General features: G+C 41.8%; 2 protein-coding genes and 1 pseudogene across 2 annotated transcripts; 1 reads left to right on the top strand and 2 right to left on the bottom strand.

Annotated features, from left to right (window-relative positions):
* Positions 1-22,571: 22,571 nt before the first annotated feature.
* LOC117707550 (TD and POZ domain-containing protein 1-like) lies at positions 22,572-23,669 on the bottom strand. Its single transcript, XM_034500950.1, has one exon. The coding sequence runs from the start codon at positions 23,667-23,669 to the stop codon at positions 22,572-22,574; it is 1,098 nt and encodes a 365-aa protein (XP_034356841.1).
* A 6,021-nt stretch (positions 23,670-29,690) lies between these two features.
* LOC117707742 (serine/arginine-rich splicing factor 6 pseudogene) lies at positions 29,691-30,635 on the top strand (annotated as a pseudogene).
* Positions 30,636-37,087: 6,452 nt separating this feature from the next.
* LOC117707388 (TD and POZ domain-containing protein 4-like) lies at positions 37,088-46,752 on the bottom strand. Its single transcript, XM_034500815.2, has 2 exons — positions 46,704-46,752; positions 37,088-38,223 (listed from the first exon to the last, which is right to left on the bottom strand). Exons 1-2 carry the CDS (start codon positions 46,750-46,752, stop codon positions 37,088-37,090), a joined length of 1,185 nt encoding a protein of 394 aa, XP_034356706.2.
* Positions 46,753-52,686: the final 5,934 nt, after the last annotated feature.

Genomic DNA, 52,686 nt, shown 5'->3' with positions numbered 1-52,686 from the left:
GTTAGTTCCAGTTCCTATAATAGGGTGCAAGCCTTCAGGGGTCATTGTTTCTGGAATTTGAGGTAATCTGGGAAGTAGAAATAACACAGAGAATGAACAAGTTAGAGGAGCAAAATGGAGACAGGGCTGTGATTTGAGAAGCAGATAGAAGAAGATGAAAGCTGTTGACATATGGCAAGTCTACAATTCTCAAAGTCAGACAGGACGGTCAGGAGTCCAATGTCATTCTCAGCCACTGTTGAATTTGAGGCCATCCTGAGATACATGAGACTGTGTGTGTGTGGTGTGTGGTGTGTGGTGTGTGGTGTGTGGTGTGTGGTGTGTGTTTATCATCCTTGTATCATCATTAGTTTTGTACTAATACTTGTAGCACAAGTCCTCCCAACCTACTCTTTTCAGGCTCTATAGTAAAAAAAAATGTCTACGTATATCTGGCCCAAAGGCTAAGTAGATAAAGGCGCTTGCTACCAAGCCTGGTGATCTGAGTTGAAGTCCCATGATCTACATGGTAAAATAAGAGAGGGAACTCCTTCAATTTGTTGTCTGACCTTCACACATATTCTGCTACATGTATGCAGTAATGTGCATGCACACACACTAGCAAGTAAATAAGTAAACAAATGTAATAAAGAATTACGAAAAGAAAACTCTTATTGTGACAATGTGGACATGTTAAATGAAATAGGCACCGATAAACCAATGTCATGTGACCTCACTTATAAGCATAATCTAAATCAATAGAACTTATAGAAGCAGACAGTAAGATGGTTGTCAGATTCAGTGGGGGAGGGCTGGGGACTGGGGAGATGGTGGTTAAAGAAAACAAAATTTCAGTTAAGAAAGCTTAATAGGGCTATTATAAAGCATCATGGCAACTATAATTAATGCAAGTGTATTTTATGCTCGATCATTTAATCTGAGTTAGACCTTTATTAAGTTGTAGTAGCCAACTTAAAGTAGCCGAAATTTCCTTTTAGGTAATTATCATAGTTATAATTCAATCTAAATTTGTAAGCTTCCTAGTTCCTTCAGAAAACCATGTGGGTTTTTTTTTTTTAAAATGTCTTTTGGCTTTGTTCTGCATCTGTAGTACCTAGGCACTTGAAAGCGGTTACTGAGAGGAGAAAAAGAAAGCCCTACCCAAGATAGGGTCTCACTTGGTCTAAGTTCACTTTCAACTCATTATATAGCCAAAGGGTGTTCTTCAACTGTTGGTCCTTCTTCCTTAGCTCTCCAAGTACTGGGATTATAGACATAAGCATCTTGTTTCTCTTGATATACATGCTTCAGGAACCTGGATGTGATCTATGTACCAGTCCATCAGTAGACAGTCAAGTCAATGACATTGGGTTCCAAATCCCTCAAGACTGAGGAATGGGCAAGGAAAAGGAGGAGTTGTAACTGGGTCTTCCATTCCAGACCACTTCAACAGTAATGGAATGAGGGGAATGATAAGATGGCTTAGTGGGTAAGAGTACCTGTTGTCATTCCTAAAGACCTGAGATCAATACCCAGGGGCCACATGGTGGAAGAAGAGAACCACTCTTACAGATTGTCCTCTAATCTCCACATGTGGGCTGTGACATAAACATGTGCATACATACACACACACACACACACATACATACACACACAGACAGACAGATACACACATATACACTAAATCAATAAGTGTTTATAAAAACTTAGAATGATGGTTTGGGTTTGACAGTGGGAATTTGAAAGAGGACCGAGTACAGACCTACCTAATTCCATTTTGTTTCAGACTCTACCTTTATTGCCTTCCTTTTGAGTTCTGATTGCTCCAGAGTCTTTCTTCCCCCGGAGTTACCTTAGATTCCAAGAACACCCAATTGCTGAACAAAAACAAAGGGAAGTAATTACTCCTTAGGCAGAGACCTTCTTGGTGCCAATATAATTCTGCAAAGCTGATCCTCAGACAATGGACCAAGATAATGATAGGACAGACCACAGCCAGACCAAGAGAGCCTGTATTTCTATGTAGGACCCCTCCCCCACCAACCCAACCCTTGCCCTTGTTTCTCTTTTCTAGATTATGCTGAGTCTGCTGTAAGCACTTTGAAGATGGATTTTGCTCATTAGACTTGGTCCTTCCTGGTATGATCATATTTCTCTAAAGCCTTTCTCCTCCTCCCTACTCTCTGAAGTTATTATAGCATGAAGAAATGAGGGGGAAACATTTGGAAGGAGGACTGGGATCTTTTCTCTCTAGACTTTTCTGTAATTTATTAAGTCTCATGGTTTTAAGTTCCAACTTTTAATCACTAGCTTAAAGTTCTCTTCATTAATAATGAGGTTAATTATGTGAAGTGTCCATTATTATCTCCATTTTACAGCTGAAGCATCTGGGGAAAATTATGTGTTCTCATGCTATCATCAAATGCAGGATTTCATGGGTGTTTTAATGCACCCTTATAAAAGTTCCTCTAAACTGTTTTTATTACAGAATGTTGATGTTTTAGTCAGTGTTCTATTGCTGTGAAGAGACACCATGACCACATCAACTCTTACAAAAGAAAACATTTAATTGGGACATGTTCACAGCTTCAGAGATTTAGTCTATTATCAGCATGGTGGGAAGTGTGGCAGCATCCAGACAGTTATGGTGCTGGAGAAGTAGCTGAGAGTTCTACACCTGCATCTTCAGGCAGTAGGAAGAGAAAGTGACATTGGGCCTGGCTTGACCATCTGAAACCCCAAAGCCCACCTCCAGTGACACACTTCCTCCAGCAAGTCCATACCTACTCAAATAAGGCCACATCTCTTAATCCCTGTCAAGTAGCACCACTCCCTAATGACCAAGCATTCAAATATATGAGCCTGTGGGGCCATTCTTATTCAAACTACCACACTTGGCTTCATAATTATGAACATTGCTTTTGTTGAATTTAAAGACCACTGTAGGAGTTATGTGGACACCTAATTAATGGATCAGTGAAGCCGATACATGAAGATTCTGGCAATGAGTGAAGTATCAGAAACTCTTCACAGAATTTCCACTTAAGAAACCTTGGTTTGGTCAGATGTGGTAGTGAATACCTTTAATTCTAGACTTAAGAGGCAGAGATATACTAGTCTATGTGAGTTCAAGGCTTGCTTAGTCTACATAGTAATTTCCAGGCCCAGGTAGAGAGACATAGTGAGTCAGTCTCTCTCTCTCTCTCTCTCTCTCTCTCTCTCTCTCTCTCTCTCTCTCTCTCTCTCTGTCTCTGTCTCTCTCAAAGTTAAATGAGTAAATTTAAAAAAAGACATATTCATTCACTGTTGGTGTGACTGTAAATTGGCACAGCCACTCTGGAAATCAGTGGGTGAATTCTCAAAAAGCTAAGAAAAATATGTCAGTACCCAGATCAACCATTCCTTTCCATATGTATGCCCAAAGGACTTGACATTCTATCCCGTGGATACTTATTCGATCATGTACAATATTGTCTCTCTATTTACAATTTCTAAGAAATGAAAATTACCTAAATGTTCTTCAACTTATGTATTTATAATGGATAATGAAAACATGACATACAAACTCAGTGGAGTATTATTAATCTATAAAGAAAAGTGAAATAATGAAAGTTGCAGGGAAATGGATGGAACTAGAAAATGTATTTAACAAGCATCTTAGTCACTGTTCTTTTGCTATGAAGGAACATCCTTTGTCTTATACAAGGCAAAGCATTTAATTGGGGCTTTCTTTTAAAGGGTAAGTCCTTTATTATCATGGTGGGAAGCACAGCAGCATGCATGACAACTAGAGAAGTAGCTGAGAGGTGTACATCCTGATCCCTAGGCAGTAAGAAGAGAGAGAGATTAGGTCTGGTATGATGGTTTTGTATATGGTCAGCCCAAGGAGTGGCCCTATTAGAAGGTGTGGTCCTGTTGGAGTAGGTGTGTCACTGTGGGTGTGGGCTTTAAAAGACCCTCATCCTAGCTTCCTGGAAGTCAGTATTCTGCTAGCAGCCTTCAGATGAAGATGTAGAACTCTCAGATCTTCCTGCACCATGCCTGCCTGGATGCTACCATGTTCCTGTCTTGATGATAATGGACTGAACCTCTGAACTTGTAAGCCAGCCTAAATTAAATGTTGCCTTTTATAAGAGTTGCCTTGGTCATGGTGTCTGTTCACAGCAGTAAAACTAACTAAGACATCTGGCATGGGATTTTGAAATCTTTTTTCTTTTTTTGGTTTTTCGAGACAGGGTTTCTCTGTGTAGCCCTGGCTGTCCTGGAACTCACTCTGTAGACCAGGCTGGCCTCGAACTCAGAAATCCGCCTGCCTCTGCCTCCCAAGTGCTGGGATTAAAGGTGTGTGCCACCACCGCCCAGCGGGATTTTGAAATCTTAAAGCCCAACCCCAATGGCATACTTCCTCTAACAAGGTCATACCTTGTGTAATTCTTCTAATCCTTTAAAAGAGTTCTCCTCCTTGGTGACTAACCATTCAAATATATGAGCCTATTGGGACCATTCTTATTCAAACAACTGTAGCAGGTAACTTAGGCCAAAAATGACAAAAAAACAAACAAACAAACAAACAAAAAACAAACAAACAAACAAACAAACCACATGTTCTCTCTCATTTGTAGCTCCTAGCCCCAAATGTTCCAATATGAGTATATAACCTGGAGTAAAGACAGAAACCAGGAAACAAAAGGAACCATAGTGGTGGGATTCAAGAGAGGGAAATAGCAAGGTATAGATGGTATGAAGGGAGAAACATGGGGAGGAGAGGACAAAGAGGGAAAACATCATCCTTTAATGTCAAGGATGTTTGAGAAAGATATAGGGAGTCATATTATTTTATATTTACATATAATTATATAAAATACATATAAGTATACATGTGTGCATATGTATATAGTTTAAATGAAGTTATGCCATTTGGAGTGATAAGGATTCACCCAAGAGCTATAGACCATCTAACCAAAATCCCAGTGTCAGACATGAGAGATCTCCTTTCAAACTTTTGGTCAGGGAAGTCCAAAGAGACTCCCCAAATAATATAGCTATTTATGATAGCCTTAGCTACTTCCCAGAAGTTGAAGGTGAATTTCTGTTGTTGAACACACCATGTACTTCACACACAGGGTTAGGAGGGATTATCTGTTATTTTTTAAAATTAAAATATAGTTTTGTTTTTTTCTCTCTTTTCTCAAGCAACCAAACTCAGCATGTGGCACATATATCCTCTGCTGTGCCTTCAAAGTGAGAGATTATTGTGGTTTTGAAGCGGTTTGGGCAACCCTGCAATAACATTCTGATAAATAGTGAGAAACAACATAATGTCCTGTGCACCTGGGGGCTCATTACATATCTCTCAAATACAGACCATTGTTATGCTTGAGAAATTGTCAATTTGGGCTTCTAGGCTGATATCTACACATGAGGTGGGCCTTCAATGTGGTGAATAGCCTCCTGCAATCAATTATCAGCTTGTGTAGAGATGCATTAAAGGCTAGAGCAGATTCTTCCCCTCTTTAATTATCCCTTTGTGTGTCCTTGGATGTAACTCTGACATCTAAGTCCATAAAACCAGGCTGTCTTAACCCAATCTTTTATTTTTATTTTTTATTTTAGTTACTTTTTCTATTTCTTTGGAACTGCTATAGTGGTATCACTGTCTAGACACAAAGGAAGAGTCACAGAATTTGTTAATCATTTTGATAAATACATTCTCATCAAGCTACAATTGAACCAGATGAGGCAAAAGATCACAAGCTAGACTTCCAATGCTGCCACAGTAAAAAGCTGACAAGATTAGTGTTTTTTCATAATGCATTAATGTAGAGGACAAAAGGCAGAAATTCAGAAGGCCTCCCATGGAGAAGTCACTCCACCTGCAGACAAACTGAGAAGTCATCAGATTTGGTAAGTCATCTTGGAAGCCCTTAAAGAGAGAGTTAAGGATGGGAAGTACCATAATAGAAGGCTTTAGGACCGTGTATAGTGCTATTCTACATGGCTTGAAAATAGAAGAAGAAAGTGAAAAGCTAAATAACTTAACTGAAATTGGCTCAATACAGATTACAATTATTATCATGTTGGTATTTTATAATATCCTTAACAGCCAAAATGACTTTCTATACCCATTCAAAGAAAAAAAAAACATTTAGAGATATAGGAAAAAGAAAACTATGGAAAATATGTTGGTAAAATGTAAACATTAGAAAGAAAATTAGAGATGTATAAATAAAAAGGAGAAAAATAGACAGATGGAGGAATTTAGACAAGAATTAGGAAGACCTAAAAAATACTCAGACAAGACACAGAGGAATTTAGACAAGAGCCTATAACACCACTACATAATAAAACTGAAAGGGGGTGGCCCAAGGTTGTTAGAAAACCAACCTTAGTTACTATACAAGACCTACCAGGAGATGATAAGCACCCCAAAGGTTATGAAGAAGTTAAATGGGATCCTATAACATATTAGATTTGAGGAGATTTAAAGACATGGTAATTGCCTATGGCATACATTCATCCTATGTAAAGCAGATATTAAATTCATGGGCAACTTAGAATAGAATTATTCTCAAGATGGGAAAGATTTGGCAACAGCAATATTGGAAGCTGGTCCTCAGTTACAATGGCAAACATGGTGGAAAGAGAAAGCCAGGGCCTTAGAACAAGGAAATCAGACTAGAGGTATTGATATTTTCTGGGATCAGTTGCTACATAAAAGTCAATATGCTGAATTACAATGGCAGCTTGAATTTGATGACTACCCCTTGGTACTATGTAGTCTAGCAGCTTGAAATGCTTGGGACAAAATTGAATGGTCTTGAAACAGGTCTGTGTCATTTACTAAAATTATACAAGGGCCAAAAGAAGCCTTCAGTGATTTTTTTTCAAAGATTGACTTTAGCTGTAAATAGAATGATATCAGATTCAGAAGTCAGAGAAATACTGCCTGAATCTTTGGTTTTTGGAAGTGCTACTTCAGAATGCAAAACTGTGATTAGACCTTTAAAGTCAAGATCACCACCAATAGACGAATGGATTAGAGATACAGCTGATTTTGGGTCTCATGTTTATAATGCTAATTTGATAGAAGTAATTTCTAAAAGTATTAAGAAAAAATGAAAAATGGCAGATGTTATAAATGTGGTAAGCAAGGTCATTTGAAAATTGATTGCAGGCAGGGCATTCCTAGAAACAATGTTTTTTTTTTTTTCTAGAAATAATCCAAAGAGAAGACCTCAGCCTTCTGGAATATGCAGAAAGTGGGGCAAAGGCTGGCATTGGACTAATGAATACAGATCAGCAAGGGATAGGCAAGATAACCCTTTGCCATCAGGAAAGGGGGCCTCCTACAGTCCCTGATATCAAATTTGATTCAATCATTTCCTGTCAGTATGGGAGAAACTCGGTCACAGAGTAATTAAAAGATTTAATGTCTGTTGTTAAAAACAACATTGATCTGGAGATAAAGTCAAAACAGCTTCAGTAGCTAAAACAAAAGTTCAGAGAGACCAGCAAGCAAATATTTTGGCAAACTGCTATAAAGGATCAGAGACCAAAGCTAAAATACAAACAGTGACATTGAAATGGAAATTTTAGTAGACAGAAAAACAGATGTAATAATGATTTCATCAAAATCTTGGCATCTAGATTGATCTCTTTAGGAGGTAAATATTCATCTTCTAGGAATTGGAACTTTTTCTCAGGTAAAACCAAGTGCAAGATGGGTAAAGGGTCAGAAGGACAAATAGGCAAACTAAAGTCATATATAGCTAGTATAGCCATGAATTTGTGGGGATATGATTTGTTATAGCAATAGAAAACACAGATTAACATTCCTTCAAAATCAGAAACAAACCATAAAACAAAGTGTTGGGAGCCAAGTCCTAGCATAAAATGGCTATCATCTTTGCAGCCATCTTGGACCATATACCCTAACAAGAGACTTGTTTTTCAGCAGCATACAACAGCTGAGCACACTCTGATAAATGTCTTGTTTTTCCCACATATCTTGTTTTGTTGTTTAATGTCCCCAGCTGCAAGGTGAATGTGGTAAAGTGTCATCAGCTGTGTTCCCCTGCTTGAGCTTATAAATACCCAGGATTTCCTGTCAATTAAAGGAGACTAGAGACTTGATTACACACCATGTCTTGTCTCCATTCTTCGAGTCTCTTGCCCCTCCATCTCTACTCTCTCTCTTGCTTATCCTGTTGTCTGATCCCCTTGGACCAGAGCACTTAGCCCCAAGCATGGGGCAGTGTGGACAGCAACATAGTGTCCCCCAAACATGGGGCAGTATGGTTCTCAACATAGTGGCGCCTCAACGTTAGGCTCCAGTTAGTGGGATACAGTGAAGGACACCACGGGAATTGGAAGCTGCTATCCTCACTCCTGCACTGGAGAACCTGTCAACTGACAGAGCTGGCTTGGCAGTGGCGCTCAATGCGAGACAGCAAGAATGAGAGACCCAGTGAGAGGCATTACTGGAAGAAGGGTCTGCCAAGAATTCAGAAGTGATTGCAGCGAGACCAATAGGTCATAGTAATGAAAATGGGGCAAGAAATAAGTGAGCAGAAACAGATGAAAAAGGCTTTAAAGACTCGAGAAGTAAATTTCAGGCTGCTCTGAGTCAAGAGAGCCAAACAGATAAATAGGTAAATAGAAAGTTGCTCTAAGCAGAGAGCTGAACAGAAAGATAGTGTTAATCAGTTGTATTAGATTGATTTAACTTTCAAAATGGGTGTTATTCTGAGTGGTGTAGTTATACTTTTCCTCTGGATAAAAGGTCAATATAAAGGCTTTTCTGGTTACTTGCTCAAGGATAGACAGCTTTGGGGAAAAAGGTTTTTCTATGTGTTTTCTGAAGAGGTCATTAAGGTAGTAGTTATTTCTTTCAGAATTATATGGATCAGACACAACAGAGGTAGACCTCCAGAAGACTAGATTCCAGAGAATCAAACAAAATAATTATCTTGATACTAAAATTTGTTTTGAGATTTGTATATTACAGAATACACAGCCTTGGTGAATGAATCTTCTTAGCACCTGCATGTTCACTGATGCCCTGGACTTCCAGCTGGATGCAGTTAAGACAGACATCAGAGGCTTATCAATTTACCCTTCCCCTCATCCCGAATCCCTCTTCTAATATCTCAACACCCATATTCAGCTTGAAGAAGTTAATGAAGAGTCGGTACCCCAATTCCCAGGACTTGGGGACTGAGGTGGTTAATATTAGGCTGTCTTTCTAGAGAAAAGCAATAGTTTTATTGGAACAGGAAGGAAGAGCTAAAATTGATTACACAGCCATAATCTATTGGTAGAAATCTGTATAATTGTTAGTAAGCTGATGCAAATTCAAGGGTTTCATTGGTATAATTTCTTCTATTCACAATTTGTGGGTACAAGGCTTAGACATTTTACTTCTCCAACAGGGGTCTTGTGTGCTACCCTTAAAGAAGAGTGATGCTTTTATACCAACCATTTAGGCATTAAGTCTCTTGTCTCCCGGGTCCATGCTGTTTGACAAACTGATGGCTTTTGTATGACAACAGATAGAAGCTATTCAAATGAAATCCATACAGGTCCATTATTACAGGCTGGAAGTAGGGGACTCTAAAACCTCTGTCATCAAGACTGACAAGGATTAACCCCTAACTTACTCGCTAAGCTGGATAGTCAATGACTGGAAAGCGAACACCTCAAGACCCTTGCCCTTAACTGGGAGGCCTCACCATCCTAAGACAAGAGTTCAACCAAATGGCTGGGTATTCAAAGACTGGAAAGGGAGGCTATGGTCTTTTGTTCTGACATAAGGCAGCTACAGTTTCTATAAGTTTTCTCAGCTTTCCCTTTTGAAAAACAATTTAAAAAGGGGGACCTGTTGGGAGCCAAGTCCTAGCATAAAGTGGCTAGCATCTTTGCAGCCATCTCGGACCATATACCCTGACAAGAGACTTGTTTTTCAACAGCCTACAACAGCTGAGCACACTCTGATAAATATCTTGTTTGTCCCACATATCTTGTTTTTTTGTTTAATGTCCCCAGCTGCAAGGTGAATGTGGTAAAGAGTCTAGAGACTTGATTACACACCATGTCTTGTCTCCATTCTTCGAGTCTCTTGCCCCTCCATCCCTACTCTCTCTCTCTCTTGCTAGACCCTGACCCAGGACTGGAACAGCAGCTCAGGTGGGACATAGTGGACCCTAAGTGAGGGACAGTGCAGACCTCAACAATAAAGAATGCTTCTGAGAATAATACTAAAATGTATTATCAAGAACAATTGCAGGCTGTTCAGGTAGTTTATAAGGGAGACACGGCAGGAGTTAGTCTTTCAAAAGTATCAACCACCCTACCTTTAAAATCATTAAGTAATAAGCCTGTGTTGGTAGATCAATGTCCTAGGACAAAAGAAAAATTACAGGTGGAATTTGGTTTTGGTAGGGGATTTTTCAGGAGAACACAACATGGTCAAAATTTCAGTTTCAGATTCCCCCAGACAGGGGGGTACCTAGGTCTTAAGCCAGGGTGAGGGAAGTCCTTATATCAGAGAAAGTTACTCTTCATAACAGGAAAAACTGACCGGAAATACAGAGAAACACACACACACACACACACACACACACACACTGCATGAAATGTCAGTACATATTCATACCCCTGGACAGAAAGACAGAACCTAGTGATGTCTCTCTCACACAGATTTTGAATCATGGATCGTGGTTGCTTCAGATCTCTCCAATGTGTTCAAACAGAAGACTCCTTCAACAAACTTCCCTCCAGACTTGAGAGACCAATTTACCTTCTGATCTGTTTCTTTTTTTTTTTTTTTTACCCATGAGACGCGGGAGGAGACAAACGGGACCGAGCGGGATTATGCTTGCTCGCTCGGGTAGAGAGAGAGAGAGGGAGCAGAGGGCCCGTGCCCTCTGCAGGCGACCGCCTGCTGTGCCACCACCGGTTCGCTCTGATCTGTTATAGTGAAGGTATCATATCTCTCTAAAGTGTTAAACAGCAATTGGTCAAAGTGGGTTTGGGGTACTTAGAACTCAGCCGAGCACTTTCAGGAGCTCCTTGAACACCTTACTGGTCCACACTTCAAGGGGCTCTGAGACCATAAGTATATACATGTCTAGTCTCTGGAATCTTAGTGGAATGAACCTTCAGAAATATAGGGTAGCCACTAAGAAGATTGCTTGATCTTGGATTTAAGTGAATAGAAAGCATGTATTAGCAGTCTGGCAAATACATTAGGCATTTGGAAACCTAGTTTCCTAGGGAACCTTTCTTGGAGTGAGCTTTTAAGTAAAAACAGTATCTGCATTGATGTAATTTGTTGGGAGCCAACTCCTAGCAGAAAGTGGCTATCATCTTTGCAGCCATGTTGGGCCACATATTTGAAGGTTGATACTTTCCCATCCTGACAAGAGACTTGCAAGCAGCCTACAACAGCTGAGCACACTCTAACAAACATCTTGTTTTTCTCAGACATATCCTGGACTTGTTGTTTAGTGCCCCCAGCTGCAAGGCACTGGTGGTAAAGTGTCTCCAGCTGCACTCCCCTGCTTGTTGTGCTTATATACCCATGATTTTCTTTCAATAAATGAGACTTGACCAGACACTCTGTCTTGGCTTCATTCTTCACATCTCTTGCCCCTGCATCCTCGCTCTCTCTCTTGCAGACCCTGTTGACTGACCCGTGGGCCAGGTCAATAATTTAGTCAACAAGAAGAGTTAAGGAGGAACAGAAATTTGGAAGACAAAAAGTAAGGTTTGAATATTTAGAAAATTCCCCCAGCACTATGGACTGTGATGGGATAGGCCTTAGTTTTAGTTTTGGCTGATGGTGCTCTCTAAATGCTGGGTTTGGAAGCTGAATGACTTCCAAGATTGAGTCCAATGACATATCAAACATATTCTGGACACTGAATCAGATGATCATGTCCAATATCTCCTATCTGTTCAAATAGAAGTGCTTAACCAGATTCTGCATAGAGAGGTGACAGCCCAGTTAGAGGTCTCAGATTCCTCTAAAGTGTTAGGCATAGACTGATCAAAGGGAGTCTTGAGGACCAGGAAGTCTGATTTTGCAATTCCTACAGACTCATTGACTACCACAATATTCCTTCTCTGAGGGATATTGAGATCCCGGGTGTCTCAGTTCTTGTCTCTGGAATCTTGGTTGAACTGAGTAATATTGTAGGGTAACCTGAGATTCTCAAGTGTTGAAGATATTCTAAGAGCCAAATAAGTCTGGACACATGTGTTGCAGACTCTTCTAGACCACAGATGCCAGCCCAGACTATTATACCCAGCAAAACTTTCAATCACCACAGATAAGGAAACAGGTATTCCATGATAGAGACAAATTTAAGCAATATTTTTATATAAAGCAGACATACAGGAGCCATTACAAGGAAAACTGTAACATAAGGAGATTAATTAGTACCATAAAAAAGTTACAGAAAATAAGTAGTCACACATGTACACATTTGCGAACACATGAATACCACCACCATCATCACCAAAAGAATAATAACAAGATATAGGGAATCAACAACTATTGGCTATTAATATCTCTCAGTATCAGCAGATTTGATTCCCTAATAAAAAAAAGACACAGAGTAACAGAGTGTATGTAAAGACAGGTTCCATCTTTCTGCTGATCCAAGAAACCCAATTCAACTCAAGGGTAGAGAGTACCTCCTAGTAAAGGGTTAGAAAAAAGATATTCCAAGCAAATAAACCTAAGAATCAGGCTGTTGTAGAAATTTTAAGATCTAACCTGATAGACTTTAACTGAGAACTGGTCAGAAAAGATAGGTAGGTAAAGCCATTACATACTCATCAAAGGAAAAAGGCCCCAAGCTGACATTTCAATTCTTACCATGTGTGCACCAAATCAAAGGCACCTAAGTTTGAAAGGGCAACATTCCTCCAGTTTAAATTGCATGATGGTCCTCATATGTGGGGAAGAAATCTCACGGGCGGGGGGGTGGGGGGGGGGAAGAGGGAGTCCGGGTTCCATGGCAGTCTGGCATCAGGGTCCCGGGCGGGCTTCCCATGCTGCCAGCTGAGGATCCCACATTGATACAGCCGCTATGGGCTGGCGGTGGGCAGCTCAACTTTCCAAAGGCTGGGAACCTGGCGGTGGCAGATCAGGCGACACGTGGAGTCCGGTTTTCCAAAGCTTTATTGTTCATGACATGGTAAATGGATGTAGGTGGTACGCGCTTCCCCCCCTACCCCCCAGCCAAAAGCCAGGGGAGACCAGTCTTATAGGGAAGGGAGAAAGGGGAGGGAATAACTTAATTAGCTACGCCCCTGGCCTTTTGATAATTCATTAATATTTAAATCTCTGGAGGTGGAGACTTGTTAATCAAGCCCTCTACCTGTGTCCTGCGTGACTAAAGGTGGCAGGTTAAATGAAGTTACCTCATCCAAGGCCCAACACTCATACACTGATAGTGACAGCCTGTCAGTAAAATAGCAGCAGCCATTAGAAGTATCCCATCAAAAAATGCCCAGGGCCAGACAATTTCACACAAAATTCTACCAGCCATTCCAAGAAGAGCTATTGTCTATACTCCTCAAATTATTTCACAAAATAGAAACAAAAGGAACATTACCCAATTTATTTTATGAGACTACAGTTACACTGATACCCAAACCACAGATCAATTTCCCTTATGGACTCTGATACAAAAATACTCATTATTGCAAACAGATTCCAAGAACACATTAAAAATATCATTTACAACAACAAAGGCTTTGTCTCAAGATGTCTAAGGATGCTTCAATATACAAAAATCAAAAAAATACAATCTACCACATAAACCAACTGAAAGACAAAAACAAAAAACAAAACAAAAAAAAAAACCAAAAACAAACAAAAACAAAAACAAACAAAAAAACCCAACTATGTTCATTAAACTGTGTCCAGGTAACATCTTTAAGAAGACACCCTTACATGATAAAAGTTCTGGAGAGGTTGACTCACAGGTGATATACCTAAATATAATTATGGCAGTATAGGACAAGCCCATAGTCAGTATCAACTTGAATGGAGAGAACTCAAAGTCATTGTCCAAAAACCAAAAGCAAGTCATAGTTTCTCACTCTCTTAAAGCTACTCAATAAAACAATTGAAGTCTTAATTGGAGCAATAAGGCAACTGGCAATCAACAGGATAAATACTGGAAAGTTGGAAGATGGAATCTTTATTTGCAGATAATACACATAAGTTAGGTGAAATTTGTACACCTAAGTTAGTACATATAAGTAAAAGTAGTACACATAAGTTAGGTGAAAAATTGGACCAAGAAATTCCTTTCAGCAAATTATCTTGATAAAAAAAATGTAAGGGAATGGAGACTCTGGTCAGGAGGTATGTATGAGAGAAGAATCTAATTTCAATAATAATAATACAATAACAACAAAATAATAAATAATCAAATTCATATACATCAGTAGCTCTTTTTAATGGCTATTCTTGGTTATCAACGTGACTACTTCTGGAATGAACTATGATCCAGAAATGGAGGCTACACCTATGAAACATTTATTACTTGGTTGGTAGTGTTTATATCCCCTTCTAGTCTGGAGCTTTGATGTAGGAAGACACACCAGTGATCCAGACATGGAGGCAGGAAAGGACACCTTTAATCTGGGCTATACCTTCTGCTGGGAGACTATGTAAGAGCATGGATGAAGGAAGGTTTTGCTCTTTGTCTGCTTTGGAACCTAGTTCTTCAGAATTCCAGCATATACAGAAGGCCACTTGAGACAGACACAAAGCCTTTTGGGACTGAGTAACTACTAGATTCTTGGACTTAACAATTCACAATTAGCCATTGTTAGATTACTTTAACTGCTGTCTGCAATTCATTGCTCTCTCTCCCTCTGTCTCCATCTCCCTCTCCCCCTTCCCTTCCCTCCCCTCTCCCCTCCTCCCTCCTACTGAGTTTCCTTGTCCACCTTGATATGAGTCTTTGTACCAAATTAGGCTAAAGTCAGTGAACATCCCTGGGAGGCCTCCTGATTTATTTGAAGGGAAATGGAAGAGGAGTGGATCTGGAGGAGAGGGAAATAGGGGCAGAGAGTGGGAGGAGGAGAGAGACTGAAAACTGAGGTTGGGGTGTAATGTATGAGAGAAGAATAAGAGAAACATGATATTTTGTCTTGATAAGGGTTTATAAGAACTAGTGTCAATCTAAGAATATAAAACTCAATGTTAAAGCACAGTGCCAAGCAAGCTCTAAACCTTGTTATCAGTACATAGACTAATATGGTAATTATAAGGATAATGAAACAATTCAGCTGGATCCAGATTTTCCTTACCTGTTTCTGCTACTAACCCCTGAAGATACAGATTTATCCTGAAGTTTTTCAGGAGGAGTCTCTAGATGACACAGTGTGTGGGGAGCCGACAGAAGGCAGCTATTATCCTTGCAGCCAACTTGACCATATACACTGACAAAAGACTTGATTACAATAGCCTACAACAGCTGAGCACACTCTGATAACATCTTGCTTTAGATACCCAGGATTTTCCCTTGGGTGTGTGAGACTTAAAGGTGTGTGACTTAAGGGTGTGACTTAGAGATCTGATTTAGAGATAAGACCTAAGGGTATGACTTAAAGGCGTGACCTAAAGGCATGGCTTAGAAGTGAGACATATAAAAGGCGAGAGGCAGACAGAAGAAATTATTATTATTAAGTATTAGGCACTTGGTAGTAGACACTTGAGACAGAAGAGATTATTAGGTATTAGGCACTTGGCACTTGGAGGAAGAACTTGGAATTAGACAGTAGGCACTTAGCACTTGGAAGAAGTAACTTGGAACTTGGAGGCACTAGGGACTTGTTGGGCCTAACAAGAGGTCTAATCTCCATTCCACCTTCACCCTTCAGTCATGTACACAGGTGGAGGGTGGTGGAGGGCACAAACAGGCCCTAGAGAGATTTACATACTAATGAGGTACCTGAAGGCCAGAGGTGGAGCCATTAAACATTCCTCCCCAGCCCCTCCCCCTTTCTCCCCTCCCCTTTTAACTCAGGTCGATCCTGGGTTTATGGGGTATGCATCCAGATCCATCCACCATCCGCCATGTGAATAAGCCAGTTTTGGAAACCCAAGGGCTTCCTCGTGTGTTGGGGCCGAGCCGCTGTGAGGAACCGTGAGGAGCCAGGGAGAGGCTTTTAGTTAAAGAGCAGCCGGGCCCAACTTCCAGCTGGAGGAACCCAGAGCATTCCCAGCCGAGTACCCACAGCATGGCGGGAGGAACCGTGGGATCCCCAAGTCCCCAAGCCTTTTTTTCCCAACAGGGACTAGGAACTAGGGACTTGGAGAGAAGAAGAGAGATTAAAGAATAAGTGGGATTGAATCACACTCTGGTCTCCATTCTTCGAGTTCATCCTCACTCTCTCTTTGCTGAACCCCGACCCATGGAATGGAGCAGCTTGGGGTAGTGTGGGCTCTAACAACTTAGCCCCCAAGGCTTTGGCAGTACAGGTTTCAACATTGATAGATTGGTCAGTGACATTTTGGCCCCCAAACGTGGGGCAGCTTGGGCTGCAACAACAGTGAATATCAACCTCAATTTCACTGGCTCTGTTTTGGAAAGTCTATAGTTGTTTCCAGTTTCTGGCATTATAAATCAAACATCAATGAACATGTTTGTGTAAGTGTCCTTATGATACTATACAGCATCCTTTGGATGCATGACAAAGAGCGGTATATCTTGATTTGAGGTAGATGAATTCCCAACTTTCTGAGAAATAGTCGTACTGTACTGACTTTCATAGTTGCAGTACAATCTTGCACTCCCATAAGAAAGTGAGAAGTGTTCCCCTTGCTCCAATTCCTCATCACTTGTCTTATTGGCACCTGTCTTATTGATCTTCAATATTCTTCTGGTGTAAGATGGATCCTCAAAGTAGTTTTGATTTGCCTTTCCTTATGGCAAAGGATGATGAACATTTCTTTAAGTGTTACTTGGTCATTTGAATTTCCTTATTGAGAATTTTCTGTTTAGATGTATACCCATTTGTCTTCCTTAGGGTCTTTATTGCTGTAGTAAATCACTATGACCAAAAACCAACTTGGGGAGGAAAGCATTTATTTGACTTATAATTCCAGATCATAATCATCATTGGAAGAAGTTAGGACAGAAAATCAAACAAATATGGAACCTAGAGGCAGGAGCTGATGAAGTGGCCAAGGAGGGATGGGGCTTATTGACTTGCTTCTACATGGCTTGTTCTGCCTGCTTGTCTATATAACCTGGGATCACCAGTCCAGGGATGGCACCACCAACAATGCAATGGACCCTCCCACATTGATCACTAATTGAGAAAGTGCCTTACAGCTGGATCTCATAAGGCATTTCCTCAACTGAGGCTCCTTTCTCTCTGATGGCTTTTGTTTGTGTCAAGTTGACACAAAACCAACCAATACACCAGTTTTTACTTAGATCATTTGGCTTTTTGATATCTACTTTTTTGAGATACACACACACACACACACACACACACACACACATATATATTCGAAACTCCAGAGCCAGCTTTTAACTGAAGAGAAACAGCACAAAATGATAGTCAAATGCCACTGCCACTCATCCCTAAATGACACCTAAATCCATGTAAAACTAAATACAATAAGCTGAGAACAAATAGGGCTTAGATATAGGACAAAAAATTTGAACCCTAGAAATTGAGGATAGTGCAGTAGGCAGCTGCTAAGATATGCAACAGCCTGGGGGAAAGTGTGTGCAGGATGTGTGCATGTATGTGTGTGTGTGTGTGTGTGTGTGTGTGTGTGTATTTGTGTAGAGACAGTGCAGGGGGTAGGGGCAGGGGAGTGAACAGACAAAATAAAACAGGGCTTGGAGTGGAGAAAAGAAAAATAGGAAATAGGGAATCTCTTTCCATTTTCCTGATCACCTCTAGTATCTGTAAATGTCTCTAATAATATTAGGACCAGGAGTGTCATTAGGTGCCCTTTTGGATTGATTATTTAAGGGGTATTATGTCCAAATTCAATTGAAAGGATGAATAAATTTAGGGCCATTCAGGTCAGGTGCAAGATGAAGAATCTGGAGATTTTCTAAAAGACATCCTTAGAAGGAGTGAGACAGCATGGAAAACACATTTCCTGTGGATGAAAGAGGGGGGTGGGGTGTTGGGAGCCGACTTTAGTAGAAAGCGGCTAGATCAACTTTGCAGCCATCTGGAGCCATATACCCTGATGAAAGACTTGGTTGTCAAAAGCCTATAACAGCTGAAGAACACTCTGATAAATATCTTGTTTATCCCACATAGCTTGTTTTGCTGTTTAGTGACCTCAGCTGTATGGTGCACGTGGTAAAATGTTTTCACCTGTGTTCTCCTGCTTGTGTATATAAATACCTCAGAATTCCCTTCAATAGGAGAGACTCAATAAGGGAGACTTGATAAAAAGGAGACTTGATAAAGAGAGACTTGATCACACCCTGTCTTGTCTCCATTCTTCCCGTCTCCTGCCTCTGCAGCCCCACTCTCTCTCTTGACCAGAGCACTTAGCCCCAAAGCGTTGAGGCAAAGTGTTGAGGCAGAGTGTGGGCCTTAACAGTGGGGAGACTCCAGGACACAGGTCGGAATGGAGGAAGACACAAGCAGTTCAGTGGGTTTTCACTTCATTCAAGGGAGGGCAGGGACAGCCTGGCTAATCCCAAGGAGAGACTGGACATCTGGCACCAGGGCTTTTGTGAAGACCAGAAGGCAAGGATAAAGAAACAATCTCTAGGAGAGTGCTCTCACACACAAGAAAGGGTCAGGGAAACACAAGGAGTCACAAAAGCCATAAGGAGCTAGGAGAGGTGTATGATGACAGGCAACTCTGAAAGGAGGCAGGAGAAGAGGGCAGGAGGGTGTGCAATAGCCCTATTGTGCCTAAGGAAACTGCAGCATTGAAGCTCCAAAGTGACAGGGTCAGGTGTAGAGGGTCAGCTGGGGGTCTAGGTCCATGCTGGGACCTGGGACATAGTGAAGACGAGGGACGAGGGATTAGAGATCTTCCTGGAGTGGAGTGTCACTGAGAGGGCAGAATATGTTTGTGAGAAAGTGGCCTGCCTGCATTCTCATGGCCTGGCCTTTGTGGCCTTTGGTACAGGAGGGAATCTCCCCCTGAGTAGGAGGCTTGTACACAGCAACAAAGTGGAAAGTCAGGTTGGGGGACACTATTTGGAATTGAGGGCAAGTGAGGTGACTTTTATTGACTGCTTCTATTTTACTAGGAGTTACATCTGTTTAATTGACTATCTGACCATGATTTGGCCTTGATAAGGGTTACCTATTACAAAAAATATCAAGTTATCTTAGACTTTCCAATGTGCTGACGCAGTTTTTTAAAGTGTGTCCTTGTGACTATCTGGATTTTTACAGTATCTGTTGTTATGTCTCACCTTTAAATCCTTATTAGGTGAATATGTATATTCTCTCTGTGTACTTATATTAGTTTGGAATAGGATTTACACATCTTGTTGATCTTCTCAAAGAATGAACTCTTATTTTATTAATCCTTTGTAAGGAAATTTAAAATTCCTCATTTCCAGAATTCCCTCAGTGTTTTCTTTCTTTCTTTCTTTCTTTCTTTCTTTCTTTCTTTCTTTCTTTCTTTCTTTCTTTCCTTCCTTCCTTCCTTCCTTCCTTTCTTTCTTCCTTCCTTTCTTCCTTCCTTCCTTTCTTTCTTCCTTCCTTTCTTCCTTTCTTTCCTGTTTTTTTTTTTTTTTTTTTGAAACAGGGTTTCTCTGTGTAGCTCTGGCTGTCCTGGAACTCACTCTGTACACCAGGCTGGCCTTGAACTCAGAAATCCACCTGCCTCTACCTCCCGAGTGCTGGGATTAAAGGCATGTGCCACCACTGCCCAGCAGTGTTTGTTTTCTTTATGGATTCTATTTTTATTTTCAGACCTTAAACATTTTTATTTATTTCCTTCCACTGTTTGTTTTGTTTTCCTGGATTTCTTTCTTTCCTCACACTGTTTGTATGTGCTTTCATGAATTTAAGGAATTTCTTCATTCTCACCATAATGACCTCTATCACCTTCATATAGATTGTTTTAAGGTTTTTCCTTGTGCTTCAGCCATGTTTGAATGTTCAGGGACTGCTGTCTTAGGATAGCTAGGCTCTAGAGTAGACATAATGCCCTGGTTGTTATCGATTGTGTTGTATATGCTAGAATCTAAGATACTGGAATTGCAATGGTAAAATATTTATATCCTAGTCTCTACATTTGTGTATGTTGGGTAGCAGTTCTGCTCCTTGTCTTCTATTTTCCCTCTGGATTTTTGAAGAGTGTGATTGCTGTATGTTGTCTTAGAGTTTTTTTGGCTGTGAAGAGACATCATGGCCAAAGCAACTCTTATACAGACAAACATTTAGCTGGAGCTGGCTTGCCATTTTGGAGGTTCAGTTTATTATCATCATGGTGGGAATCATGTAATCTTGCAGGGAGGCTTGGTGCTGCATGCTAACAGCTCTACATCTTGATCGAAAGGCAACTCTAACCTAGAGTGACATAGCCCAAGCTGCCCACTGCTGCTGCTTGCTGGGTCTGGAACATGACCCCTTGGTTCTATTACATCTTTCACTGCCTAGGCTTAGCTGGCTTAAAAATTGTTTTGTAAAATGACCTTGAAATCATAGTTCTGAATGCCTCTTTGTCCTGAATGCTGAGATTAAAGGCATGTAATACCAGGCATGGATTGAAACCTCTCCTTACATTTTTACAAGAGCTTTATAAATTTGGATTGTAGTTCATTCCAGATATTGTCAAGTTGACAATTGAGACCAATCATCACTGCTGTCAGGCAGGAACTTTTCTTTGGACCTAATAGTTCTGGCCACTGGGGGTTCAAGGTTTCTGGGTATAGGGAGATGACACATAGGAATGGGGATAGGTTAGAAGTATGATGGGGTTCACAGGAGGGAGGAGATTGCACCAGAATCTGCTTATTTGGTCTCCTTGGAATTCGGGGAGACAGTGAAAGCAGGTTACACAAAAGGTTTGCAATAGAATTGAGAATTAGATTGGTAGTTGTGGTTCTCCAAAAACCGAAGGAGAGGGGAAGACATACAGGAAGTTTCTATTCTTACCTGTCAGTATTTTTCTGAGTTGTCAGTGAGTACAAGCTGGAGTTAGGGGCTCAAATTCAGCAAGGAGTTAGGAGGAGGGAGCTTAAAAATGAATTGTGTGTGGGACTTGCAGCAGATGTAGGCAGGCAGAAAGGAATGCCTGCTGGGGGTGGAGGCTGGGTAATGGGCTGAGTTGGGGTAAGGGATGTTGGGGGAGAAGTTTTTGTGGTCCATTGGAGTTGGTGCATTACAGGAAACAAAAGCACAGCAGATTTCCTGCTATAAAGCTGGAAATGAGAATGGGGAAATAGTAAGTGGGGGAGCAAAGAGAGAGGTGTGGATATGCCTTTAGCCTTCTGATACCATAGAAAGAGTAGCACTTTGTTAGGTGTTAGGGAAGGTGCAGTCCTGGCTTGAAGGCTGTAACAGAGCAAAGAGTGGGGGGAGGGAGGTTAGAAGGGAAAGATCTGTGGGATCCACAGGATATGGGAAGAATATAAGCTATTCACAGCATGATTCCTAACAGTAGCAACATTACAGTTATGAAGTAACCACAAAGTAATTTAATGATTCATTGGCCACAACATGGAGAACTGTATTAAGGGGGCACAGCATTAGGAAGTTAGAGAACCATTGGCCTAGGAAGTATGAATCTATAATGAATCAATACCTACTAATATAAAAACACATAAAAGATTTTTGCATGCCTTGAGCCACAAACACTTCTCTCCCAGAAGGAGTAGGATCCCCCTCCCCCAACTTTGGCCTGCTCTTCTCAGTTGTCATAAGAGCATGATGGTGGAGTTCTCATTTGCCAACATTAAACTCCAAGAAAGAAACCAGGTGTTTCTAATACTGGAAGGACAGTGAGGGGGCTGCACAAACACCCACAGCTGAGCTTGGCTGATTGGACTACACGTGACTACTCTGAACATAAACATCTCCAGAAAGCACAGACTGATTTGAAAAGTTTTATTCATATTATATTTTATTTGGTTAAGGTTTTATCTACAGAGTTGTTTGTGGCCATAGGGACCAGAAGAGGGTCTCAGATCCTCTGAATCACCACTTACAGGTGGTTGAAAACTCCCCTGTGTGTGCTTGTTACTTAGAGTTCTTTGAGTGAGTGGTAATTTTTTTGCAGCTGAGTTCCTACAAACTGAGTCTTTAAAAAGAAAGTCTTCATTGTCTTTCCTTCTCTGATGAGTAAACACTCATGTCTGATTTCTCCTTTTCTCTGGCCCCAGTCATCTGACAAAAACCATAAAGAACATCAACAGGGTAGATGTCAGGTTGGGTGTCCCACACAGCAGTGCTGCCCTCCCCCCACCAGCCATTCTAACATACTACAGCTGTTTCAGATCCTGAGCCACCATGGTGCCTTTCCTGATTCATTATAAATGCTTCCAAAATACCATTCTCTAACCAGAAGTCATTGGTAACCTCACTGGTTGTTGATGTTGGAAGAGAGATGTAGGTCATAGCTGGCTAGCTCCTGAGAGGACTTTAGGCTCCAAGAAAGAACAGTGTGCAGAAGCCAGGGAGTGGAACGCTTCAGCCACCAAGTGGGGTTGTGACTCCACCATTGACTTCCACCCTGAGGTCTCAGAGACCTCAGAAGCATGGACTGAAATGAAATCCAGGGCCTGAGCCTTCAGTTGCTCTATGCTGTGGAGGTCAGCCAGGATGAGAGTGTTTGCAGCATTCTCCACAGACAGATTCCTGTAGAGGGCATCTTCACACATGGCCATCAAGCCCTCCAGACCATACTCGTCAGCAGCTGCCAGCACACCAATGGCCATGGAGTAGCTGTGGAGTTGTGGCATCTTCCCAGTGTAAATGAAGCTCATCATCTCCTTGAAGACTTGGGGATCCATGTCTTGGATCTCAACTTGATTCGTTAGGCTTTCCTTCATTTCATGTTCAAACATGGCTCTGAAAACTGGAGAACGAGCTGCTAGGATGGCCTTGTGAGCCCTGAATTCATGGCCACCTACCACCAGGCAGCAGTCTGTGAAGAGGGACTTCTCCCACAGCTCTCCTAGGTCATCTTTCAACCTGTGCCTTGAATCCTTGATTGCAGGTTTCATGTTCTGTCCAGGTATACTAAAGAAATCTCCTACTATGCTCACCTTGCAGCAGAGGGTGAGCTGGTCTTCAGGGAGAAGCCAATTTGGATTGCAGAGGAGGGGATCTTGAAGGATAAACTTTTTGAATCCCCTTTGTTGGTGTTGCAGAAAGCTTACAACCTTGGGGCTCTTCATACATTGAAATTTCTCTCCTTGGCAATTTACGATCCAGAAGTCGAACTTTGCCCAAACTGGGCTCTCTGGATGGCTGAGCATCACCAGGAAAACTGACAGGTAATCTTTGCTTTCTTCATCAACACCATTTGGGTATACTCTCAAACACCAATTCACTTCCTCATTGGCCTTTAATGAGAACACTGGGCTTGTAATCCTGTTCCTAATTCCCCCCATGCAAAATGAAAAGTTGCTAATGGTCCACTCATAGCAGAATTTCTGAACACTGATATGTGTGGAGCCCCAGCTCGTGGCTTCCAGATCCCCTGACATCTCTGCTGGAGGTAGTTTGGGTTTTAAAGTTGATCTGAAAAGAACTATATGTTATTTACCCTTCATCCTCTTGGATACAATTATAGATACACTTTAAATTTTAGTTTCAATTTGTCCTAAATTCATTCTCTCTCCTTCTCCCCTTCTCTCTCAGCCCCCCCCCCCCCCCCCTTGCTCGCTCGTGTTTGATTATTGAATCTTAGGTCAATGATAACTAGTTTTGGCTATTCTATTCAACTTTGGAAGAGTTTGGAAATTTTTATACACTCTTATTTTAAGTGTGCTGTATTAGTCAGGGTCCTGTAGAGAACATACAAAATGAATTTCTCTATATAAATAGAAAGAGGATATATGAAAATAACCTACAGATGAGGTCCAGCTAATATAACAAGGCTAAAACCAGTACTTACTTAGTCCACGAGGTTTGAAGTCTCAGGAGTTCTTCAGTATATACTGGAAGTCTGAAGAATTCGGACCTAATGTCAGTGAAGAAATGGGTTTGCTAGGAAGATGAGAGGGAGCATTCAGAGACACCAAATTTCCCTCATCTATGTGCTTATATAGGCCTCCAACAGAAGGTGTGGCCCACTTAAGGCTGTGTCTTCTAGTCTCCATATCTGGATTAAAGGTGTGTGTTTCCTGCCTCAAGAGTTAGATTAAAGGTGTGTGTTTTTCTCTATTTGATCGGGATCTATCTACTTCAATTTAAGCAAAAAAAAAAAAAAATTTAAAAGATGAGCCCTCCAGTTCTTTATGTTACTAAAGGCCACAGGTAATACAGACAGGAAGAATAGCCATCACCAGGGTACTTTGCACACTGGGGTCAACGTTTCATAAATACAGGGATCATGTCAATCTCTGTACAGCTATTGCTTACCCTTGTGCTGGTCTTACATTGATTCCTGCCATAAACATGATCAGGGAATGTGTGTTTCCCTTAACTGGTCAGAAATCTGAGTGTTCACAAGATGGAGGACAGGTTGAAGAGCTCCTATATGGTGGACAAGGAAGCAGATGCCAGAGCCTCTGAAATGGGCTTTCTTTTTTCTTGTATGTTATTACATTTAGACCCACAGACCTTGTTTTGACTCCTCCCCATTTGGTTGGTGGTCTAGTACTTCCCCTCAGAAAAGCCTCCTTAGAAATCCTTTTTAAGAGCCACTTAATGGTGTGACTCTGGAATATCCTAAATGCTTCTCAGTTCATCACTTTAATTGGCAGGATTCAGCTTCTCAATACCTCTTACACTGCATTCTCCACTGGTGAGTTCTGTGCTTTTCAGACTTAGACTGCATGCTTGGGGTACAGAGCTAAACAAAGAATTCTCAACTGAGGAAACTCGAAAGGCTGAGAAGCACCTTAAGAAATGCTCAACATCCTTAGTCATCAGGGAAATGCAAATCAAAACAACCCTGAGATACCACCTCACACCAGTCAGAATGGCTAAGATCAAACACTCAGGTGATAGTAGATACTGGTGAGGATGTGGAGAAAGAGAAACACTCCTCCATTGTTGGTGGGATTGCAAGCTGGTACAACCACTCTGGAAATCAGTCTGGGGTTTCCTCAGAAAACTGGACATAGCATTACCTGAGGACCCAGCTATACCACTCCTGGTCATATACCCAGAAGGGGCTCCAACATGTAACAAGGACACATGCTCCCCTATGTTCATAGCAGCCTTATTTATAATAGCCAGAAGCTGGAAAATACCCAGATGCCCTTCAACAGCAGAATAGATACAAAAAAATGTGGTACATTTACACAATGGAGTATTACTCAGCTATTAAAAATAATGAATTCGAGAAATTCTTAGGTAAATGGATGGAACTAGAAAATATCATCCTGAGTGAGGTAACCCAATCACAAAAGAACACACATGGTATTTACTCACTGATAAGCAGATATTAGCCCCAAAACTTGAAATAGCCAAGATTCAACTCACAGACCACATGAGCTCACGAAGAAGGAAGACCAAGTGTGGATGCTGTGGTCCTATTTAGAAGGAGTAACAAAATACTCAAGGGAGCAAATATGGAGACAAAATGTGGGACAGAAACTGAAGGAAGGGCTTTCTGGAGACCATTCCACCTGGGTATTTATTCCATGTGTAGTCATCAAAGGTAGACACTGATGGGGATGTTAGGAAGTGCCTGCTGACAGGAGCCTGATATAGCTGTCTCCTTAGAGATCTGCCAAAGTCTGACATATCCAGAGACAGATGCTCACAGCTAACCACTGATATGATCAAAGGGTTCCCAATGGAGAAGTTAGAGAGAAGACTGAAGGTGCTGAAATGGTTGGTGGCCCCATGAGGAGAACAACAATACCAACCAACCAGAGCTCCCCAGGGTCTAAACCACCAGCCTGGGAGCACATAGGGTAGGACCTATGACTCCATCTGTATATGTAGAGGAGGATGGCCTTGTTGGGCATAGGTGGGAGAGGAGATCCTTGGTCCCATGAAGGCTGAATATGGAGTGTGGGGGAGAATTTGAGGGTGGGGAGATCGGAGTGGTGGGTAGGTGGAGGCACATCTTCATAGAAGCAGGAGGAGGAAGAATGGGATAGGAGGTTCCTGGATGGTGGGGAAATGGGGTAAGGGGGATAAAATATGAATTGTAAATATAATAGCTAATAAAAAAAGAAAATGTATGATAATCTTGTTATAGATGTGACATTTTTATGTGTGCTGAAGCAAAGAGGAATTAAAGTGTTAAGTGTTAAAAAAGAACTTGATGAAGAGTCGCTGATGTGAATACTAGAAATAAGTCTGCAGGAGGGATCAAAAATCAGAGCCAGTTGATTGATTTATCCTGAGGGATCAGCACATTGGAGTCAGACAAACAGGGGAGCTGGGAGTGACTGAGCTGATTAAATCACTGCAGTTATTTCTGTGTCCTTTAAATTGTTTGTCTAAGACTTGAAGAACTGGAGACATGAGAGATGTAGGCAGAGTTTTCACCTCATTTTACATAAGGGCAGTATTAATAGACCCTAATGTTTGATATCTCTTGAATATATGCTGCAGCCCTTAGAAAACAGCAAAATCTCTCCCTTGTCAGGAAAGGCAGAAAAAGTATGGCAGTTCCAAGTCTGAAGAGGACAGAACTCACCAGTGGAGGATGCAGATTATGAGGCATTGATAAGCTGAATCCTGCTAATTAAAGAGATTGAATTGAGAACCATTTAGGATATTCCTTAAGTGGCTAGGAAAAAGGAAGTCTAAGGAGAATTTCCTGAGGGGAAGTACTAGACCATAAACCAAATTGGGAGGGGTCACCACAAGGTCTGTGGGTGTGATCTGAGTAACACACTAGAAAGAAGAAAGCTGTCTTCAGAGGGTTGGGGTTCTGTTTCCTGCCCACCATATAGGAGCTCTTCCACATGCCTTCCATTTTGTGAACACTCAGACTTCTGACAAGTTAAGGAAAATACCACTTCCCTGATCATGTTTATGTCAGGTATCCATGTAAGACCAGCAGATGGGTAAATGATAGCTATTCAGAGATTGACATGATCCTTTCATTTATGGAAGATTGACCCCAGTAAGCAAAGTACACTGGTGATGGCTATTCTTCCTCTCTGGACTACTTGTGAACTTAAGTAATGTACAAGACTGGAGAGCATGCCTTTTAAAATTATTTTGCTTAAGTTGAAGTAGATAGATCCAGTTCAAATACAGACTCTTTGAGTAGAAAAACACAGACCTTTAATCAGAGTCTTGAGGCAGGAAAACACACACCTTTAATCCAGATCTTGAGACTAGAAGACACACCCTTAACTTGGCCACACCTTCTGCTGGTGGTCTATATAAGAACATAGAAGAAGGAAGCTTTGTGTGTTTTCCTGTTTGCTCTCATCTTAGTAGCAAGTCCACTTCTCCTTGGCATTAGAACCTACTTCTTCAGAATTCCTGTATATACTGAAGAATCCTTGGTTCATCAAATGTTGTGGTCTAATTGCAAGCTTTAGCCATTGTTATATCAGCTGGATCTCATCCTACAGGTTTTTCTCATACACCACCTTCTCTTTATGTAGAGAAATTGATTGTGTACATTTTCTACAGGACCCTGACTAATACAACACACCTGTCCCAGCCCAAGCTGCTGCTCCAGTCCTCAGGTCAGGGTCTAGCAAGAGAGACAGTGGGGATGAAGAGGAAGAGACTCCAAGAATGGAGACAAGACAGAGGATCTGATCAAGTCTTGTTTATTGAAGGGAAATCGGGGTATTTATATGCTTTTGCCATGTGCCTTGTAGGCGTGGATACCACGTGCACCTTGCAGGTGTGGATACTGTGTGCAACTTACAGGTGTGGATAGCATGGATAGCATGTGCACAGTGGGCCTTGCAGGCATGGATAACATTTGCACCTTGTAGCTGGGGCACTAAACATCAAAACAAGATATGTGGGAAAAACAAGATATTTATCAGCATGTGCTCAGCTGTTGTGGGCTGTTGAAAAACAAGTTTCTTCTCCAGGTATGTGGCTTCAGATGGCTGCAAAGATGATAGCAACTTTCTCCTAGAAGTTGGCTCCCAACACACACCTGAAATGAAAATGTACAAATTTTTCCAAACTCTTCTAATGTTGGGAAGAAGGGAGGGAGGGAGGGAAGGAGAGAGAGAGAGAGAGAGAGAGAGAGAGAGAGAGAGAGAGAGAGAGAGAGAGGAGAGGGAGAGAGATTTACAGTGACTATGGGTCTGTATTGTTTCCTGTAAAACAAATATTGAAGCCTAGAGCAAAAATTGCATAGAAAAAAGCACCATAGAATGGCCTGTTTAGGAGAAACTGAAACTAAAATCTAAGCAGTATCTATAATTGTATCCTACAGGGTGAAGAGTAAGTAACTTGTACTTCTTCTCAGATCAAATTTAACCTCAAAAATAACTCCAGCAGAAATGTCAGGGGATCTGAAAGACACAACCTGGGGCTACCCCCATATCACTGTTCAGAAATTCTGCTACGAATGGACCATTATTAACTTTTCATTTTGCGTGGAGGGAATTTAGAAAAGGATTACAAGTCCAGTGTTCTCAATAGAGTACAAAGACAAAGTAGCATGGTGTTTGAGAGTACTTCCAAACAGGGGTGACAAAGAAAGAAAAGATTACCTGTCAGTTTACCTGGTGTTGCTCAGCTGTCCAGAGATCCCAGTTTGGACAAAGTTCCAGGTGTGGATAATAAATGCCCAAGGAGAGTAATATCAGAGTATGAAGAGACCCACTGTGGTAAGCTTTCTGAAAAACCAACACTGGGGATTTAAAAAGTTCATCCTTTGAGATTTTCTCCTCTCTCATCGATATTGCCTTCTCCCTGAAGACCAGCTCACCCTCTGCTGCAAGGTGAACACAGTAGAAGCCTTCTTCAGCATTCCTGGATAGAACATGACACCTGCAATCCAGGATCCAAGGCATGTGTTGACAGATGACCTAGGGGACCTGTGGGAGAATTCCCTGTTCACAGACTGCTGCCTATTGGTAGGTGGCCATGAATTTAGGGCTCACAAGGCCATCCTAGCAGCTTGCTCTCCAGTTTTCAGAGCCATGTTTGAACATGAAATGAAAAAGAGCACTAATGAACCACATTGAGATCTGTCTGTCACTATCAGTGTCTGAGGACCACCATGCAATTTAAACTGGAGTAGCGTTTCCCTTGCAAACTTAGGTGCCTTTGATTTGGTGCATACATGGTAAGAACTGAAATGTCAGCTTGGGGCCTTTTTCCTTTGATGAGTATGTCCTGGCTTTACCTACCTATCTTTTCTGATTAGTTTTTAGTTAAAATCTATTTGGTTATATCTTAAAATGTCTACAACAGATAGCATAGGCCAGAGAGTGCGTGCTCACCATTGTGTGGCTGACTAGCCAGCAGCTGTGGTGTGAGTGGTGAGTTCCGGCCTTCCGCCATCCCCTCATTTACAAGCAGCCTTGCCATGCTCCCCGCGCTCCCCCCCGCCCCCCCCCCCCCCACATACACCACACCTCATCTAGCCTCAGAGAGAACACCCCCCTGCCATGCGGTTAGTCTACATAGGATGCCTGAGCTACAACTTCAGCTAGAAAAACATTCAGCTCTTTTTCAGTGGCTACGGCTGTCTCTTCGACACAGCCGTTTAGGAGCTGAACAGTAAGAGAGTGGCATGATCATAGAGCATGCTTATGACCTGCGCCAAGATTGAGATGACAACCACTACAGAAGCTGCAGTGGTGGAGGTGGATACAGTAGTCGGAGAACTTCTGGCAAAGACAAATATGGACCAACTGTTTGTACAGAATACAGGCTTATTGTAGAAAATCTGTCTAGTCTTTGCAGTTGGCAAGACTTAAAGAATTTCATGCGGCAAGCAGAAGTGACTTATGCAGATGCTCACACAGAACAAACAACTGAGGTTGTAATTGAAGTTAGATCCTTCTCTGACATGAAGCGTGCTTTGGATAAACTGGATGGCACAGAAATAAGTGGCAGAAATACTAGGCTTATTGAAGATAAGCCAGGGACAAGCCATAGGCACTCATACTCTGGAAGTAGACTCAGATCACGGTGTAGAAGATCTCAGAGTAGGAGTCGCAGAAGCAGCTGCAGTAGATCTCGAAATATCTCAAAAAGTCCCTCCCGACCTAGGTCTTGGAGCAAAGGTCAATCCCAAACTTGCTCAAAAGGCAGGAAATCCAGATCAAAGAGCAAATCTAAGCCCAAGTCTGATCGGGGTTCCCATTCACACTCAAGAAGCAGATCTAAGGATAAGTATGAGAAGTCACTAGGTAGGTCACCTTCTCTGTTCCCCAAAGAAAATGGAAAGGGATCCATAAATTCAAAGTCCGGATCCCGGAGACTGTCTTGATCCCGTTTGCCTCTGCCTGCTCCACCCTCAAAGATTTGTTCTGTATCCCCTCTACCAAAGAACGTCAAGGTCCACTTCTAGAACTCACTCAAGGTCCAGATCAAGTTCCAGAGATTAACCCCGAACTCCAGGGTTTTGCACACTATAACAGAGCACTTTCCTACTTGTTTAGGCAGTTACTCTTCCGAGTTTGTACTCTGCCTCTTCTTCAAGAGGATTTCCTGAAAGGAGAACAAGGAATTTGATTTGTGGCCAAATTTAATGAGAAAAAGATGAGGTTCTAAAATGGTGGTATGAAGCCCTCTCTCTTTGTAGAATTAAGATAATTTTGATTTTGTAGCCTTTGAGCTAAAATAACTTTTAAAAAAGATTAAGCTCATTTAGATTTTTTTAAAGTATTGCAGCAGGATCTGCTGCAGGGTTCCATTTTGTTTTGCTTATTTTTAAATTAACTGTTCAAGTTTTGGGTAGTGCAGGCTTTAGAGGGAGAACCCAATTTTTCAATTATGTTGGCTTTTTATAAAGGTTGAGTTATGTAAGATTTAAATGAAAGTTTGCTACCAAACATGATTGCCTTCTTGATTCCCTTTAAGTGTTGATACCTGCCATTTGTAGGGACAGTGCAAATTCTACATGAGGATAAAACCATGAGTGTAAGACCAGCGATAAATTGTTCAGTTTGGCTAATCTTATTTTGTGCTGTTAATCAAATCATTGTCTACCCCTTTAATAAGTTGAGTTAAAAGTAAAAAGGGCTTTGTAGTTAGTACCACAAAATAAATAAAAGAAACTAAAGGATTACAATTTGAACTCTTCAAGAAGTAGGTCCTAGTGCTTGGGATCTTGTTATCCTGTGCTCCGGAAATGGAATTAGTGTAATTAGTGTTAGTGTATGATTTGGTGTTCTTTAATGCTTTGAAAAAACAGAAGTAGCCTTCCTTTACAGTTAGAAATTTAGTTATTTTTCAACCCCATCAGAAATTCAGAATGACTGAGTTAACTATAATTGTGGGAAGCACAAATCGTAGTTTCTAAAACTTAGCCAATTTATAGAGACCTCTGAACACCTGGACACTCGCTCTACTTCAAAACGTTGGAGTATCTGTTCTTCTGCCTTCTGGCTCAGGATCTTCTGACAGACCTTAGTGCTGCAGAATTATTAAGGACTGATTACTCTGTCTAGGCAGATATAATCAGTCGACTATCCTGCAAGTGTGTCCTTTTCTGAACAGTAATTTGTCTGTAGAAGAAAAGTGGCAATTGTTGCCTAGTGGCTGTCTCACCACAACTGGAGTCCTCATTCTTTAGTAAAGGTGTGGATGGATTGGCTCAGGTATAATACCTTCCTCAGCTGTTATTATATAATCTAGAAAAAGTTGGATTATAGATTGTAATGTAGAGTTAGTTTATAGGGCTAAATAATCAGGGGACATGCAATAAAGCAAGGCTGAGTGGAAAAACAGAGGTTCAAGGGCCTAGGTAGGTGAGGGTAACTGGGAATACTTTAGAACAGGGAAAGGGGAATGCTTTCAAGACATTTATCCTGTTACAAAATCTTAAAGACTAATTCTAGGAATACAGTGTCAAATAAAGCTACTGCTTTAGGCATCTTTTCTTTGATGTGTTGTTTAGAAGTTTATAAGAAATAGGTTTATTTTTCCAGTATAAATTTCAGAATTTAAAGAAAATTGTGTCTGGTTATAGTTTTCTATTTTACCTACTTAAAAGCAAATATAATGGCTCTTTAAGAATTGAGTTTGACCAAAGTTCTCTTTGTTTTCTGGGAAAAGTACATAAAAGCTTTCTGATCCACAGACTTTTAATGGGGGGGGGCAATGAAGACTAATAGTAAAATTTGAGTTTCTGACTTCATGCAACTTCAGCAGGGCTTGCCTTCTGTTAATGTGGTAGTACATGACAGAGGCAGTAGACTAGTTTTTAGCTTCCCTAATATAATGAATAGGTAAATGCCAATACCCATACAATTTTTCTAGTGGGGACAAAGGGCATTTTATTAAAAATCTAGGCTTTTATACCTGTAGACCCTAGTTATTAAATGCATGCACTAAACAAAACAAACAACTACATTTAAAGGATTGGCCTTAGCAGAATTGACTGACTTAAAGTGTTTTAGTTCTTTACTGATGAGTGAATTCAGTTCCCTACCAACTAACGAACATCATCTAAGAATCTCACCCTGCACACAATGGTTGGTGCCCAGGGTAGATTATCAACAACACCAACTGATAAAAAAAGAACAAGAGAAGTGTGGAATATCTTGAGTCCTGTTGGATGTGATAGTATTTCTTGATATGTATTCCACAGTGGTTGACCAAGTGTTCCTGTGGGAGAAAGAAGCATGCTTTGTGTATATGCCCAACGGTGGTATGGGCAGATCTTGGGGTAAATTGATTTTTAACTCTCTGAGCAATCACCATAGTCATTTACATAGTGGCTATGAGAGTTTGCATCCCTTGTAGCAATGGAGGGCTGTTCTCCTGGGTGCACATCTTTGCTAGTGTGAGCTGTCCCTTGTTGTACAGACACTGGCCATTCTGTCAGACATAAGGTGGGATCTCAAAGTAGTTTTGATTTACATTTCTTTGATGACTAACAATTTTGAACATTTCTTTAAGTGATTCTTAGACATTTGAATTTTCTTTATTGTGAATTCTCTATATCTGTACCCATTTTAATTGGGTTACTTGGGTTTTTTTTGACATCAAGGGTTTGGTTTCAGATCCTGGGAAAAGGGACTGATGTGCATATTTTACATATCAAAACAGACCAGGCCTCTAGGTTCTTGGAGCATCCCTCAATCCCTACCTGGCATACACTGCCCCCAACCTTGAATTTACCAGCCCACAGGCTAGGCTGTCCCCCGAGAGGGTCATTCCTATATAATTCAGACATATATATATCTTTCACTTCCACCTCTTGCCACATTCACCCTTTCTCTCTCCCTACCACTCACATCCATGTCTATTTCCTTGGCCTTCTCCCTTGTGCCAGTGAACTTGCCAGCCTCAGAGCAGCTTCCCAATAAGCCTGCCTTTAATATATTCTAATCTGGCTTGGATTGGCTCACTTCACCAGCTAAGAAATAACCTATCATCAAGTTTCTTAATTTAAACAAAATATAGTTATTATATTAGCCCTCACTCAGATGTGGAATTGGTAAAATCTTTTCTCATTTTGTAAGCTGCTGCTTTGTCCAAATGACATTATCCTCTGCCTTAGAGTTTTTCAGTCTCATGAGGTCTCAGTTACTAATTGTTGATCTTAGTGGTAACATTATCAATGTTCTGTTCAAAAAGACTTCTCCAGTACTAATGAATTCAAGGTTATTCTCTACATTCTTTTTTTTTCAGTATACGTGGTTTTATGTTGAGGTCTTTGGTCCTGTTGAAATTGAGTTTGTACAGGGTAATAGGTTTGGATATATTTGCATTTTTCTACATACAGCCATCCAGTTTCAACAGTACAGTTTGTTAAAGAGGCTGTCTGTTGTTTGTTGTGTATTTCTGGCTATCTATCTATCTATCTATCTATCTATCTATTTATTTAAAATACATTTCAGATTTTATCCCCTCACCCAATTCCCCCCACTACACAGTAACGCCCTATCCCATCCCCCCTCCTGCCTCCACAACGGTATGCCCTCACCTACCCTCCACTCCCTCCCCAGCACCCTCGAATTCCTCCCTGCTCGGTGTTCAGCCTTCATGGGACCAGGGATCTCCTCTCCCACCCATGCCCGACAAGGCTATCCTCCCCTAAGTATACAGCTGAACTCATGGGTGCCTCCCTTTGTGCTCCCAGGCTGGTGGTTTAGACCCTGGGGAGCTCTGGTTGGCTGGCACTGTTACTCTCCTAAACCAAAAATTAATTTCTGATACTTCTGTGGGTTTATGTCTGAGTCTTCAGTTTGGTTCCACTAAGCAACAAGTCTCTTTTTATACCAATTCCATGCTGTATTTTGGGTTCCCAAGCCAGATAATGGACAGTAGAGCATTACCCATATCCCGGACCTTGGGGTGGGGCATGACATGGTGGGGTGTAAGGGGATCACAAGAGCACAGCAGGAATGAAGCCACTCCCTACCCAAATCAGGCTTGTGCCTACTCAGCTGCATAGAGACAAAGACAAGTCATGATAAAGGCAGTATGTGTTCTATTTCCTTGACAGAGAACTGGCTTCTTAGGAATCATGGGATCAGCAGTCTACTAATCTAGCTGATAACCTTGGAAGGCCCCTATCCCCACTGCAGCACTTCTTCCCTTTTTACTTCCCTCCCACAAATGCCCCACCCCAACTCCAGCTATATAAGCTAGACCCATTATTTCACTAAACTAGCTGACTTTGATACCTGCTGTAGTCATTGTCTCCCAAGACCCAGTTCCCCAGTCATCCAGATCAAGAGCTAGATGAACGAAAATTGACTCCTATGAAGGCAAACAGCACTGAAATCTGTTGCTTATAATTTTAGAAATCTATGATAGCTCCAGCTATGCTCTGGAATCCATAGCCACCCTTTCTTCCTTGCCCTGTGCAGAAAATGGCCATCTGGCCCTGGTTCCCTCTGCAGACTTGCTAAGGCACCCAAACACGTTCTTCCATGAATACCTGGAGCTACTACTCTTGTTCTACATGTCATACATATCCCACCATCCCCGGTGCTATTCTGCAGACCATCAATGTCCCTACCACAGTTTTGCCCTCTCTCTTGCCCACATAAATCTTCACAAATGGAAAACACCAGACAGCCTTAATATTTAATACCAGCCAGATTTGTATTGGTGAATCTCCAACCTCAATATGCCCATGCAAAGAACACACAACTCAGTTATATTTATCTCCTGCATGCCTAGATTGGGCAGATTTCCCACTACACCACTCTCTTCCCAAGCTGTGAGATCCTTGCTACTTGTGGCTCCTCTATGCTATGTAGTTCTGCTCCGTCTTCCACCTCCTCTTCCTCCATTTCCTCTTTCTCTGTTCCTCCTTCTAATCTTCCTTTTTTCTTCCTCTCTCCTTCTCTAAAACTTCTAGCCCCGCCTTTCCCTTCCACTGCCCAATCACAGGCTCTAGTCTTTATGTCACCAGTTAAAATGAGGAGCACATTCACATAGAATCACCTGAGTAAGAGACCTGCTCTTCCTCCGGGATAGGATTAGCATCAAAATACAAACACCAAGGCAATCCATGAAAGGATTCCATAAACACATTCCATCTTTCTAATTCATATCAGATTTTATTAGGATATAGTTTTGTCTAAAGAGCTGGTTTTGGCCACTGTCTTAGGGTTTTACTGCTGTTAACATACACCTTGACTAAGGAAACTCCTATATGGACAGCATTTAATTGGGGCTGGCTTACAGGTTCAGAAGTTCAGTCCATTATCATCAAGGCTGGAACATGGCAACCTCCAAGCAAGCATCGTACAGGAGGAGCAGAGAGTTCTACACCTTCATCTGAAATCTTCCAGGAGAAGACTGGCTTACAGGGAGCTAAAATGAGGGTCTTAAAGCCCACGCCCACAGTGACACACTTCCTCCAAGGCCATACCTACTCCAACAAGGCCACCCCTCAAGGTACACTTCCTGGGCCAAACATACCCAAACCATCATAGCTATGGAGACCAGAAGAAGGCCTCAGATCCTCTGGATCACCAGTTACAGATGGTTGAGAACTCTCCTGTTTATGCTGGAAACTTCTCAAGGGTTCTCTAAGAAAGTGACAATTGATTTTTCCAGTTGAATTCTCTTTCTAGTTTCCCAAAACTAAGTGACTTAGTCAGGGTTTCATTGCTGTGAAGAGACACCATGACCAAGGTAACTTTTAAAAAGGACATTTAATTTGGGCTGGCATACAGTTTCAGAGGTACAGTCCATTATCATCATTCCAGAAAGCATGATAGTGTCAAAGTTCACATGGTGTTGGAGAAGGAACTGAGCACCTTGATATGAAGGCAGTTAGAAGGAGACTGTGTGACACTGGCCAGGGCTTGACCATATACATTACTTCAAAGCCCTTCCTCCACAGTGACACAATTCCTGTAACACTTCTTCCAACATGGCCAAGTTCCTAATCGTGCCACTTCCCATGGGCCATGCATATTCCAAATCACCAAACTGAGGTTTTTTTATTTTTAAAGCTTTCTTTCCCTATCATTTCTCTTAAGACTAAACATTCAGGATTTACTTCTCCATTGCTCTGAGCCCCTGGTCATCTTTGTTGCTTAGTCCAATGCAGATAGGTTTCTCTGAAGAAACCCTTTGGGGCTGTGCTTCAGGCCAGTACCTAAGTTGAATCCCAGATTCCAAGACATCAAACAAAACTCATACAAGAATATCAATAGGGAAGATGTCAAGTAGTGTCAGATGCCAGTGCTGCCCATTCCCCCACCCAGCACTCCAACATATTTAGAGCTATTGTAAGTACTGAGCTACCATGTTGCCCTCCCCCCAGATTCAGGATAAAAGCTCCAGCAATACTATTGTCTAACCAGGACTAACTGGAAACAACACAGGTTGTTGCTGTTGGAAGACAGGTGTAGGTCATAGCTGATTAGGTCTTAAAGACTACTAAGTCCTTTGAGAAAGAGGGCCCAGTAAACACTCTTGCAGAAGCCAGGACGTGGAATGCTTCAGCCACCAAGTGGGGATGTGACTCCACCATTGACTTCCACCCCAAGGTCTCAGAGACCTCAGAAGCATGAAGTGCAATAAAATCCAGGGTCTGAGTCTTCAGCTGCTCTGTGCTGTGACGGTCAGCCAGGATGAGAGTGTGTGCAGCATTCTCCACAGAGAGGTTCCCACAGAGTTCATCTTCACACATGACCTTCAAACCCTCCAGGCCATACTTGTCAGCAGCTGCCAGCACACCAGTGGCCATGGAGTGGCTGTGGAGGTGTGGCACCTTCCCAGTGTAGATAAAGTCCATCATCTCCATGAAGACTTGGGGATCCAGGTCTTGGATCTCAACTTGATTCGTCAGGCTTTCCTTCATTTCATGTTCAAACATGGCTCTGAAAACTGGAGAGCGAGCTGCTAGGATGGCCTTGTGCGCCCTAAATTCTTGTCCACCTACTAGCAGGCAGCAGTCTGTGAAGAGGGAACTCTCCCACAGCTCCCCTAGGTCATCTGGCAACGTGCACCTTGGAATATTGATTGGAGGTCTTGTGTTCTGTACAGTAATGCTGAAGGAGCCTTGTTCCATGCTCATCTCACAGAGGAGGGTAAGTCTGTCGTCTGGTAATAGCAATTCGGTTTGAGACAAGAGGAAATCTAGAAGGATGAACTTTTTTAATTCAAGGGCTTGGTGCGGCAGTAAACTATAGACATGTGGGCTCCTTGCATTATTGCATTTGTCCCCTGTGGCAGTTAAGATACAAACATTAAACTTTACCCAAACTGGGCTGTTTTCACAGCTGAGCAACATCAGGTTAAGTGACAGGTAACCTTCACTTTCTTCATCAACCCCGTTTGGGTATACTCTCAAACACCATGCCACTTTGTCATTGGCCTCTGATGGGAATGTCGGACTTGTAATACATTCCCCCATTTCCTCAACGAAACCAGAGAAGTTGCTAATGGTCCACCTGTAGCAGAAGTTCTGTTCACTACTCTGTGTGTAGTGCCACCTCTTGGTTTCCAGGTGCCCCAACATTTCTGGTTGACGTACTTTGGATGTAAAACTAGAACCTGAAAAGAAGAAATAAAAGTCATTTACTCTTTACCATATAGGATACAGTTACAGATACTTTTTAGATTTGTTTTAATTTCTCCTAAGTTGCCCCTTCTATGATGTTGAAAACTTATGTCTTTCTAAAATTTTCCATTAGACTTTAACATTAGATTTAGAGAAAACAATCCAGGCTCCCTGTGGGGCTCTCTGTCTCTTTCTGTCTCTGTCTCTCTCTCTGTCTCTCTCTCTGTCTCTCTCTCTCTCTCTCTCTCTTAAATTTTTAAAGAATAGATTTTGTTATTGTTAGTGTTTTATCTAGGCCCCACCCACCAGTTACCTAGCAATAGCCAGGTAAACCTGGCTTAGACAATGGGCTGTTTGAACCCCTCAAACACCCTTCCTCTCTCCTCTTCCTCTCTCTGAAGCCCTAATCTCTTTCTTCCTTTCTCCCCTCCACTTTGCCTTTCGCTCTCTACCTGTTTCTGGCCAGCCTCCCCCCCCCTCCTCCTCCTCCTCCTCCTCCTCTTCTTCCTGCTGCTGCTGCTGCTGCTCCTCCTCCTCCTCCTTCTCTCTCCTGTCTTTCTCTGCCTCTCCTCCCTTCTTATCACTACTCAACTCTCTTTCCAGTGCCCTAAATAAACTTTATACTAAACCTGTCATATGGCTGGTACCTCAGAGGGAAGGGATGCCTCAGCATGGGTCCACCAGGGATCATTCCCACCCTCTCCATGCCTGGCTTTAACAAACACATCCTGGATTTCTTCTTATAAAACACATCATTGGTGTTGTGACTCAGATTTCAATACTCGCAGGTTAATGTCTCCTGCTGCCAAATGAACTTTCCAGCCAACAGATCACTTTCTAGACTGATCCATCCAAACACCAGCAAATTGGTAAGCTCCCTCACCCACACTGGTCAGTGTAAACATCCCCTGGTCCTAAGGAAGGGATGTTGAGTTAGCAGCAACCCTGTGGAGTCCTTGTGGATGAAGACATTCAGTCTTTATGACTGGCCCCCTTGCTGAATCCTCATTTTAGGACATTTTCCCTTGAGTGAGATTTCCCCTCTATTCTGAGTCATTTCCTTTTCTCACTGCTATGAAAACCCAGGACAGGGTAAACCATACTCTTCACTGACCACTCAGGTACTTGCCTGAGCTCAAATACCAATCCACTGCCTGAGCCCATGGTGATCTGAACCTAACATTTTCGTTATTAAGTTATCCTCAGGATGCTGGTAGGGGTCATTAATAACTGCCACTCTCACCCCAAAAGGGTATGTCTTCCCAGTCACTCCCAGGCTCCTTACTGGGATGCCACCCACTCTTAAAGGCTTCCATATTCACAGGCTAAATTTGGCCCCAATATACACTAATCTATAACTCTATGTGGCTGTTTAAGGGCACTTAGGGAAAAAAAAAACCTTTTACAACTCTCTCTAGCCAACCAGAAAAATGGAAAGATTTCTATGTAGTATTCTTTCCCACCACCTCCATTTCTAAATGCTCCATTTCTTTGCTCTTCCTCCCACATATAGGCACAGCAACAAGACTGCCTAGATTGTGGTGTGATAACCACTGAGTAACAGTGTTCCCACATGATTCTACCATTGCCTCTGCGGCTGCCTCTATGCCCTTCTCTCCACTTTCCACCTTGCTTTTTGCTCACTGCCCAACCCAACACCATGGGGCACAAAACATGCAGTGCTAGAGCAGAGTTGCAGGCAGACAGAGCACAGCTGCAGGCACTGCCACTTACTCCCCGCCCCAGCCAAGGTGCTTGCTCTCTTGCCCTGCCCCATTTGTGCCCTGAATACACCAGGTTGAGCTGCCATATGCTTCTGTGCTCCTGGGGGCCCAACACTTATTGTGGGGGACTCCTACCAAGTCAGGCTCTGCCCCTCATCTCCAAAAGACACCAAGAGCCACCAAAGATGTGGGAAGAACAACCCTCTGTTCTTCACAAGAGGAATCAGGCCAATACTTTTCCCCTCTTGTTAATGACTTCTCATTCATCAACAAGACCCATAGGTTTCTGCCTTCTCGCCAACCTCATACAAATTAAATAAAAAGGAGATGCCATTTTGAAAGAATATTTATGAGGTTGTCAACTTTTCCAGTTTCCACTAATTTTCTTTTCAATACATACTTCAAAATCCATCTCATTATACTACACACACACACACACACACACACACACACATATATTATATATAAAACAAAGTCTCCTTTATTTTATATATAAAAATAAAGTCTCCTAAACAGTCTCCTAAACAGAAATAAAAGCCGTTCTTGCTCCTTCTGCTCCATCAAAGGTTTTTGTCTTCCCTAACCTCATTTTAGAGACTGTTTATGCTGTTAAGAAATATCTTTTGTAAACTTCTAAGCCCCCAAAACACAGTCAGATCTACCTTTCATAGACCAAAGAGACTGAATTTGGATAAGTACATCTGCCAATCAATAACCTCTTCTAGAGGGTGGGATTGGGACTCACCTCACCCAACCACCAAGACCTAAGGGTTTCAAATATACACCTAAGAAAATTTTTTTCCAAAAACTTTCTTAATTTTGTATCTATCTATCTATCTATCTATCTATATATATATAGATATAGATATGTAGCATATCTATATTATATATATATATTAATTTTGTGTATATATATAGATATAGATATATAGCATATCTATATTATATATATTAATTTTGTATATATATATAGATATAGATATATAGCATATCTATATTATATATATTAATTTTGTATATATATATAGATATAGATATATAGCATATCTATATTATATATATTAATTTTGTATATATATATAGATATAGATATATAGCATATCTATATTATATATATTAATTTTGTATATATATATAGATATAGATATATAGCATATCTATATTATATATATTAATTTTGTATATATATAGATATAGATATATAGCATATCTATATTATATATATTAATTTTGTATATATATATAGATATAGATATATAGCATATCTATATTATATATATTAATTTTGTATATATATATAGCATATCTATATATTATTTGCTACTACTACTACTCCTACTCAAACACAAACATTTAATGTTTCAGCATCTTGTCAGGTCCAGGAGTTTACTCAAAATCAACGTCTATGAATGCTCCAGAGAAGCAACCCACATGCTCCAATCTATTCTCACAGACATAGACACTTCAACTGGACCTGCCCCTTGTGCCTACAGATAGTTGCACAAACCCTGGATAGCAAGGAAATAGCCAACTCTCCTAAGAACAGACCAACATCCCCATCCAGGTTTTTTTAAACAGGGTTTCTCTGTATAGCCCTGGCTGTCCTGGAACTCACTCTGTAGACCAGGCTGGCCTCAAACTCAGAAATCTGCCTGCCTCTGCCTCCCAAGTGATGGGATTAAAGGCGTGCACCACCACCGCCTGGCCTTTTCTTTGATTTCTCAGAGACATTTCATCCCAATGTCAGCACAAACTAACTAAAGAACATGACCACTCTACTCTTGCTCCACAATTGTCTCTGTTTAGTTTTTACATTTATTTTAGATTAATCCAAAATAAACGAATATTACCATTCCTTCTATGCTCCACCAAAGTGCTACCTGGCAATAGCCAGTTACACCTGACTCACTATCAAAGGGGATTTTTGACCCTACTCACTCTCTTATTCTCTCTTACTCTCTTATGCTCCCTGACTCTGTAACCACTTTCTCTTTCTCTCTACTTCCTCCTCCTTCCTCTTCTGCATATTATCCTGGGCTGCCTCTCTTCTTCTTTTTCTCTCTATCCTCTCCTCATCCTATCTCCTCTTCCCCCTTTATCTGCCTCTACTCCCCTTTTGTCCCTACTCAACTCCCCTTCCCATGCTCTAAATAAATTCTATTATATAAATCTATATAAAACATGTCCTGGTTCTTCTTTCATGAAACAGAATAGTTATTATATCGAACTTTGGATGAGCTTAGAAAATGTTATACACTCACGTTTCAAGTTTATTGTATTAGTCATGTCCTGTAGAACTTATAGAATGAATTCCTCTATATAAATAGAAAGTGGATATAAGATAAAACTTATAGGCTGATGTCCAGTTAATATAACAATGGCTAAAGTCAGTACTTGTTGAGACCCACATTCTGCCTCAACACTTTTGCCTCAATGCTTTGGGGCTAAGTGCTCTGGTCAAGAGAGAGAATGGGGCTCTTGGGGCAAGAGACGCGAAGAATGGAGACAAGACAGGGTGTGATTCAGTCTCTTCTCTTTTCTCAAGTCTCGCTTATTGAAGGGAATTCTGAGGTATTTATATACACAAGCAGGAGAACACAGGTGAAAACATTTTACCACGTGCACCATACAGCTGAGGTCACTAAACAGCAAAACAAGCTATGTGGGATAAACAAGATATTTATCAGAGTGTGCTTCAGCTGTTATAGGCTTTTGACAACCAAGTCTTTCATCAGGGTATATGGTTCCAGATAGCTGCAAAGTTGATCTAGCCCCTTTCTACTAAAGTCGGCTCCCAACAAGTACTTACACGTAGTTCACAAGGTTTGAAGTCTCAGATGTTCTTCAGTATATGCTGGGATTCTGAAGAAGCAGGCTCCAATGCCAGTGAAGAAATGGGCTTGCTAGTAAGATGAGAGTAAACAGGCAAAGACACAGAGCTTCCATCTTCCATGTGCTTATATAGGCCTAGAGCAGAAGGTGTGGCCCAGTTGAAGGTGTGTCTTCTAATCTCAAGATCTGGATTAAAGGTGTGTGGTTTCCTGCCACAAAACTCAGAGTAAAGGTGTCTGTTTTTCTACATTAAAATCTGTCTTATAAGTGGATCTACTTCACCTTAACCAATAAAAAGATGCCTTCCAGTTTTACTTAATTCCAGAGATATCCCAGATGGCAATATGAATTGCCATCCCCAGTGTATTTTGCTTAATGTAGTCAATCTTCCATAAGTGAAGGGATCATGTCAATCTCTGCACAGCTATTATTTACCCTTGTGCTGGTTTTACACTAATTCCTGTTACAAACATGATCAGGGAAGAGGTATTTTCCTTAACTTGTCAGAAGTCTGATTGTTCACAAAAAGGAAGGCAGTTGGAAGAGCTTCTATATGGTGTGGGCAGGTAACAGAGCCCAAAACTCTGAGGGTGGCCTTCTTCTTTCCTGTGTGTTATTCCAATTAGACCTATAAACCTTGTGATGACTCCTCCCAATTTGGATGATGGCCTTGTAGTCCCCCCTCAGGAAATCCTCCCTGGAAATCCCTTTTCAAAGTCACTTAAGGGTGTGGTTTAGAAATGTCCTAAATGTCAGATTTGAAACAGGGGATCCCCCTATGGAGGCCACAAAAGTCCCAGATACAGAGTCACTGATGCTTATAGTTTGCAATAAGTCTAACAGAGGAATAAAAAAATAAAAATTAATTGAGTGATTCATCTAATACTGAGGGATAAGCAATCTTGGAGCATGACATATAGGAGAGCTAGAAGCTGTCCTCTGAGAGGTTTTATTAGCAGCTAACTGAAACAGATGTAGATACAGCTAAGTATTGGACTGAGGCAGCTAGAGCCTAGAATACAAAGTCTGTGCTACAAAGGACAGAGCTGGAGAAGTGGCCCAAACCCTTTGAGAAGCCCAGAAGATCATGAGTGGATCCCACATATTGTACAGTTATGGTTTTATTTTGCTTTTGATTGTGATTGTGCCCTGATATATTTCTTTCCTGAAGAAAGTATTTTGGTGGAGCCCACAATTAAGAGACTTTGAATTGTAAAAAGTCTTTGAATTTTTAAAACACATTGGATATTTCAAAGGGATTGAATTTTTAATGTGTAAGAATTTTCAAAGACTATGAGACTTTTAAAGTTATTCAGATCTTGGGGATGAATAAGAAAGTAAGGGTTGAGGCTTAATAGTGATGTGTTTGTGTGTCAGGTTGACAAGGGGTCAATTGAACTGGCTGGTTTTGTGTGTCAATTTGACCCAGGCTGGAGTTATCAAAGAAAGGAACTTCAGCTGTGGAAATGCCTCCATGAGATCCAGCTATAAGGAATTTTCTCAATTAGTGATCAAAAGGGGAGGGACCATTTTGGGTAGTGCCATACGTGGGCTGGTAGTCTTGAGTTCTATAAGAAAGCAACATGAACAACACAGGGGAAGCAGGACAGTAAGCAACATCTCTCCATGGCCTCTGCATAAACTCCTGCTTCCAGCCTTGTATGAGTTCCAGTCCTGACTTCCTTTGGTGATGAACAGCAATGTGGAAGTGTAAACTGAATAAACCCATTCCTCCCCAACTTGCTTCTTGGTCATGATGTTTGTGCAGGAATAGAAACCCTGACTAAGACAATTACCTTGTCTGGCCACAGTGGAAAAGGATGTGCCTAATCCTGGTAGAGACTTAATGCTTCAGGGCGGGGGAGTGCCAATGGGCATCCTGTCTGAGGCAAAGGGGTAGGGGGGTCTGAAGAACTCTGAGGGCAGACTGGGATAGCACAACATTTGTGATGCAACTAAATAAAAAAAAAATGAAAAAAAGAAGACAGTATCGAGAGAAAAGAAAGAGAGGAGGCAGTTTTTCCAGGAGAGTTTTACCAAGACAGGTAGAAGAGAGAACAATGGAGACATGGGTACAGAAAGACAGAAAGATTCAGAGAACCAGAAAGAGCCAGAGGAGCAGAATATATTGCCAAAGTTAGTATGAGGCCAAGCAGAGCAGTTAGGAAAAACTGTAAAAAACCCAGATTGAATCAGTTACACTGGAAAGGAATTTTAGATCATCCAGCCAGAGCTCATAAAGAACTATGAGGGAGTGAGCTTATTCAGATATAATTCTTAGATGCTAATAATATTCTAGGCCTAGAATAGATTTTATAGAAACTATAACCTTCCAGTGCTAGGCCAAAAATTACATGTGGAGGCAGAAGGCCTCAGAGATGACAATAAATACACATGAATATTAGTTACTTTTACAATGAACACATTAGAAAATAAACTACTAGATCACCTCTGGAGATAAGACTGGTTAGGACATCTTCAGTTTAGATACCAGTTTCCAGAACCTGTGAAAGATATGATTCCAGTCTTTTGAGGACTCTGATTTGAGGTTGTGGTTCCTCCCACCAAGATCTTAAAAGAACCTGATACTAATAGTAGCAATAAGTCCAAGGAAGAATCAAAAATCACAACCAATTAACTGATTTATCCTGAAGGATGAGCAGCATTGAAGCCAGACAAACAGGAGAGCTGGGAGTTGCTGATCTGATTGAATTGTTGTAGTTATGTTTATGTCTGCCAGACTATAGGTCTAAGACAGACAAACTCGAGAGATAAGAGATGTAGGCAGAATTTTACACTTCCTTTTACATAAGGGCAGCAATATCAACTCCAAATCTTTGATAGCTCATGAATATATGTTACAGACCTTGGAAAACAGCAAAATCTCTCTCTTTTCAGGGCCAGCAGACCAAGCATGCAGTCCAAGTCTGAAAAGGACAGAACTCACCAGTGGGCAACACACATGATCAGGGAAGCTATATTTTCCTTAACTTGTCAGAAGTCTGAGTATTCACAAAATGTAAGGCATGTGGAAGAACTCCTATATGGTGGGCAGGAAGCAGAGCCCCAACCCTCTGAAGATAGCTTTCTTCTTTCTAGTGTGTTACACAGATCTCACCTACAGACCTTGTGATGACCCCTTCCAATTTGGTTTATGGTCTTGTACTTCCCCTCAGGAAATTCTCCTTAGACTTTTCATAGTCACTTAAGGAATATCCTAAATGGTTCTCAATTCAATCACTTTAATTGGAAGGATTCAGCTTATCAATATCTCATAATCTGCATCCTCCACTGGTGAGTTCTGTCCTCTTGGAACTTGGACTTGGAACTGCCATACTTTTTCTGCCTTTCCTAAAAGGGAGAGATTTTGTTGTTTTCTAAGGGCTGCAGCATATATTCAAGAGATATCAAACATTAGGGTCTATTAATACTGCCCTTATGTAAAATGAGGTGAAAACTCTGCCTACACCTCTCACGTCTCCAGTTCTTCAAGTCTTAGACAAACAATTTAAAGGACACAGAAATAACTGCAGTGATTCAATCAGCTCAGCTGCCGGGAGCCAAACCCAGGAAATTACCTGCTGTTTTAGAAAGTCTAGTCAGTACAAGGTTAAGAAAGGACATTCATAGGTCTCAGGTCTCAGGTCCCAGGAACCTAAAGAACGTCTGGCATTTCCTTGGAGAAGATTATGACAGTGGGATGGTCTAGGGTGATAAGATTATGACAGTGGGAAGGTCTTGGACAGTAAGGATTCCATAGTAAGATAGCCCTAAACAATGACCCTCGCCCTAACTTCCCGGTTTGCTGTGTCTTTATAACCTGCCCCCAAAATTAAAGTTTCAGAGCTTGATCAGAACCCAGACTTGCTCTCATTCTTTGTGTCTCTTGTCCTTTCTGTTGGTATCAGCCTCCGAACCCAGTGACATCACTTCTAGGCGACTCCCACTTCTAGGCGACCTCCACATCGTTGCCGAGGGAACAGCCCCACGCTCCCAGAATCCACCTAGCTCCCTCACCTTTACCTGGGAGATACTATGTCACTGCCCATATAAAACAGGCAGTACACCGGACTCGCGCCCTCTTTAACCTCTTATCTCTCCCACCTATCTCTCCCCACCTTTGCCCTTTCCCTGAATAAACCTTCCCCCCTTGGAACCACGTGGTCTGGAGTAGTCTATTCTGTACGGCGGCCGGGTTTTCCTCTCATCTTCCTTTCATTGGTGCATCGGCCAAGTTCGAATACTTCGGGACCGCTCCCCCTAACTGCGGACGCCGCTCGGCCCGCAGCCGCAGCCACCGCGCCGCCGCTTCAGCCGCCAATTTCTCTCTTGCTAGACCGTGACCTATGGACCAGAGCAGCAACTCAGGCCGGGACACAGTGGCCCCCAAGCCAGGCAGTGTGAGCCTTAACATAGTGGCCCTCAAGCCTGAGGCAGAATGGTTTGCAACAGGTTTCCTTTCTGGATTTGTGAAGAATGTGATTGTTTTATGTTGACTTAGTTAGAGTTTGATGGCTGTGAAGAGAAATCACGACCAAAGCAACTCTTATACAGAAAAACATTTAGCTGGAGCTGGCTTGCCATTTTGGAGGTTCAGTCTAGTATCATCATGGTAAGAATTACGTCATCATGCGGGCAGGCTTGGTGCTGGAAGAGCCAACAGCTCTATATTTTGATCAAAAGGCAACAATAACCTAGAGGGGCAAGCCCAAGCTGCCTACTGCTGCTGCTTACTGGGTCTGGAAAATAACCTCTTGGTTCTATTACATCTTTCACTGCCTATATTAGCTGGCTTAAAAATTGTTTTGTAAAATGACCTTGAAATCATAGTTCTGAATGCCTCTTTGTCCTGAATGCTGAGATTAAAGGCATGCAATACTAGGACTGGATCAAAACCTCTCTTTACAAGAACTTTCTAAATGTGGATTGTAGTTCATTCCAGACATTGTCAAGTTGACAATTGAGAACAGTCATCACTGCTGTCAGGCAGGAACTTTTCTTTGCATAGTTCTGGCCACTGGGGGTTCAATGTTTCTGGGTATAGGGAGGTGACACATAGGAATGGGGATAGGTTAGAAGTATGATGGGGTTCACAGGAGGGAGAAGATTGCACCAGAATCTGCTTATTTTGTCTCCTTGGAATTCAAGGAGACAGTGAAAGCAGGTCACACAAAAGGTTTGCAATAAAATTGAGGACTAGACTGGTACTTGTGGTTCTACAGAAGCTGAAGGATTGGGGAAGATCTATAGGTGTAGGAGGAGCTAAGGTGGGAGGAGTAAAGAGAGGAAGAGAGGGAGGAAGGAGAGAAAGAGGAGAAGGAAGAGGAGGAGCTAGGAGAGACAGAGAACAAGAGAGGGAGACAAGGAGGCTGATGTTTACTTGTCTGTAGCAGTCAAAGGTAGTTGGTATACCTAGGTTGGGTTTTGGGTTACACCTCTGATTGTATGGGCACCTTGTTATTGATCATTACCAAATATATAAAGCCTTTGGATAATTTAAGCATTAGAGGCTCATCTTCTTACTGGGCCAGCATGGATGGTGGGAAGGTCTGGGCAATGCCCAGCCTTGTAGAGACAATGTGGAAGATTGGCAGATCCATCTCCCATGCTGGCATCTTGTGGGTGGCAGAGCTGGTGTTTCTGGCTGGCTGTTTCTAGCTGTGGCACACATGTGGCCTCGGGTCACGTGGTTGAGCTAGGCAGAGGCTCCCCAGCCTAGACAGTCGGCTTGTCCAGCAGTCCCTTTTAAATAATTATTACAACATACAGACAATTTCTATTCTCTCCTGTCAGGATTTGTCCGTGAGGTATTAGTGAGTACATTCTGGAGTTGGGGCCTCAAATTCATCAAGGAGTTAAGAGGAGGGAGCTTAAAAATGAATTGTGTGTGGGACTCACAGCAGATGTAGGCAGGGAGAAAGGAATGGCTGCTGGGGATGGAGGCTGGGTAATGGGCTGAGTTGGGGTAAGGAATGTTGGGGGAGAAGTGTCTATGATCCATTAGCATTGGTGCATTACAGGAAACAAAAGCACAGCAGATCTCCTACTATAGAGCTGGAAATGAGAATGGGGAAATAGTAAGTGGGGGAGCAAAGAGAGAGGTGTGGATCTGCCTTTAGCCTTCTGATACCATAGAAAGAGTAGCACTTGTGATAGCTGTTAGGAAGGTGCAGTCCTGGCTTGAAGGCTGTGACAGAGCACAGAGTGGGGGGAGGGAGGTTAGAAGGGAAAGATCGGTGGGATCCACAGGATATGGGAAGAATATAAGCTATTTACAGCATGATTCCTAACAGTAGCAACATTACAGTTACGAAGTAACCACAGAGAAATTTAATGATTCATTGGCCACAACATGGAGAACGGTATTAAGGGGGCACAGCATTAGAAAGTTATAGAACCACTGGTCTAGTAAGTATGAATCTATAATGAATCAATACCTACTAATATAAAAATACATAAAAGATTTTTGCATGCATTGAACCACAAACACTTCTCTCTCAGAAGGAGTAGGATCCCCCACCCCCAACTTTGGCCTACTCTTCTCAGTTGTCATAAGAGCATGATGGTGGAGTTCTCATTTGCCAACATTAAATTTGTAGAAAAAAGCCCAAGTGTTTCTAATACTGGAAGGACAGTGAGTGGGCTGCACAAACATCCACAGCTGAGCTTGGCTGATTGGATTACATGGGACTACTCTGAACATAAACATCTTTGGAAAGCACAGGCTGATTTCAAAAGTTTTATTCAAATTATATTTTATTAGTATCAGGTTTTGTCTACAGAGTTGTTTGTGGCCATAGGGACCAGAAGACAGCCTCAGATCCTCTGAATCACCACTTACAGGTGGTTGAAAACTCCCCTGTGTGTGCTTGTTACTTAGAGTCCTTTGAGAGAGCAGTAATTGTTTTGAAGCTGAGTTCCCAAAAACCGGGTCTTTAAAAAAAAAGTCTTCATTGTTTTTTCTTCTCTGATGAGTAAACACTCATGTTTGATTTCTCCTTTCCTCTGGCCCCAGTCATCTCTTCTTCTCAGTCCAATGCAGACATGTTTCTCCAGAGAAACCCAGTTGGGCTTTGCTTAGGGCCAGCACCTAAATTAAATCCCAGTTTCCAAGACATCAGACAAAAACCAAACAAGAACATCAACAGGGTGGATGTCCAGTAGAATATCCCAGACAGCAGTGCTACACTTCTCCCACCGGCCAGTCTAACATATTACAGCTGTTTCAAATCCCAAGCCACCATACTGCCTTTCCCCAGATTCACTGTAAATGCTCTTGAAATACCATTCTCGCTGGGCCGGACCTCTGCCAGGCTGGCTGGTGAGTGTACCCCGGATTCCGCCAGACACATTCTGGGGGATTGATAGAACCCATAGCCAGTGCTAGCACGCCCCTGCCGGCCGCGTGCCCCTCTTCCGGTCTGAGGACTGGGCCGGACCTCTGCTCGGCCAGCTTGTGAGTGCACCCAGATTCCGCCAGACACATTCTGGGGGATCCATAGCACCCATAGCCAGCGCTAGCACTCCCCTGCCGCCGCGTGCCCCTCTTCCGGTCTGAGGCCTGTTGGTGAGTGCACCCTGGTTACTGCTGCCAGACACATTCTGGGGGCTCCAGAGATCCCACAACCAGCTTTAGGTAGGAAAACCCACATACTACCCTGAACTCATAGTTGGGTGCCCTGAGTGCTCAGAATCCAGCAGATACCAAACCCCCCCCCCCCGCCCCTGCCGGCCAGCACCCCCCTTCGGCCCATCTCCCGGGTCTGAGGCCTAGACCAGACCTCTGCCAAGTCTGCAGTTGTGTGGACCCCGGATTCTGCCTGAGACATACTGGAAGGTCCATTCAACCCAGAGCCACAGAGGAACAACTGAACTCAGAGTGTCAAACAACATATCCTGAGATATCCAAGAGGAGACACTGCACCCAGAACAGAAGACAAATAGCTGGACTGCTACCTTGGAGGCACCATATCCTGAGGCATCCTAGAGATACCACCCTAATCAGTGCAGCTGGAAAAAAATCACAGAGACATCTGGATCCCTAGAAGACCAAACACAAGCGAGACAACTAGAAAGGCAGGCTACAATCAGAGACAGAAGCACAGGTAGCACTAGATTTAACCAGATGGCAAAAGGCAGGCGGAAGAACGTAAGCAACAGAAACCAAAGTTACATGGCATCATCAGAACCCAGTTCCCCCATCATAGCAAGCCCTGAACACCCCATCACTCCAGAAAAGCAGGATTCAGAATTAAAATCACTTCTCATGATGATGATAGAGAACTTTAAGAAAGACATAAATAACACTCTCAAAGAACAGATAGAAACCCTTAAAGAGGAAACACAAAAATCCCTTAAGGAATTGCAAGAAAATGCAACCAAACGGGAGAAGGAATTAAACAAAACCATGCAGGAACTAAAAATGGAAGTAGAAACAATAAAGAAATCACAAAGGGAGAATACCCTGGAGATAGAAAACTTAAAAAAACGATCAGGAGTCATAGACACAAGTATTACCAACAGAATACAGGAGATGGAAGAGAGAATCTCATGTGCAGAAGATACCATGGAAAACATTGACACAACTGTCAAAGAAAATGCAAAATACAAAAAGCTACTAACCCAAAATATACAAGAAATCCAAGACACAATGAGAAGGCCAAACCTAAGGATAATAGGAATAGATGAGGGGGAAGACTCCCAACTTAAAGGACCAGTAAATATCCTCAACAAAATTATAGAGGAAAACTTCCCTAACCTAAAGAAAGAGATGTCCATAAATATACAAGAAGCTTACAGAACTCCAAATAGTTTAGACCAGAAAAGAAATACTTCCCGCCACATAATAGTCAAAACATCAAATGTACAAAACAAAGAAAAAATACTAAAAGCAGTAAGGGAAAAAGGCAAAGTAACATATAAAGGCAGACCTATAAGAATTACACCAGACTTCTCACCAGAGACCATAAAAGCCAGAAGATCCTGGACCAATATCATACAGACCCTAAAAGAACACAAATCCCAGCCCAGACTACTATACCCAGCAAAACTCTCAATCATTATTGATGGAGAAACCAAAATATTCCATGACAAATCCAAATTTACACAGTATCTCAACACAAACCCAGCACTTCAAAGGATAATTGGTGGAAAACTCCAAAACAAGGAGGGAAACTACAACCTAGAAAAAGCAGGAAAGTAATCTTCTAAAAACTGTAAAAGAAGGTAGCTACACAAACATATCTCCACTGCCAATAACAAAAATAACAGGAAACAACACTCATTTTTCCTTAATATCTCTTAATATCAATGGACTCAATTCTCCAGTAAAAAGACATAGACTATCAGACTGGATACGTAAACAGGACCCAACATTTTGCTGCATTCAGGAAACGCACCTCTGTGGAAAGGACAGACACTACCTCAGAGTAAAAGGTTGGAAAACAATCTTCCAAGCAAATGGTCCCAAGAAACAAGCTGGAGTAGCGATTCTAATATCAAATAAAATCAGCTTTCAACCAGAAGTAATCAAAAAAGATAAAGAAGGACACTTCATATTCATGAAAGGAAAAATGTACCAAGAGGAACTTGCAATTCTCAACATCTATGCCCCAAATGTAAGGGCACCCACATATATAAAAGACACTTTACTAAAGCTTAAAGCATACATTGCACCTCACACAATAATAGTGGGAGATTTCAACACCCCACTCTCAGCTATGGACAGATCATGGAAACAGAAACTAAATCGAGACACAATGAAACTAACAGAAGTTATGAACCAATTGGACCTAACTGACATCTATAGAACATTTCATCCTAAAAAAAAAGAATATACCTTCTTCTCAGCACCTCATGGTACCTTCTCCAAAATAGACCATATAATTGGTCACAAAACAG

This window comes from Arvicanthis niloticus, chromosome 4 (assembly GCF_011762505.2).
Source record: "Arvicanthis niloticus isolate mArvNil1 chromosome 4, mArvNil1.pat.X, whole genome shotgun sequence".
In the NCBI taxonomy this organism is placed as follows: domain Eukaryota; kingdom Metazoa; phylum Chordata; class Mammalia; order Rodentia; family Muridae; genus Arvicanthis; species Arvicanthis niloticus.
Note: the sequence above shows the minus strand (reverse complement) of the source record. Positions and strands in the feature narration are given on the sequence as shown.

Bases quoted from the DNA above. Each gene is read 5' to 3' on its own strand.
- LOC117707550 (XM_034500950.1), bottom strand. From the start codon at position 23,669: ATGTCAGGGGATCTGGAAGCCACGAGCTGGGGCTCCACACATATCAGT.
- LOC117707388 (XM_034500815.2), bottom strand. From the start codon at position 46,752: ATGTGGAGGTCGCCTAGAAGTGGGAGTCGCCTAGAAGTGATGTCACTG. The intron at 38,224-46,703 runs GTTCGGAGGCTG...TCTTCTTTTCAG, and splicing joins CCTAGAAGTGATGTCACTGG to GTTCTAGTTTTACATCCAAA.